At 42.3% G+C, this 72,089-nt stretch overlaps 1 long non-coding RNA gene across 2 annotated transcripts; it reads left to right on the forward strand.

The window, feature by feature from the left end:
• The first annotated feature begins 2,084 nt into the window (after positions 1–2,084).
• Positions 2,085–45,477, forward strand: LOC131725045 (uncharacterized). Of its 2 annotated transcripts, XR_009320404.1 has the most exons (5): positions 2,085–2,263; positions 2,716–2,855; positions 5,379–5,528; positions 45,107–45,150; positions 45,393–45,477. It is a non-coding gene; the product is annotated as an uncharacterized LOC131725045 (long non-coding RNA). The 2 variants fall into 2 exon arrangements; XR_009320405.1 differs by lacking the exons at positions 2,085–2,263; positions 2,716–2,855 and adding an exon at positions 4,826–4,941.
• The last annotated feature ends 26,612 nt before the right edge of the window (positions 45,478–72,089 follow it).

Genomic DNA, 72,089 nt, shown 5'->3' on the forward strand with positions numbered 1-72,089 from the left:
GCCTCCCTCCCCCACCATTCATATTTCTGAACTCTGCTATAACCTGTTCGCATATTTTTCCTATATTCTATTTATATATTTTCTCCGTCTCTGAAGCAAATATTCTAGAAATGTTTGAAATAAAACTGCATGCATCCTTGGACCTGCTCCAAGGCCATGCACGTTATAATAATAATAATGAAGATAATAACATTAATAATCATACCCGTACTGGCTACAGTTTGGAAAAGTCTTGGTTCAGTTTATATTATTTTTTTGAGGTGTATCTGCTGCCATGCTGCATTATTAGCCGGCAGCGAACATGAAGTGGGGCCTTTCGCTTTAATTGTGCACCAGCTTTTGATGGCCATTGTGTTTGCCTGAGGAAAATAATATTTAAAAAAGAAAAAAACCTCAGTGTCTTAATGTTAAATATTTATTTCAGTTTTACAGTATGTTCCACAGGAAAACAGAAATAAATCAAACGAAGGCGAAATTGTGCTAATAAAGCAGGACCAGAGGGTCTAAATTGTGCCGCCTTAGAATTATTTTCCTATACATGCGCCATCAAACCATGCATGCGTGAGAGAACCGATGCATATGCCAGCGAACCAGTACATATGCCACAGTAAACCAATAGATATGCCACATTAAACCAATGCATATGCCAGTGAACCAACATGAATGACCATTGAATGAATGATTTTTTTTTCCCTGTACAGCGCCTCATACATAACACAATCCCTCCCCTTTAAAACCTCATGCACTATAGTATTTAATAATTGTGTAAAACTACAGGGTTTATTCTGAAGGCGAAAATATCAACACATTGAATGAGAAAAGAGGTTTTGTCTTACCCTGATCGGCAGCCCGCTGCAGCTGAGGGTAATCACGCAGCAGCCTGACAGGCTCCAGCTGTATTAGATCCGCTCTTGGTGAAATGGTTGGACATGTACAATGTTGCGCGGCTGCGTGTCTGTGTGTACTACATGCCTCCCTCTGGACACGCTCAAACTCCCCAGCTAAATACCGATTCTGGCTGGTTATCTCTTTCCCGCAGTTAAGATCGGTTGTGCTCAGTTTTGTTTTGACATCACAATTGAGTTTTTCCCGACTGGGTGTCGCACACTGCTAAGACTTAATTACTGACCACAACGATACACTGGTGATTTACTATGCATGTACAGTTAATTAATACTGCCCTGTACACATTTTTTGTATAAACTTAGCCCAACAGCGACCCTCACATTGTGCCTGGCATCGTATGCTGATTAGACGTCAGAGACAGCGCCGCCAGGCAATCAAAAGAAGCGCTTAGTCTATTAATTAAGCTATTGATCATTTACACCGTGCAAACGTTTCAGGCAGCGTTTGGCTTTTTGTATAGTTTGTCTACTACACTTTAGCCTGTTGCAAATAAAATCCAACCTGGTTTTTATTTGACGTTTTTTTCTCAGCGTGTGGATCTAGGGGCTTGTGATTTGTGACCTATTGGAGATCGACGCACTGGTTACTTCTGTTTTAGCGCAGTAAGAAAATATAGGCTGCCAGTAGATTGATAATGAACAGGTAAACTGATAATTTACCTTTTGATTAGTTTTTTAGGCGTTTACTATTCAAATGTGCACATATCTGGTATTTATGAATTCGGGACACTCGGAGCATTTCAAGACTAATGTATTTTTACCTGTGGAACTAAAGCTGTCAATATTCCGTCATCTTGTATGACAAGTTACATGATAAGCTATGTCACTTAAACTTGCTTCACCATTGGTTGACACCCTCATGACTAATCGGTCTCAGTCAGTCTTCAAATCTGAAGACATCTCGACTGAAATCTGTGTAATCTTGGTTTTAAGGGCGCGCACACTGCTACGATTCATCCAGACTGTACGGCCGATGAGATGAGTCGGGACTGCTTGAGTCGGGCTTAACTGTGCACTCGGGCTCACACACACTGCGCTAGTCCCGCCCTTTTATTTTCTTTACAAGCTTATCAGTTACCTTATTGGTTGCAATAACAGATTGATTATTTATTACAAAACAGGTGCCAGACATTACAAATGTAACTTCTTAGGGTGATGAAATACAACTTTTGTCTGAAGCAGCCGCACGCGCACAGAGTGAAGCGGGAAGCTTGTCTGGAGTCTCTCTCGAGCTGATTTCAAACAGTAAAGAAGCAACGGCTTTTATTTCATTTGGCTTTTTGTTCTCTTTAACTACACTGAATTTACCTCAGTTGTTGGTTATTTATTATATTATTATTCTAGAAACTGGAAGCGAGGTAAGTTATTTTTTTAAAATGATTTATTACAAAAAATTATCGTGACAGTAGGCTAACCGTTAAATGAACGCTGTGGGTAAATTGATTTTCAAAATTGCCACACAATTTAATTATTTACAACTTGTTGGAAACGATGTAACAGTAAATATTGTAGTTTTTTTTTAAAAATAGTCCCTGACAGGGGCATTTACACGAATACATATGTTTTATTGGGGTTGTTTTAAGCCGAATAACCCAAGAATTGCTTTTTTTTTTTTTTTTTTAAATACCGTCACCGTTTCCCAAGAATAATGTCGTTTCCCCAGTAATGTTGTTGAAGCTGACACCCTGGGATCCTTCAAGAAGCTGCTTGATGAGATTCTGGGATCAATAAGCTACTAACAACCAAACGAGCAAGATGGGCTGAATGGCCTCCTCTCGTTTGTAAACTTTCTTATCTTCTTATTTCAAAGCGCTGACGAGACCAAGGATGAAAAAGGATTCGAGTCACTCGAGCGGTGCCGCTGCAGCCCAAAGCTAAGGTGGACAGCTGAGATTGAACAAGACCTGATTCCCTTTGTTTCTCATTGAAACAGACGGCTGTTAGTAACTGGTATGTATGTATGTATTTTATTCATTCATTCATTCATACATGTATTTGGACCATGTTGCTGATGTATCGGAGGGGTCAGGACGCCTAACTTTGTTTAATAGGGGGGGGGTAGGCAAAGTTGAATTAGAAATGCCGAGCGAGGCGAAATTATTTATTTTTGTTAAGAAGCTCTGGTAACCGTAATTTTTACTGTTCAGTCTTAAGTTACTGTTTTTGAAATAGTAAATCCATAAAATTGGACACGTGTTTCAGCATAAAATCCAGACTATTTACTAACTGAGCATTTGAGTACAAACACAAATAACATGGCAGAACCACTCCCATCTGCACAGCGCTGTACAGTACTTATAATTCCAACATGCAGCTTATTAGGAAGTGCTAAACAAACAGTAACATGTACATCCTGATAATATGGCTTATTTATTGATCGATATTGACATATGTATGTTAATAGTTAAATATTCCTTGCTCGTCTTTGTTTTAAATGTAGTGCTGGATGTTTTACACGTTTTTTACACGATGTTTCATACATAACATAATCCTCCCCCTCCCTTTAAAACCTCCTGCACTATAGTATTTAATAATTGTGTAAAACTACAGGGTTTATTCTGAAGGCGAAAATATCAACACACTGAATGAGAAAAGAGGTTTTGTCTTACCCTGATCGGCAGCCCGCTGCAGCTGAGGGTAATCACGCAGCAGCCTGACAGGCTCCAGCTGTATTAGATCCGCTCTTGGTGAAATGGTTGGACATGTACAATGTTGCGCGGCTGCGTGTCTGTGTGTACTACATGCCTCCCTCTGGACACGCTCAAACTCCCCAGCTAAATACCGATTCTGGCTGGTTATCTCTTTCCCGCAGTTAAGATCGGTTGTGCTCAGTTTTGTTTTGACATCACAATTGAGTTTTTCCCGACTGGGTGTCGCACACTGCTAAGACTTAATTACTGACCACAACGATACACTGGTGATTTACTATGCATGTACAGTTAATTAATACTGCCCTGTACACATTTTTTGTATAAACTTAGCCCAACAGCGACCCTCGCATTGTGCCTGGCATCGTATGCTGATTAGACGTCAGAGACAGCGCCGCCAGGCAATCAAAAGAAGCGCTTAGTCTATTAATTAAGCTATTGATCATTTACACCGTGCAAACGTTTCAGGCAGCGTTTGGCTTTTTGTATAGTTTGTCTACTACACTTTAGCCTGTTGCAGATAAAATCCAACCTGGTTTTTATTTGACGTTTTTTTCTCAGCGTGTGGATCTAGGGGCTTGTGATTTGTGACCTATTGGAGATCGACGCACTGGTTACTTCTGTTTTAGCGCAGTAAGAAAATATAGGCTGCCAGTAGATTGATAATGAACAGGTAAACTGATAATTTACCTTTTGATTAGTTTTTTAGGCGTTTACTATTCAAATGTGCACATATCTGGTATTTATGAATTCGGGACACTCGGAGCATTTCAAGACTAATGTATTTTTACCTGTGGAACTAAAGCTGTCAATATTCCGTCATCTTGTATGACAAGTTACATGATAAGCTACGTCACTTAAACTTGCTTCACCATTGGTTGACACCCTCATGACTAATCGGTCTCAGTCAGTCTTCAAATCTGAAGACATCTCGACTGAAATCTGTGTAATCTTGGTTTTAAGGGCGCGCACACTGCTACGATTCATCCAGACTGTACGGCCGATGAGATGAGTCGGGACTGCTTGAGTCGGGCTTAACTGTGCACTCGGGCTCACACACACTGCGCTAGTCCCGCCCTTTTATTTTCTTTACAAGCTTATCAGTTACCTTATTGGTTGCAATAACAGATTGATTATTTATTACAAAACAGGTGCCAGACATTACAAATGTAACTTCTTAGGGTGATGAAATACAACTTTTGTCTGAAGCAGCCGCACGCGCACAGAGTGAAGCGGGAAGCTTGTCTGGAGTCTCTCTCGAGCTGATTTCAAACAGTAAAGAAGCAACGGCTTTTATTTCATTTGGCTTTTTGTTCTCTTTAACTACACTGAATTTACCTCAGTTGTTGGTTATTTATTATATTATTATTCTAGAAACTGGAAGCGAGGTAAGTTATTTTTTTTAAATGATTTATTACAAAAAATTATCGTGACAGTAGGCTAACCGTTAAATGAACTTTTCAAAATTGCCACACAATTTATTATTTACAACTTGTTGGAAACGATGTAACAGTAAATATTGTAGTTTTTTAAAAAAAAATAGTCCCTGACAGGGGCATTTACACGAATACATATGTTTTATTGGGGTTGTTTTAAGCCGAATAATCCAAGAATTGCTTTTTTTTTTTTTTTTTTTTAATACCGTCACCGTTTCCCAAGAATAATGTCGTTTCCCCAGTAATGTTGTTGAAGCTGACACCCTGGGATCCTTCAAGAAGCTGCTTGATGAGATTCTGGGATCAATAAGCTACTAACAACCAAACGAGCAAGATGGGCTGAATGGCCTCCTCTCGTTTGTAAACTTTCTTATGTTCTTATTTCAAAGCGCTGACGAGACCAAGGATGAAAAAGGATGAAAAAGGATTCGAGTCACTCGAGCGGTGCCGCTGCAGCCCAAAGCTAAGGTGGACAGCTGAGATTGAACAAGTCCTGATTCCCTTTGTTTCTCATTGAAACAGACGGCTGTTAGTAACTGGTATGTATGTATGTATTTTATTCATTCATTCATTCATACATGTATTTGGACCATGCTGCTGATGTATCGGAGGGGTCAGGACGCCTAACTTGAATTAGGCAAATTTCTAATTTGAGGCAAAGTTGAATTAGAAATGCCAAGCGAGGCGAAATTATTTATTTTTGCTAATAAGTTCTGGTAAACGAAATTTTTACTGTTCAGTCTTAAGTTACTGTTTTTGAAATACTAAATCCATAAAATTGGACACGTGTTTCAGCATAAAATCCAGACTATTTACTAACTGAGCATTTGAGTACAAACACAAATAACAACATGGCAGAACCACTCCCATCTGCACAGCGCTGTACAGTACTTATAATTACATACATGTACATCCTGATAATATGGCTTTATTTATTTACGTATGTTAATAGTTAAAATATTCTTTGCTCGTCTTTGTTTTAAATGTAGTGCTGGATGTTTTACACGTTTTGTTATCAGACATTACTGGAATCAGTTATCACAACAAAACCAGCTGCTACCAGACTTTCAGAAAGTAACGGCTTACAGCACGCCAACGCTTGGTGCTGATAGGTTTAAACAATATCCGCCCCCACATTGCATTGCTTGTGCTAATTGGTTGAAATGCTAGCCTTCACACAAAATAGGGTATTACTGCAGCCTATAGCGGCTGTCCCACAGCGGAAATTGCAGTTCTCACGTGGTATGTAGTGGGCGGTATGAGTTGTATAAGCAAGGAGTAAAGCTTAAAACTGTGTTTTCATTAATAACCAACAGAAGAACTAAAGCTTAAATGTGTTTTAATTAATAACCAAAAGAAATGCATTAATTATCACGCTAATTTGAAAATAATGTGTAATGGGCAGCAGTGTGGAGTAGTGGTTTGGGTTGTGGGTTCAATCCCCAATGGGGGACACTGCTGTTGTACCCTTGAGCAAGGTACTTTACCTAGATTGCTCCAGTAAAAACCCAACTGTATAAATGGGTAATTGTATGTAAAAATAATGTGATATCTGTATAATGTGAAATCTTGTAACAATTGTAAGTCGCCCTGGATAAGGGCGTCTGCTAAGAAATAAATAATAATAATAATGTTAAAATTCTGTTGCACTTTAGCGTCCATCTGAATGGGGTATTTCACAGGGTAATGATATGCGATATGTCATGTTTCAAATGCCTGCGCTGGTAAATATTGCAGTCTTTTAATTTTCATTTAAAGTAGAGGCTAGAAATCCCAAGTAGAAGGAAAGGAGTATGAGGCTTAATAGGGACCCAAAAATCAAAATAAGTGTATAACTTTGTAATTTTTTTTATGATTTTAGGCGTTGATTTAAAGAGCAAGTAAAAGTTACTTGTCTATGAAAAGTAATTACAAAACATTTTTTTTATTAGAATTTTAAAACCACAAACTTGTCTTGGCACACAGCAAATTTAAAAGTAAGTAAAGTCCACATATTTAAGCAGACTCCGTTTTGGTTTTGCAGTAATTACACACAGAAAAAGTGGTGAACCAGACACCAATGAAACAGAGCAATTATATTTTGGGCACTAAATCAAACAATGTCACGTTATATAGAAACCATAATACCAAGTGAGACACAGAAAAATGTGAAGCAATTTGTAAATCGAAGACGATAAGAAGCCGTATTAATTGGTAGTAAATTTGACTACAGAAAAGGTAAGCCATGAGCTGTGTGTTTGTTTTCTATTTTTCATGTATTCAGTTTTTTCCTTTGCATTTTATACAAAAAAAAAACACATTTTAAGTTTCAAAAAATATTCATGGAACCAACCAGTCCTTACATTTATTTCTAGTCTTCCAAGATTCTGAGGAAACATACTTTCCCATGTTGTCGTTTCTCATTAACTACAGTCTGAGAATGCGCAAGTGTATTAATACATTTTTAAAAATGCAGTTGTGAGAATTGCGATTTCAAACTGTTGATATTACAGTTTTCAGAAGTTTGTTTCTGTGCATTCTGTAAAAATTAAATCGCTTTCTACAGTAAGTTGTATTTTTTCTTTCGTTTATTTTTTTAATTCCGTTAACTGTTGCTTGATTACAATAAATACAAAACAATAAATAATGTATTAGCATTACTTGAACAGCAGAGCTTGAAAGAAAGTCCAGTACATAAATATCAAGTTATAGGTATATGAAATGGAAAAACATGGAAACTACTTCAAATGGAAAAGAGTAATGTTGAAATGGATAATCCCTTTGGTGTACAAATTACATACAATTGAAATTAAAGTACGACTACTTACTGCAGAAATCGCATTAGTGTTTATGTAGTACCCTGGACAAGGGTTACATTTATTAACGTAAGAACATAAAAAAAGTTTACAAACAAGAGGAGGCCATTCAGCCCATCTTGCTCGTTTGGTTGTAGTAGCACCGTGTAACAATTTTTTTTTTTTTTGTTCCTGGGTAGTAAGTGTTATTTCCTAATTGCTTATGCCTCAAAAGTATAGAAAATGGCTATTATTCCCCACAAACTTTGCTTTTGTGACCAGACAGTGATATTTTGAAATTTACCTATTTTCCAGAACATTCCAGATAGATTCTGTGCTGAGTAAACTTGGAGTAACTTCTAGAACTTTCCAGTAATATAAATAGTAGTATAAATACAGGGGCCTTAAGCCCACCAGTTCAGTTTAGTTCCAGCTGCCTAAGTGGATACATATCTGCATTTTTCTGAGATGGCATCAAGAGGCTGCAAGCATCCGGCAGACGCATTTTGCTATGTCTGCGGCCAATTTATCAAGACGAGCGAAAAAGTACTCCGTGGAAGCATCTGCTAAGATGTGTGAGGCCTACAAGGCATATTTTGGCATGCCTGTCGGGGATCAAGACAAACCCTGGGCACCTCATTTCACCTGCGAGTACTGCAAAAAAACTCTGGAAGGTAAGATGGACAATTGTTGCTCGGAATTTTATGTTATAAAATTTGTTAATTTTTAAAATTGTAAAAGTTTTTAATTTTAAAATGTTTTACAATTTTCAATGTTATTGAAAAAATATATTATATGAAAAATGTTGCGAGAATCTCTTACACATTAGTCATGGGTGAAATAAATGTATTTTTGTAGGATGGTACAGAGGGGAAAAGAGAGCCATGAAGTTCGCTATCCCAAGAATTTGGCGGGAACCCACTGACCACTCAAGCAACTGCTACTAATGCATGGTGGACCCTTCCAAACGTCGGACTGGCAAGAATGCACCTGCTATCACGTATCCGGACCTTCCTTCATCCATCGCCCCAGTGCCACACTGCCATGAGCTCCCCGTACCCACTCCTCCGGAGAGAGAGCAGCCGTCTTTAGAAAGAGAGCAGCAAGTCAGAGAGCGAGGAAGATGTTGTAGATCCAGATGACAATTTCAGAGTTGGAGCTGAGGAGAGAAACCCATACTACCCCAACCAAAAAGACCTCAATGACTTGATTAGAGATCTTGGTCTCGCCAAGTCCAATGCCGAGCTTTTGACGTCTAGGCTCAAGCAGTGGAACTTGTTGGATGAAAGTGTGGGCTCTGCTTCTGCCACAATGTGACCAGTCTGTTTGAGGCAATTGGAATCGCCTGTAACCAGAATGAGTGGCGCCTCTTCATTGACAGCTCATCCAGGAGCCTCAAAGCTGTGCTGCTCCATAATGGTAACAAGTACCCTTCTCTTCCCCTGGCTCACTCGGTGCACCTCAAAGAGGATTACAACAGCATCAAGACCTTGCTGGACGCCTTGAAGTAAGATGAGTACGGCTGGGAGGTCATAGGAGACTTCAAAATGGTGGCATTCCTGATGGGTCTCCAAGGCAGTTTTACCAAGTTTCCCTGCTATCTTTGCCTTTGGGACAGCAGGGACACCAAGGCGCACTACCACAGGTGGGACTGGCCACAGCAGACCGAGTTCTCTGTGGGGAGGAACAACGTCAAGTGGGAGCCACTGGTGGACCCCCGGAAGGTGCTGGTGCCACCACTGCACATCAAATTGGGCCTTATGAAACAATTTGTCAGAGCTCTAGATAAGGAGTCGGCAGCCTTCAAGTACCTTCAAGACTTCTTCCCTACGCTGTCTGAGGCAATGGTCAAAGCCAGTGTCTTCGTCGGACCACAGATAAAGAAGATCCTGGAGTGCAATGAATTCCCCAAGAAGCTCACTAGTAAGGAGAAAGCGGCTTGGAACAGCTTTGTCGCAGTGGTTCAGTGGTTCGGGGCTTCCTGGGCAATCACAAGGCCGAAAACTATGTGGAGCTGGTTGAGACTCTGGTGAAGAACTATGGCACAATGGGCTGTAGGATGTCCCTCAAAGTCCATGTCCTTGATGCTCATCTTGATAAATTCAAGGAGAACATGGGAGCGTACTCGGAGGAGCAAGGCAAGCGCTTCCACCAGGATATACTGGACTTTGTACGCCGCTACCAAGGACAGTATAACGAGAACATGATGGGAGACTACATTTGGGGGCTGATTCGTGAAAGTGATTTACAGTATAATCGTAAATCTCGAAAAACTACTCGCTTCTAAATCTTTTGTAGTCATTTTTGTATTACTTTAGTATAAATACATGTTAATTTGGATTCATATGTTGTTTTTTTCTGACTTTATGTGAACGAAAAGACACAAATTCGCCTGTTTTCTCATTGGAAATAGGTACATTTCAAAATATCACTGTCCTGGTCACAAAAGCAAAGTTTGTGGGGAATAATAGCCATTTTCTGTACTTTTGAGGCATAAGCAAATAGGAAATAACACTTACTACCCAGGAACAAAAATTGTGTTACATAGGATCTCATCAAGCAGCTTCTTGAAGGATCCCAGGGTGTCGGCTTCAACAACATTACTGGGGAGTTGGTTCCAGACCCTCACAATTCTCTGTGTATAAAAGTGCCTCCTATCTTCTGTTCTGAATGCCCCTGTGATTACTATTGTAGGCAATTTTTATATTCCGAAGAGCAATAAATTAAAGGACCTCCAAAAACTGTAGGGGATAAAGAGATACCTTCGACTGTTAAGATCTCGGTGGGACCTCTACAATAAAGTGTCCTATTATAATGTACAAACCCGTTTTTAATACCGCTCTCTGAAAACGATGGCGGATTTACACGTTACAACAAGCCAAAAATAGACCACATTCCAGACTGTTCAAAGTTCATAAATCGTGTTTGTTCAACATGAGCAAATGACTTAATACTGTGAATCTCTTCTTAGAAAGATGGTATTTATTAAGCATGCAACAAAATAAGTTTGAAAATCACACCAGTTACACAATTAATGTCACATTAAAAGCATTACAATGAGAACTAATGTTTAAAACAACAATTTACCAAAGAAATATTAGCACATACTGACACAACAACAAGGGTCACACAATACCTGAATAGATATTTGAGTATTGTTACCTATCCTGGAAAGCAGTCGCTTTCAGCGTTCTCTTGCCTTGTGTTTCTCCAAGTGTGCGGGCCCCCAACCTTGATGTATAAATACTGAGAGCTGAGGGCTCCAGGTGCAGTCTTGTAGTTTCTTTGAATCTGAGCGAGCAGGAATCAGCAGTCAGGGGATAGCACACAGGCTATTGCAGAGGGACAGAGTAGGGGAATAGTGCAGGGGGATAGAGCAGAGGCAAGGAGCTAATGTTTACAGTTGGCTTTTATACTTTTCAACAAAGAGATTATTTGAATTTTCCCGCTGCATGCTCTGATTGGCTATTTTGTAGCTGAATGGGCTTGAAACCTTGATTGATTGCTCCCCCTTCCTGTCTGATTAGTTCATTATCATAATCTGGAAAGGGGAAACTTTTAAAACGTGCATAACTTTTGCTAAATAATTCAGGTTTTATTCTGAATTCCCATTATTTTTACCATAAGAAATTACATTTCTTTAGACACCAAATATGTCGGGTTGCAACTTTGGTTAGACATTGCAAACAGTTTAATTCTCTTAGGGATTTATTACCTGGGTTATTCTATACTTGTTAGGCCATTTAAGAATAAAAAACGCTTGCATCTTGTACGCATAGTGGTATTAAATCAATATGATGTGAAATTTGTCTTAAATGTCCGATTTCCTAAAACATTGTCTACATCTAACAAAATAAGCAAAAAGAAAATAGAATTCTAAAATAATGGCAACACGCAATACAAAATCTTGATACAGGTCTATACAAGCAACAGTAGTACACTAATTATAAATGTCGAGGGAAGCCTCTTCTGCATGGTTCGTCATGAGCATGTTGCAACATTGTTTTCCGGTAACTCCGAGGGATTATCCACCTGGGTATATTATCCTTTTCATGGGTAAACTCAGGTAGTCAGGTAGTCTGTTTTAAGGGAGATCTTTTGCTTCTGACTTGCCAGGATTTTCAGTTCAGGATCATCGAGCAGGCTAGCTGGGGTGAGTGGGTTCGCTTCAGCATCTTGGACATGGCTGTGCATCTTGCAGATTGTAGCATCCCCTTCTTGCATTTCTACCAAATCTGTGGGTAGCTCTTCGTTGTACAAGGTGGCAGTCACCTGTGGTGATAGGGCTATATCTTGTCTGCGGATGATGGCATGGACCATTACTTGGAGTTCTGGGCTGAGTTCCCAGTTTTCTCCGTTCGAAGCACCCTCTTTTGCCAGCCTGTCTGCTTGGTCGTTCCCTTGTTTTTCAAGTGCCCCACTACCTTCTTCCAGTAGATCTTGAGGCCATGTTCAGAGACAAGTTGATAGATAGCCAGTATCAGCTCTAGGTTTGCAACTGGTTTACCATCGGGTTTCTTCATGCCTTTTCGTTTCCAGCCAGACGGGTAGTTAATAAAACTGTCCTTTGTGTATGAAGAGTCTGTACAGATTACAAATTCTGTAATGTCCTGCTGGATAGCTGTTTGGACAGCCAGCAAAGCTCCTACCAACTCGGCATATTGGCTGGTTTTTTATTACAGGTGGTAACTCTTTTGGAACGAATTATGTTCCCAAATTAGTCCCACTCCTGCCTTCAGTGTTCCTCCCTTCCTAGTTGCGCTGCCATCTACGTAGATGTTTGGCAGTCCCCGACACACATCTTCATTGTACTTCTGCACTGGGTTCGCACATAGTGCAGTCGTGAAGTTCCGCTAGGTTTTGTGCTACTTCACTCTTCTTGTCCTTTGCATATCGTACTTCTATCGGGAGCCCTTCAACTGCCAAAATCCAGGAGGCAATCGGGCTGCTTGACACTCTGCCATCTCGGATTGTCTGGCTGTTCAGGAAGGCAATGGTACGGTGCCGTGTCTCCAGGATGATTTTTACGCCACACACAAGATTCTTGAAGTGTTGTATTGCCCATATTGTGGCAAATAAAGCTTTCTTGCAGTCTGAGTATTTGAGTTCTACTTCACTCAGGGTTTTGCTTGCGTATGCCACGATCCATTTTTCATTGTCGTGCATCTGGCACAGGACTGCACTGACACTCTGATCTGTGAATCCTGTGAACTCCTTACTCTTATCAGGATATGCTAGGGATGGGGCTTGCGTGATAGTCTTTAAGTACTGTTGTGGCTTTTTCTTGCTTTGACCCCATATCCAAGGTTCTTCTTTCTTTAATAAACTTAGAGAGGTTTTGCAATCCTCGCGTAGTCATCCACGAAGTGACGCAAGTAGTTATATATGCCCAGAAAACTGTGGACTTCTTTTACAGAAGTGGGTGGTCTTACAGCTCGCAGGGCTTCTGTTCGGCTTTGCTGTGGTTGTATGCCTTCTGTTCCTATTTCAAAGCCAACGTAGTTCACCTGTTTTCTACACCACTGTCCTTTAGTAAGTGGTATTTTGGCACCTGCCTTTTCTAGTTGGTGTAGTACATACCCAAGTGTCTCAAGGTGTTCTTCCCAGATGTCACTCCATACCAAAATGTCATCCACATAGATAGAAATCTTCCTTGTTGCTGCATCTGGGAATACTTTGCGCAAATTCCGCTGGCGAGTTGGAGTAGCCAAATGGGCACCTATTCCATGTGAACTGACAATTGTTGAAAGAGAAGGCTAATTTGTACTGGTCTCTAGGGTCCACTTTCAGGGTCCAAAATCCATTAGACACATAGACGGCTGTGAAGAACTTTGCATGTTTAACCTTGGTAAGGGTTTTATCTAAGTAGGCCATGGGCCATCTAGATGGAACTTGTTTAGCTGCCTGTAAGCAATGGTTATCCTCCACTTTCCTTTAGGCTTCAGGACCGGCCAGATAAGCGAGTTATAGGTGGAGTTACATTCCCTGATAAGGCCTCATTCCGATAGTTTGTCAATTGTCTATTGTATTGACTCATGGGCTGCGATGGGGATCCTGTACTGTCTGACATAAACTGGTTTTTGTCCAGTGTCAGCTGGTATTTTGACCATATGTACGTTGGTTTCCCCACAATCATAGGAATATTTAGAGTAAAGTCTCATATGCTTACGAATCAATTGCTCCAGTTGTAGCCGCTGTGTATTTGTCTCCAATGCATTTGTTGTGGAGATCTTTTCTTTCAGCTGCTCTTCAAATCCAGGGAAGATTTCTTCAGTCTGTACCTGGACTCTGTCTTCCGTGACTTCTAATAAGTCATTTGCAGGTATTGGCACTACTTTGTTTATGTGGTGTGGCTGGCAGTTTTATCTCATCAGTCACCTAGACGGAGAGGACCAATTCCCCCCTTTTCTATCCTGCTGTTGTATAAATCGTCTTTTGTTTGTAGGGCAGATGGATTGAATGAAAATTAGTCCTTGAGGTAGTGTGTGACATTGTTTTGCTTCTCCACATTGTCTGGTACTGTTCCTATAACTGGGACAGTGCGTTCCAAATAATGGAAGTTGTTTGCAATTGCCAATCCTATCTCTGTGTGTGCAGGGATTGTGACTGATTCTGCACTGAGATTGTCCACCAAAAGGTAAGAAGAATTTGATGTAAACTCTATGTAGTCCATTTTAGCTACTGCAAGGTTCAGGTTGGAGAAGTAGATCCCTGGTTGGAAAAATGCTTCCTTTTCGGGTAATCCTTGTCCTTCTTGGGGTGCAATTTGCACTAGGATACTCCTCTGTTGTGCTGGGAGCGTAGTGTCTTGCGCAGTGACAACATGGCAGACCTGTGGGATTGTCTGCCCAGACAGCAACTTTGCGGTCTGTGATTGGGGAAGGGTCACCTTGCAGTCCGGTCCACAGCTGTTCACCAATTCTATCCACGCATATGCCGAGTCGCACTAGGAAGTCTGCTCCAAGATAGAAAGATTTACTGAGGTCTGGGATCACACAGTGTGCAGGAGTCTCCTATTTCCTAATCGGATCCACAGGTTGCATCTACCTGCAGCTCTGCAGGCCGCCTTGTGGTTGGGAACACTATGCAAGTGCTCTGCTTTATCAATGAAGGAAAGGTCTCTTCTCAGCCTCTGAAGTTTGTTGAACAGTTTTACATTGATCAATGTCCGTTCATATGTTAAGTACAGGGGATAAAGTTTGGCAACCGTGTCCTCTATTTGTAGTAGGACGTGGGTTTCTCCCCCTTGTTGATGGTTGTGCACAAGGGTGCTGGTTCCGCATCGAGGAGACAAGCAGCCTGGGTTGAGCAGCCTCCTTGCTCGGGCTTTGCTGCAGCAGCATCTTCTGCATTTAAGCTGGGGCTGCTAGTGGTTAACTCTTGGGAGTCAGGAGGGAACAGCAGTGTCAGGTCTAAAGGATTCTCATCTGCGTGGGCTGTTTGGCTTTGTGGGGCAGTGACAACAAAACCCAGTGCTGCAATGGCATATTCATCGCTATAGCCACTTGTAGTGTAGTGGTCTGTGTAAATTTTGCATATTTGTAGGTAGTTTTCTCCATTTTTGCCGCCTGCCCATAGTTCATTCTGATCGCAGTCCATTATGGGTTTCAGCCTGCGCAGTAAGTCCATGCCAATTAGTAGTTCTCTTCCCTCGCTGTATCTGACGTGGATTGGGTGATTGGATTTTTGTCCCATTGAATGATGTCTAACCAACTCTTACATCTGGGTCGCTGCATCTCTTTGCTGCCATATCCAGTAAACTTTATTTCACTGGGGTGTTCGTCCACAGTTCTACCCTGTATTTGCAGTTCGGCTTTTAGTGCCTCAAACAGTTCGTTCATTCGTTCGTTATAAGGGTAATCTCGGCACCTGGGTCAAGGAAGGCCTCTTCTTGGAGCACGTCTTGAATGAGTACCTTATGTACAATCTATCAGCTCCGTCTTTCCAAATAAGGTTGCCCAGATAGGTGTGCTTTTGAGCTGTGATGGCTAGTTTCATCAAACTAGACATAAGAAGATAACAAAGTTTACAAACGAGAGGAGGCCATTCAGCCCATCTTGCTCGTTTGGTTGTTTAGTAGCTTATTGATCCCAGAATCTCATCAAGCAGCTTCTTGAAGGATCCCAGGGTGTCTGCTTCAACAACATTACTGGGGAGTTCCAGACCCTAACAATTCTCTATGTAAAAAGTGCCTCCTATTTTCTGTTCTGAATGCCCCTTTATCTAATCTCCATTTGTGACCCCTGGTCCTTGTTTCTTTTTTCAGGTCAAAGTAGTCCCCTGGGTCGACATTGTCTATACCTTTTAGGATTTTGAATGCTTGAATCAGATCGCCGCGTAGTCTTCTTTGTTCAAGACTGAATAGATTCAATTCTTTTAGCCTGTCTGCATACTACATGCTTTTTAAACCCGGGATAATTCTGGTTGCTCTTCTTTGCACTCTTTCTAGAGCAGCAATATCCTTTTTTGTAATGAGGTGACCATAACTGAACAAAATATTCTAGGTGAGGTCTTACTAATGCATTGTAAAGTTTTAACATTACTTCCCTTGATTTAAATTCAACACTTCTCACAATATATCCAAGCATCTTGTTGGCCTTTTTTATAGCTTCCCCACTTTGTCTAGATGAAGACATTTCTGAGTCAACATAAACTCCTAGGTCTTTTTCATAGTTCCCTTCTTCAATTTCAATTTCTCCCATATGATATTTATAATGCACATTTTTATTGCCTGCATGCAATACTTTACACTTTTCTCTATTAAATGTCATTTGCCATGTGTCTGCCCAGTTCTGAATGCTGTCTAGATCATTTTGAATGACCTTTGCTGCTGCAACAGTGTTTGCCACTCCTCCTATTTTTGTGTCGTCTGCAAATTTAACGAGTTTGCTTACTATACCAGAATCTAAATTTATTAAATGTAGATTAGGAATAGCAGAGGACCTAATACTGATCCCTGTGGTACACCACTGGTTACCTCGCTCCATTTTGAGGTTTCTCCTCTAATCAGTACTTTCTGTTTTCTACATGTTAACCACTCCCTAATCCATGTGCATGCATTTCCTTGAATCCCTACTGCGTTCAGTTTGAGAATTAATCTTTTATGCGGGACTTTGTCAAAAGCTTTCTGGAAATCTAAATAAACCATGTCGTATGCTTTGCAATTATCCATTGTCAATGTTGCATCCTCAAAAAAGTCAAGCAGGTTAGTTAGACACAATCTCCCTTTCCTAAAACCATGCTGACTGTCTCCCAGGATATTGTTACCATATAGGTAATTTTCTTTTTTTTTTGTAATTTAAGTTTTTATTGAAAAATTATATACAAAGTGAACAGAAAGACATTGGAAAAATTTCCCCCCACCCCCTTGTTACATGGGTTGACCAGAAATAAATGAGCAGTGCATACTTGTTACAACAATAGTAACTTCTTAATTGCAGTTGCCGAGTCTCTACACATCAGCAGAGTGGAAGCTTTGGCTCCATTGACTCTGGCTGAGGACATCTCCAAAAAAATAATGCCTAAAAACACCTGTAGCCAGTGCTGCAAGGAGAGTTGGTGAGGAGGGAGCCAGCGCTGCACAATCATTTTCATACTTGGCAGCCACAGTCTACGCTCCTTCTCAGTGAGAGGAAATTTAGAAACATCACCCAGGAGAAAAAGGGCAGGGTCCAGTGGGAAGCGCTTCCCAATAATGGCAGAAATGGAATCGACTACCTGCCCCCAAAAAAGTTGAACATCTGGGCAGTCCCATAGTATATGCATCAGCGTGCCTGGTACTCCTAGGTTGCACAAAGTACAACGAGGATGAGGGGCTAGCCCCATTAGATGTCTTTTACGAGGGGTCAAATAAGTTCTGTGGCATATTTTAAAGTGAATAAATTGGTGATTTGGATTCTTGGATGCTCCAAAAACACTATCCCACACCGCTTCCCAATCTATAGTCCCTCCCCACTGCGCTATATCCTTCTCCCATAGCTTTGAACAAGAGAGAGGAGCAAGGGAGTGTGCGGTGAGATGCTTATATATATATGGGAGACTAAGCCCTTAGGTGCTGGCCCCAGGACCCAATCCACTACTGGGTGACGGATTAAGTTGGAGCCCCAGGGAACCCCATATGTTTTTAAAGCAGATCTCCGTCTAAAATAAAAAAACAAACAAAGAGGTGCTAGGGATATTATAGCAAGAAACTAGTTCCTGGAACTCTAGGATAGACTCCTGACCGGCTACATCGTTCAACACGAGTCCAAGGAAAGGGGTTTACCACCAGTTAAAATTTTAACATTGTTCCAAATGGGCGAATGTCTGTGCCGCTTAATTTTAAGACCCAAAGTTCTTTCCACTACCCGAAAAGTTTGCACAATGTATGCGATTATGGGGCCATAATGCAGGTAACACCTTTTGTAAGTAAGACCAGAGAACAGTATATCTTGTATTCTAATTGGCGATAATATTTCCTGTTCTATCTCCTTCCAAGATGAGTGTACAGTTGGGTTCATCCAGTGGTTTAGTGTACATAGTAAGAAAGACCAGTGATAAAATGTGAAATTTGGAAAGGCCCAACTGCCTTGTGCTTTACTGCGTTGTAATAAAGACCATTTAATACAAGTGTTTTTTTTTTTTTTTTTAAATTTAGTCGTCGCCAATTATTTTTACCCCGGTTTTCACCCCAATTTAGCATGCCCAATTATTATCTGTATCCCCGGCTCACCGCTCGCAACCCCCCCGCCGACTCAGGAAACGGAGGCTGAAACACGCGTCCTCCGAAACGTGCTCCTTCCAAGCCGTCATTTTTCGCACTGCAGATCCACAGCAATGCTACCAGACCTATAGTGCCAGAGGACAACACAGATCTGGCGGCTCCGCTGCAGAGCCACAGGCGCCCTATCGGCCACAGGGGTCGCTGATGCGCGGTGAGCCGTGGATTCCCCTGCCGACCTAAGCCCTCCCTACCCGGGCAGCGCTCAGCCAATTGTGCGCCGCCCCCTAGGAACTCTCGGTCACGGTCAGCTGTGACATAGCCTGGATTCGAACCAGCGATCTCCAGGCTATAGGGCACATCCTGCGAGGAGCGCCTTTACTGGATGCGCCACTCGGGAGCCCAATACAAGAGTGTTTACCATTCCAGACAAATTCTCAACAAGGAATCGAGTTTTGACCAGTAGCCCACCGGTGGAGGCAATGGGAGCATTGAACTAATAAAATTAATACGGGGGAGAATATTCATTTTAAATCGGCAATACAGGCAGGAACAGATGCTGGTAGTAGCATCCATCTGTTCAAATCCCCCTCAATTTTTTTTATCGCTTTTGTGTAATTATTTTTTTTGTTGATATGGAGGGACGTATCTCAATGCCCAAATAAGTTACTTGATGTGCAACTGGAATGGTGGGGAGGATATTTACTCTGCCTGCCTCTTTGTTGAGTAGCATTAACACTGATTTTTGACCAGTTAATCTTATAACCAGCTATTAAACCAAAATCTTCAAAAATCGGAAGTATATTTGGAAGAGAGCGCTCTAAATCGGACACATATAAAAGTGTGTGATCGGCGTATAGTGAAATTGAGTGGCAGGACGATCCAGTTTTTACTGGTGAAACTAAGGAGCTTTGGCGGATAAATTGGGCTAAGGGTTCTAGTGACAAGTCAAAGAGTAGAGGGGAGAGAGGGCACCCTTGTCTGGATCCACGAAAAATACTAAATAAGTCTGAAAAGATTCCACCTGTGGAAACTCTCGCGGAAGGGTTAGAGTACAGAACTTGTATCATTCTAATAAAATTTGGACCGAAAGCAAATTTCTTTAAAACACACCATAAATACATTCCAAATGGTCAAAAGCTTATTCAGCATCGAGAAATAAAAGCCCACTCAGTGAATTAAATTTTTCAGCTTCAGCAATAACATGTAATAAGCGACGGATATTGTCAGATGCTAATCGACCCTTAATAAAGCCGGTTTGGTCAGGATTAATCGAACCATTGATAACTTTCTCCAAACGGAGAGCAATAACCCAAGCGTACATTTTAATGTCTGCATTGATTAAGGAAATAGGCCTGTAACTTGCGTATTCCTGGGGATTCTTGCCTGCTTTAGGGAGCAGGGTAATTAGTGCAGTATTACAGTCTTGGTGAAATCAGTCCTTTGCGATTGCAGAATTTATGGTGGATAACCAGATTGGGCCCAGAGTATCCTACAAAGCTAGATATAGTTCAGCCGGCAAACCGTCGATCCCAGGGGAGCTGCCTTTTTTAGTGGTTTTTACAGCTTGATGTAATTCGTCTATTGAGATTGGAGAATCTAGCTGCTTTGCCTCCTCTTAGGAGATATTAGGAACATTCAAATCCTGTAGAAAGGCTTGGCAGTGGTCAGGGGAGGGCTGTTTGTCAGAGGAGTATAATTTTGAAAAAAAGGATTAAATGTTTTGTTAATATCTTTTGGGTTTGAAGTAGGGCCCTTCACCGGGCAGTTAATCGATTTGAATATTACATTTGCCGCCTTGACGCTTAAGAGTTAGGGCAAGGAGGCGGCTCGGTCGACTTCCCTCAGAGTAATACTTATGTTTGGTGATATGCATAAGAAACTCAACTTGCTGCCTTTAATAGATTATTTAGTTCTGCCTTTTCCGCCTTTAATTTAAGTTCAGTATCCCTGGTGTAATTAGATTTCAGAGCCTTTTCCAGTTTACTACAACTTAGCTCTAATTGGGAAATTAATTGTAATTTAGATTTTTTAAGATGAGAGGAAAACCAAATCGCATTGTTGCGTACAAAACCTTTGATAGCTGCCCAGACCAGTGCTGGATCAGAAACGAATCTTTGCTAATGTTAATAAATTCAATCAGTTTTGGTTTAAGTTGCGAGAGAAATTTGTCATTTTGGAGAAGTGTAGTATTAAATCTCCACCTGGACGGTTTACTCTGGATCGATGCTAAATTGAATGTGGTTAAAATTGCATTATAATCTGAAAGACTACGAGGGAGAAACCCTACATTCCCAGCTAAAGGGTTTAGTTCAGGGGAGGAAAGAATATAGGCTAATCGATCCTTGAAAATGTTTTATGGTAAGGTGAGAAGTATGTATAATCCCTGGCCGTTGGATTTTGTGTGCGCCATATGTTGATTAAATTTAAATCTTTAGAAAAATGCCTGAGTGCCTTAGAGGCCGATGCTTGTGCATTAGAGATAGAAATATTGGATTTGTCTAGTTTGGAATCGAAAAAGGCGTTCATATCAGACCTCATAATCCGTGAATACTCTGTCAGTGGTAATAGTTTTTTGGTAAGCCATGGAAAGAATAAAGGGTCAAAAATGGTGGGTGCATAAATGCTGACAAACGCCACTTTCTTCCCCTGAATGGAGGCACAGCAGAAAGCTAATCTGCCAGTGTGATCAGAGCTGACTCTCAATTGTTAAATTTATGCTTCGTTTCATCAGTATTAACACACCTTTTGTACGAGAGCCGTCTCCAGAAGCAACTATTAGTTTATCTACTATTCTGGAGTCGAAGTGTATCCTTTGGCTTTAAATGTGTCTCCTGTAGAAGAGCTACATCAAAATTTTTCCTTCGTAAGAGATCCAGGACCCGTGTACGCTTAAATGGCGAGTTTAATCCTCTAACATTTGAGGGGTAAAACTGTAATATTAGCCATTATCAAAGTATTCCAAGCACCATGAGAGAATCTGAAACATTCGAGACGGCACAGCATGAGTTTAAATTTTCTAAGTATGAAAGATCACAAGAACATTTATGGTAAAGAAACAAAGTGGAAAACCTATGTAACCCACCCCCCACCCATCCCCACCCTTCCTCCCCCAAATCCCCTCTGTAGCAAACATTTGTGACAAACACGATGCGATGTCGAGCATCAAACATCAAACACCTGTACCCCCTTAAAACTAATATTGCAAACTGCATTAACCATCCTTTTGAATTGAGAGTAGTACATTAGAAAGGGCGGCCAAACTAGAAGCTAATTATTACTGTTAATAGGAATGAAATCTGTCTCCTCAACAATGCGACAGTTTGATGTATCTGAGCACCATGTTCTATAGTAGTGGATCCAAGAGAGAGAAAAATAAATTTGCATCTTACACAAGATCAGAAAGAGAGCTATAAATTAGCGATACAATAATAGTAATAAAAGGTTTTTTGAACCACCCCTTTTGATTCCAGTATAAAGCAATAAAACATTTGTAAAGAGGAAAGAAATTGTGCTATTTAAGAAGGGTATAGAACTATGGAGTGTATAACGGCAACGAGAGAAAAAAAAAACTACCACCTTAACATATAAATATAAAACACAATAAATATAAAACACAATCTACATTGCATTAGTTATTCAAAATTATTATACAGTATAAGAGACTCGTAATATTGTAGTAAGAACACAAACTGAGTTTAGTAAAAAAAAGAAACGTAATCAACATTGCATTAGTTATTCAAGAGTTATGTAGTATGTGTCTCGTAATATTGCATAATAAAAACATTAAAAAAAAAAATTGAAAAAAAAAGTGTTTGATTGCCACCTTTTAACTTTGTAAAACACAATCAGCATTACATCAATTATCTAATAATATTTAAGATGGTCTCTTAATATTGTAGTAAAAACACAACCAAGGTGCCTATCCTCCTTGAGAGAGGGGAAAAAAAAAGTACAGGGAACTCTAAAGCCGTCTCCCTTGTGTTCAGGACAAAAATAGAGGTGCTGAAAACAGGTATTGCAGGTAAAAAAAAAAAAAAAAAAAGGGTAAACACGAAATACAGTGCCATACAGTACCGGTCCACTTTGCAGTTCAGGATAGAACAATTCTTATCCTGTTCTTCCCTCCTTACGAGCCTTGCATAGGGACCTCCTCAGTAGGAGCTGCAAGGATTTTCGAGCGATTACAGCCACCGTAGCCGAGGAATCCAAGCCAGCCAAAAAATCCTCCACTTCTCCTAGTGAATCAAAAGTTTATCGCCCCTGTGGGTGATCTTCAAGACTGCTGGGTAGATTAAAAAAGGAATCCACACCCTTCTGTCGAAGTTTAGCTCTAACCCCCGTAAAAGCATTCCTGCTCTGGGCTGTGGCCGGGCTGTAGTCGGCGTAGAAACCCAGACGGCGGCCTCCTGGAAGGGACGGTTGCGCTTTGCGAGCACCCTGTAGAATAGCCTGGCGATCGGCATAACGTAGAACTCTGAACAACAGCGTACGAGGCTTGTCTGAGTTGCCTGAGTGGTTTGAGTAAACCCGGTGAGCTCTGTCTATCTCAATAAGCCCAGGAGCAGCCGAAGCGAGGTCTGGGATCCAGCAAGATAACAAACAGGGTTGTCGCCCTCAAGGCCCGATGGTAAATTTACCAACCTAATATTGTTTCGTCGTGATCTGTCTTCCAAATTGTTAATTTTCATTTGGAATTTGTCAATCTGGGAGAGACAATGGTTAGTGTCCTTTTTTATTTGACGAAGATTGCCTTGCAAAATCTCAACTTTAGCAGATACTCTCTCCTTGTTTTTAGCATGAGTGCTGATATCTTCTTTAAGTGATCGAAGCATGGCTCAGTTTTCAGCCATGTAATCCTTTACCGGGCCCAGCGCAGTCCCCAAGGCCTCAGACAACATGTCAGCTACTATGCAGCGCATCGAATCTCTGAGCGGCAAGGACTTAAAACGTTTGCCTTCAGGAGTTTTTTGCGGAGATGCAGTGTTTTTCTTGTTCGCTGCCATCGTTAATAGGATTTAATAAGAAAAAAGACGTCTTTAGGCAAAGTATATTTAAATATAAAACGCAAAGTACATTTAAATATAAAACATGGCTCCCGAGTGGCGCATCCAGTAAAAGCACTCGCTAGAGTGCAGGATGCGCTCTATAGCCTGGACGTCGCCGGTTCGAGTCCAGGCTATTCCACAGCCAACCGTGGACAGGAGCTCCGAGGGGGCGGTGCTCAATTGGCCGGGCGTCGCTCGGGGGGGAGGGAGGGTTAGGTCGGCCAGGGTGTCCTCGGCTCACCGCGCACCAGCGACCCCTGTAGTCTGGCCGGGCGCCTGCGGGCTTGCCTGTAAGCTGCCCAGAGCTGCGTTGTCCTCCGACGCTGTAGCTCTGAGGCGGCTGCACGGTGAGTCTGCAGAGTGTAAAGAAGCGGGCGACTGACGGCACACGCTTCGGAGGACAGCGTGTGTTCATCTTCGCCCCTCCCGAGTCGGTGCAGGGGTGGTAGTGGTGAGCTGAGCCTAAAAATAATTGGGCATTTCAAATTGGGGAGAAAATAATAAAAACTGATTGGCAACGACTAAATTTAAAAAAAATATATATATATATATAAAACGTAGATAGGGGATAACAGTCAGGAGCTTAATGAAGTGCGACCATCTCGGTTAGCGGTTTGTAAATAACTTCTTTCATTTCTTTGAGTACTATTGGCAGGATCTCATCTGGCCCAGGGGATTTATTTATTTTAAGAGCTCCTAGTACCTTTAACACTTCTGCCTCTGTTATGCTAAAGTTATTTAAACCTGGATAGGAACAGGTCGACATGTGGGGCATGTTGTCGTGTCCTCCTTTGTAAAACCTGTGAAAAGTAATCATTTAATATATTTGCTATTTTTTTTCTTCCTCTATGATTTTGCCATTTGTGTCTCTTAGACATTTAACCTCCACTTTGAATGTTCTCTTGCTGTTATAATATTAGAAAAACATTTTGGAATTGGTTTTAGCCCCCTTAGCAATATTGATTTCTATCTCTCTCCCTTGGCCTTTCTAACTTCCTTTTTGACTTGTGTTTGCAGTTCCAAGTACTCTTTCTGTGTACTTTGTTTTTGGTCCCTTTTAAAAGCTCTGTAAAGTGCCTTTTTTCGCTGAATATTTTTTTTAATTGATCTATTAAACCATTTTGTTTTAGATTTGTCTACTTTTGGGATGCAATTGTTTTGTGCCTCTAGTACTACATTTTTAAAAAACAGCCATCCTTTTTCTGTGGATGTTTTCTCTATTTTACTCCAATCTACTTCTGTTAGTCTCTGTTTCATACCTTCATAGTTTGCTTTTCTAAAATTGTAAACCTTAGCTTTAGTCATTACTTTTGGGGTTTTAAAAAATACTTCAAATGAGACCATGTTGTGGTCTGAGTTTGCCAATGGCTCTCTGACCTCTGTTTTAGTTATTCTGTCTTCGTTATTTGAAAAGACTAAATCAAGGCATGCCTCCCCTCTAGTCGGTGCCTTGACAAATTGTGTTAGGAAGCAGTCATTTGTCATTTCCACCATTAGTATTTTGTATTTAATTATATCCTGATGTAACTATCACTGACACTGTTATCTGCTGTATTATTGAATCGGATTTTGTCACACTTGTACTTGCTTGAACCAAAGTCATTGTATTTATCTTGCTCTTAATTGTATTATTACTTGTACTGTGATTCTTGAAATGTGTTTTTTTTACGACTGTTAGTCGCCCTGGATAAGGGCGTCTACTAAGAAATAAATATTAATAATAATAATTTCAATTTCATCCGTCGTGCTCCCCACCAGGTTCTCCCATTTTATATGGGGGAAGTTGAAATCCCCCATTAGTATGGCTTCTCCTTTGCTACACGCATTTCTGATGTCATTGTATAACAGATTATTTTGTTCAGCGTCTGAATTTGGCGGTCTATAGCATGCTCCTATTACGCCCTTTTGAATTTTTATCCATTATTCTGACCCATATTGATTTGGCGTTGTTTTTTTTGTCCAGATTTAACACCTGGGCTTCAAGACTATTTCTTATGTATAGCGCTACCCCTCCGCCTCTTCTGTCCTGCCTGTCTTTCCTATACAGTGTGTACCCACTAATATTATTTTCGTCTCCATTACTCTGACAACCAAGTTTCTGTAACACCTACCACATTGTAGTTACTTGTTAGTGCAGTAGCTTCAAGTTCTAACATTTTGTTTCTGAGACTTCTAGCATTAAGATAAATACATTTAATAGTTGTCTTACGTGAGTTGTTGTCCTTCATTTGATGTGGTCTCCCTTCTGTCCCCCCCCCCCCCTTCCTTTCTAGTTTAAAATAACCTCGTGGACATGCAGGCATATACATGAGCTTTACAAGTCACACGAATACAGTTTGCTTAATCGTTATATAATTATTTTTACGATTTGCACTGTTAATAAAACATCACAAATCCTGAATCTGTTATACAATTGCAAGTTTTGTATGTTTGTAGTTTTAGATGTGACCTTTTGTAATTTTACAAAAACTGGTGTGTTTATATTAACCATTCTCCTACAAAAAACACACACGATAAAATAAGGCTTTCCATTAACAAAATGTTTGTATGATTTCTATTTTCACAAGTCTCAAACCATATCTTGTTCTGCTGTAAACGTCTGGAAGCCTTAAAGTTGCCTGCAACTTCTAGTTATTAGAATAATCTCGATCAGTTATCACCTATTTTGAGTCAAATTGTAGTTGGTGTGTTTTAATACAACAGGTAGACTAGCCATGTCTGAAAATACATGCAGCACGCATACACAAGGAATGTATTTTGAACGGTCTTGGAAATTCCATTTGCATAATCATGAGTCATATGACTATAGGTTTAAGTGACCTAACACCCAATTTTCTATCTAACTCCTGCTGTATATGTAATTTTATATATTCCCGTGTAATGTACACATTTCGAATTGCACCATAAACACAACATTGTTAATAATAGTTATTTAACAATTGTAATTCTAATAATTAACACATAATTATTAAATATGTTGGAACACATGTGACGGAAGAAGAGGATCACTATACTTTCTTCCGATGCCCTCTGTCGGTGTAGTTGTCTCAGCCTATGTCTTAATCTAGACACTGTGGGGAAGCTATAAAAAAAGGCCAACAAGATGCTCGGATTTATATAGTGTTGAATTCAAATCAAGGGAAGTAATGTTAAAACTTTACAATGCATTAGGCATACATAAGGCATGTCGTATGCAGACAGGCTAAAAAAATTGAATCTATTCAGTTTTGAACAAAGAAGACTATGCGGTGGTCCGATTCAAGCATTCAAAATCCTAAAAGGTATAGACAATGTCGACCCAGGGGAATCTTTTGACCTGAAAAAAGAAACAAGGACCAGGGGTCACAAATGGAGATTAGATAAAGGGGCATTCAGAACAGAAAATAGGAGGCACTTTTTTACACAGAGAATTGTGAGGGTCTGGAACCAACTCCCCAGTAATGTTGTTGAAGCTGACACCCTGGGATCCTTCAAGAAGCTGCTTGATGAGATTCTGGGATCAATAAGCTACTAACAACCAAACGAGCAAGATGGGCTGAATGGCCTCCTCTCGTTTGTAAACTTTCTTATGTTATGTTCTTAATTACACAGCATAAATTAGAGCAGCCATGTTTATATAAGTCAAATGAGGGAAATGACTGTGGTCCTCCTGTAATATTTATACACAAAGTAAACCGGTTTCGCGAAATACGACTGGTAATACAACCAAGTAGTGTGAGCAACGTTGTATAGAAATGCTACCTCTGTCATATTGTACTCCCGATGTCGTATTGATATATAGAAAGGAACCCCTTGGGGCTCCCGAGTGGCGTATCCAGTAAAGGTGCTCCGTGTGGAGTGCAGGATGTGCCCTATAATCTGGATGTCGCGAGTTCGAGTCCAGGCTATTCCTTTGCCGACCGAGGACGGGAGCTTCCAGGAGGCGGCACTCAAATGGCCGAGCGCCACCTGGGGCGAGGGAGGGTTAGGTCGGCCAGGGTGTCCTTGGCTCACCACGCACCAGCGACCGCTGCCCTCCCGAGTCATCGCAGGGGTGGTAGCGGTGAGCTGAGCCTAAAAATAATTGGTCATTCCAAATTGGGAGAAAAATAACAAAAATAATTGGCAACGACATCAAATGTGCCTACTTTCAATAAAGAACATGATCAATGTATGATATATTTTAGCCATATATCAATTCGTAGACCTAGAACAATTACCAAAATACTGTATTACATTTTCACAACACATGATTTGGTATATATGGGAACTGCAGTATATTGATTTCTATGTAGTAATTATTATTATTATTATTTATTATTATTATTAATACAGCTACTTGCCTTGTGTGAGTTCCGATATTATTTGTCATGTTGTTGATATTGCTTATCTTTAACTAATGTTAATTATATAACCTTATTTTAATTATGCTATCTTTTTTTTCAAATCTTTTTTAAACTACTCTCTTTATAATTATCACCAAGATGAATCGTTGGATTGTTTTAACTAGACCAAAAAAATAATGTTTATAGCTACAGATGACATTTTGGTACAGGTATCAGATTTTGACAAGTTAGCAAAAGCTGATAAATGTAACTCTTAACCATATGCATTGCTTTTATTTTTACTCGGTCATTTTGCATAGGCCTACTTTTAATTTGGTACAGTAATTCATACAATGTATTTATTCTAGAACATATTACTTAGCACAGTCACCTCCAAAATCATTGGCACCCTTGATAAAGATGAATAAAAAACGCTGTCTAAAATAAACACAGGTAATGAGCTATATTTTATGCTGAAATATATGGAAAAACCATATTCTTTTATTCTAATACAGTTGCTCAGTGGTTTTCATTTTTTTCTCAAAGATAGGTGTCAGAATTATTGGCACCCCCTAAAGATTCTTATAAACAAAATTAAATGTGCATTAACATTCTACTTCTTTAAGTTCATCTCCGTCTTAAGGAACTGTTTTGTGGCCTTCCATGGCTTCCTGTTTCACTGGGGTATAAAAATGAGGTAACAGGGGCTCCCGAGAGGCGCATCCAGTAAAGGCGCTCCGTGTGGAGTGCAGGATGTGCCTTATAGCCTGGAGATCGCAGGTTCGAATCCAGGCTATGTCACAGCCGACCGTGACCGGGAGTTCCTAGGGGACGGCGCACAATTGGCTGAGCGCTGCCCGGGCTTAGGTCGGCAGGGGAATCCATGGCTCGCCCGCATCAGCGACCCCTGGGGCCGATAGGGCGCCTGTGGTTCTGCAGTGGAGCCGTCAGATCTGTGTTGTCCTCCGGCACTATAGGTCTGGTGGCATTGCTGTGGATCTGCAGTGCGAAAAATGATGGCTTGGCAGGAGCACGTTTCGGAGGACGCGTGTTCCAGCCACCATTTCCCGAGTCGGCGGGGGTTTGCAAGCGGTGAACCGAGGATACAGATAATAATTGGGCATACTAAATTGGAGAAAACTGGGGTAAAAAAATTGGCGATGACTGACTGAATTTAAAAAAAAAAAAAAAGAAAGAAAAAAATGAGGTAACACGCATATGAAATCCATTTGTCATCCATCAGTATGGGGAAAGGCAAAGAACTCACAAATGAAGAGAGACAAATGGTTGTTGACCTTCATAAATCAGGCAATGGGTACAAAACAATAGCTAAAAAAACAAAATATACCACTTACCACTATTAGGGCAATAAGTAAGAAGTTCAAAACCACTGGAACAGTGGTAAACTTGCCTGGTAGAGGAGGCAAGCGTATCTTGCCCCCACGCACAGTGAGGCAGATGGCTTGGGAGGCAAAGGGAAATCCAAGGGCCACAGTTGGAGAATTACATAACTTGGTTGCTTTTTGGGGTCTACAATTAGACGCCACCTTCATGCCAATAGGCTATTTGGAAGGGTTGCCAGAAAAAAAAAGCCTTTATTTGAGAGCAACCAACAAACGTAAGCGCCTGGAGTTTGCTAAACGGCATTGGCACTTCGATTGGAACCGGGTGCTATGGTCCGATGAGGCGAAAATAGAGCTCTTTGGCCACGCACACCAGCGGTGGGTTTGGCGTCAAAAGAAGGATGCATATGCAGAAAAGAACCTCATACCTACTGAAAAATATGGTGGTGGATCTTTGATGTTATGGGGCAGTTTTGCTTCCACTGGGCCCTTGTTAAGGTCAACGGCATCATGAACTCTGTCCAGTACCAGGGCATTTTGGCCAAAAACCTAGTTGCCTCTGCCAGGAGGCTGAAACTTGACTGCAAGTGGATCTTCCAGCAAGACAATGACCACAAGCACACATCAAAATCCACAAAGAAATGGTTAATTGACCACATAATCAACATTTTGCAATAGCCATCTCAGTCTCCGGACTTGAACCCCATTGAAAACCTGTGGTTTCAATTGAAGAGGGCAGTCCATAAGCGCAGACCAAAGGATATCAAGGATCTGGAAAGATTCTGTATGGAGGAATGGTCTAGGATCCCTCCCAATGTGTTCTCCAATCTCATTAAACATTATAGAAAAAGGTGCCGTTATCCTTTCAAAAGGAGGGTGCGCAAAGTACTGAAAACAAGGGTGCCAATAATTTGTCACCTTTTTCATTTTCTTTTTTTTGGAAATTAATTTATAATTTGAGAAATGTGTAACTTTGGTTGATTCTAGTGAATCATTAATAAAGTCAAATACAATATAGCTCAGCACTGATATTAATTTTAGTCTTTTTTGCTCATCTTTATCAAGGGTGCCAATAATTTAGGACATATTTTAATGCATTTTAAATATAAATGTAGATTGTATGTATAAGCTTGGCCTACCTTTACTGTTGGTTACCAGTACTTTTTCTGAAGAGTGGATCACTGTTAAAGTCTTCCATTGCATGTGGAGCCATTAGTACTTTAATCACTATGGCTTCAGCATTGGTGCGAGCACAGTACAACTTTCCATCTTCTAATTTGTGAATCATTTGAGATGATTGTGTTTTACAACATGAAAAAGGAATTATTTCTGTAGATCACTGTTCATGCCATATTTAGCAGACGCCTTTATCCAAGGTGACTTGCAGAGACTAGGGTGTGTGAACTATGCATCAGCTGCAGAGTCACTTACAACTAAGTCTCGCCCGAAAGACGGAGCACAAGGAGGTTAAGTGACTTGCTCAGGGTCACACAATGAGTCAGTGGCTGAGGTGGGATTTGAATCGGGGACCTCCTGGTTACAAGCTCTTTTCTTTAACCACGGGACCACACAGCCTCCTATGATTGGCGATTGTTTGTGTAAATTATGTAAGGAGTGCTACTTAAATAATTTACACAAACTGGCTTTTTTAAGGTTTTGGGGAAAGTGTTGGGACTCTGGGCTCGGCTGATGGGGGAAACAGGGATGGTCCTGTTCAAACTGGTCCACCTATTTCAGTATAATACATTACACTGTCAAAACCAATCACATTGACAACATCTTCTTAAATAAACCCAAGTCTACCAAAATAACCATGTACACTGTAATGTATATGACTAATATAATGTGTTGCTCAAGATTTATAGTCTTAAAATAGTCTTAAGAGTTGCATTATATTACTGTACAAGTGATATGTTTCTGAACTTGATTACTCAAACATCCTTTGTCATATATATATATATATACATATATATATATGACAAAGGATGAATATATATTATATAATATATATATTATAGCAGCGGTAAGAATCCAAGTGCACAAATTCTGTATTCCGAAACCGACAGCTCTTTTATTATTGCAATAGTCCCGTCCAGATCTAATCCAATAGAAAGGCCCATGCTGTCCCGGCTGACCAATCTCATCCCTGAGAGCCAATATAGTCTTGGAGATGGCCAAGCGGGCGCCTTCGTTGTGGAGGGCAGCGGGAAGAGAAGGCGGCTACGGTGCCCACAATCGCTGGGCACTATTGCAGATTGTTTTATATCGGGGGATCTGTATACCCAGACCAGCTTTCCGGCAACAAAGTGATGCCCTCATTCCCAGAGGTTGTAGTACCGCCTCTGGCAGAAGACCGCAGGCTGGAGTGACGCAGTGTATTCTGGACTGGGGGCATCCTCCTTGGTGTCTGGCGGGTGGCCAAACAGCAGCTCAGCAGGCGTCCGGAACTCCCGGCGGAGCATCAGCAGCACAGGGGTAGAGCTGGTAGATTCCTGCACAGCAGTGCGGCAAGCCAGCAGATCGCCACAGCTGGATGTCCCAGTCATTCTGGTGAGTGGTGGTGGTGATGGCAAGCTGGACAGAGAGGGTCGGGGTGAACAGTGTTTTATGTGTGCAGAGGGGAGCTGATTGTTCAGCCAGAGGGGCAGTGTTTGGATTGTGCAGGTGAGCTAGTTGTTCAGCCAGAGGGGCAGTGTTTGGATTGTGCTGGTGAGCTGGTTGTTCAGCCAGAGGGGCAGTGTTTGGATTGTGCAGGTGAGCTAGTTGTTCAGCCAGAGGGGCAGTGTTTGGAATGTGCTGGTGAGCTAGTTGTTCAGCCAGAGGGGCAGTGTTTGGATTGTGCTGGTGAGCTGGTTGTTCAGCCAGAGGGGCAGTGTTTTGATTTGTGCTGGTGAGCTGGTTGTTCAGCCATTGTATTGTCAATGGCTGAACAACCAGTATTGTCGTTGTTTAAGCACTGCATCACCTCTACACCTGCGCAATACTAACCACTTTGCCACGGCCGTAATGACAGAGGGCAGGAAAAAATATCAAAAAAAGATTTTCAGATTTCTTTCGGAGGCATGTACTGATGTACAGATTTAGCTAAATTTAACAAATATATATATATCAAATACATCGCTGAAAATAAACGTGGGTTGGGTTGCATCAATGATAACATTATTCTGGTTATAGTTTAAGAATATTAAGACATGAGTGATTTTGTAGAGGCATTAATGTGTTAAAATACAACAAATGCAGGCCCAACCCAGACACTAATGTCCTTTATGTATAAAAATATAGTTTAAATAGATAAAGAATTTCTATTTAAGGCGAGTCTCTTTCCATTTATATTAAAGTGCTTATTTGAGTGTGTGCGTTTTTATTTAAAATAATTACTCTTTCGAATAATATTAATATAGGCCCATGTTCCTTTCCAGTCGCAAGTATTTCCATTGCATAAAGGAACACTATTAGCCTGTTATGAAGATAGGTATTTAATATTTGACTAGAAAATAATGCTTTTTTTCTGTAGCAAATATATTCAGGTTTGGTCTGTTAACGATGGCAACTGTGCAATTTAAAATACTGCTCACCATTGTATCTCATTTAATAAGATATCCAAAGCATAGGCTATAAGAACATAAGATGAACATAAGAAAGTTTACAAACGAGAGGAGGCCATTCAGCCCATCTTGCTGGTTTGGTTGTTAGTAGCTTATTGATCCCAGAATCTCATCAAGCAGCTTCTTGAAGGATCCCAGGGTGTCGGCTTCAACAACATTACTGGGGAGTTGGTTCCAGACCCTCACAATTCTCTGTGTAAAAAAAGTGCCTCCTATTTTCTGTTCTGAATGCCCCTTTATCCAATCTCCATTTGTGACCCCTGGTCCTTGGTTCTTTTTTCAGGTCAAAAAAGTCCCCTGGGTCAACACTGTCTATACCTTTTTAGGATTTTGAATGCTTGAATCAGATCACTGCATAGTCTTCTTTGTTCAAGACTGAATAGATTCAATTCTTTTAGCCTGTCTGCATACAACATGCCTTTTAAACCCAGGATAATTCTGGTTGCTGTTCTTTGCACTCTTTCTAGAGCAGCAATATCCTTTTTGTAACGAGGTTGATCACAATATTCTAGGTGAGGTCTTACTAATGCATTGTAAAGTTTTAACATTACTTCCCTTGATTTAAATTCAACACCTCTCACAATATATCCGAGCATCTTGTTGGCCTTTTTTATAGCTTCCCCACATTGTCTAGATGAAGACATTTCTGAGTCAACATAAATTCCTAGGTCTTTTTCCTAGATTCCTTCTTCAATTTCATTATCTCCCATATGATATTTATAATGCACATTTTTATTGCCTGTGTGCAGTACCTTACACTTTTCTCCATTTAAATGTCATTTGCCATGCGTCTGCCCAGCTCAGAATGCTGTCTAGATCATTTTGAATGACCTTTGCTGCTGCAACAGGGTTTGCCACTCCTCCTATTTTTGTGTCGTCTGTAAATTAACAAGATTTGGAGACTCGGTGACCCCAAGATGCAACCAAGTTCTGCAATTCTCCAACTGTGGCCCTTGGATTTCCCTTTGCCTCCTGAACCATCTGCCTCACTGTGCGTGGGGGCAAGATGCACATTTAACAATAGGTAAACAATAGATAAACAAGCTTTAAACACTCCATTATGAAGTAAGATATTCAAAGCCTTGGAGCCAAAGCGTAATTCCTCCAACTCAGTCAGCCAAAACTACCCCCTCTTGCGAGACTTAACTTGACCCTACTTAAGCAACCGTGCTCTATTTCTACTAACTGAAATTATACAAAAAGTAACTAATTAGGGTAGAAATAGCAAGGAAGTATATTTCTATACTCCAAAATATGTAGCATCCCTGAGTGGTTTTGAGGTCTGTTTTGTGCTATAAATTATTATACAGTACAAGTTCTCAGACGCAGGAGAATGAATCTGGTTTACAGCTTTTATTTGTGTCCGTCAGTCCGAATATTTTTCAAACTCAACACAATGAATTAAACTTAGTATTGAGACTCACTGGTAGCAGAGTAATACAAAAATAATGCAAGTCTTTGTGTGTGTGTGTGTGTGTGTGTGTGTGTGTGTGTGTATATATATATATATATATATATATATATATATATATATATATATATATATATATATATATATATATATAGGGGGACATTTTCTTCAGTGAGGGGGGTCATGTGATAGAGAGAGAAAGGATCGATGCTGCAAATCTCCCTCCCGATTAGAAAGGGAAGGTATGCTGCCTCCTAGATCTACCACCTCGGTGGTAGGTGGAAACCGGAAGGTGACCATATTAGGAGGGGCGCGTAGCTGCAAGTACTCAGGACGATTCCATTGCAGTCAGCTGTGGGGCAGCCCTATATTGGAGAAATCATGGTGACGCGTTGGCTGCAGGGAGGAGTTTGCTGGGTACAAAGGGGAAGCAGCTATGTCAAAACCTCCCCTTGCGCTGAGAATGAAACACAAACGGCCGGAGACTGTATTGTTTTTATGATTTTGGATTACGTGTGTTTTGTGTTGCAGAGAGGAGTGAGCCGCGGACCGGCAATTATAAAGAGCACATCCCTGCATTGCACATCACAGCAAAGCACCGCACTGCACCACTCACGGCACCACGCTTCTCTGCAACACAAAACACACGTAATCCAAAATCATAAAAACAGTACAGTCTCCGGCCGTTTGTGTTTCATTCTCAGCGCAAGGGGAGGTTTTGACATAGCTGCTTCCCCTTTGTACCCAGCAAACTCCTCCCTGCAGCCAACGCATCGCCATGATTTCTCCAATATAGGGCTGCCCCGCAGCTGACTGCAATGGAATTGTCCTGAGTACTTGCAGCTACGCGCCCCTCCTAATATGGTCACCTTCCGGTTTCCACCTACCACCGAGGTGGTAGATCTAGGAGGCAGCATACCTTCCCCCTTACACAGCGCCCTTTCTAATCGGGAGGGAGATTTGCAGCATCGATCCTTTCTCTCTCTATCACAGGTCAATATGTTTGATTCAGAACCAACCACCATTTCTTTTTTTTGTTTGTTTTTAAATATGCCAGCAGAGTTTACTGACCTTTTTGTTTTTAAACAAAAAATAAAACTGTAAAGCTGTAGATACAACCAAGGTGTCTCTACAATACTCACTGTCACTTTTGGGGAAATTATTGGGAAACGTGTCACAATGATGCTGGTGTATCAACTGAGTAGAGGATATTCATTGTACCAAATCACATTAGAACAGGGGTTTTCAATCTTTAAGCTGCATATCCTTTTCCAAACAATGTAGTCCACTGAGATAGTCAGTCATAAAATGAAAACAGAAAAAAAAGATCTGTACAATAACAGGATACAACAAAACACACAAGCCTTGGAGTGTGTGATGGATACAATTATAAAAGTTACAATATTATAACAGAAATATATATTATATTTACTTTTGGCTAAAAACAGTCCCTCAAACAGGTTTCTAGTTGTCGGAAACATCATTTTATTGTAAATATTAATTAATTAAAATCAACAAAGCCTCCGTGCTAGCCTCATATCACTCAGAAATGACATAGGACTATTCCATGATAGCAAATGGCAATCGTGTATTTTTATTGATAATAAAATTACAGAAAAGAAGGCAAAGAAGTTCACTACCCACGCATCTCTACAGCTAACCTCATTACCAAAACATATTATTGGCATTTTTAAATTCTTGGTGACTAAAACGTACAGTACTGATGCTAATTAAAAAAAACAATAATAAAACGCTTACCTAGTATGTGATGGATGTCCCTGCTTGTTACCACACAAATCTCTGATGATGGCAGGGGAATTGGAGAGAGCTTCAGCCGCAAGATACATATTAAAAACGCCAAAAATAACTATTTCGTCTTGATCGCCCTTTGCAATGTTCTAGTATTGAGCCAACAATCCATATTTGAAAGCTAAAAACTCTTACTACGCTCACAGCAGACATAACGGCTTTTCAAACTAGACCGCATGGCAATACTCTGGTTTCTGATTGGCCATACATTCTGTATTTTGAAATGTAGTACTTAAGTTACAATAAACTTTAATCGGGTCATTGAAAAAAAAAAAAAAAAATCGATTTACAGGCACGAACGCACACAGGAAATAAAATGAGTTAAAGACTAGGCTTTTACTTTTATTATTATTTTTTATCCCAGACAGACCAACTGTTTATATGACATTTAAACAACAGGGCTTTAAAACGCACATATTTAATATGTAAATTAGTCGTGTGCGCTGAACGCTCTGTCACAGCTTGTCAGTCTGGTGTTAGCGATTAAACGTTGATTACATGACAAAAGTTTGCAATAGGATTGGCAAGTGGTACTAAATAAAATGCGTTGTCTGCCATTTCAGAATTTTTCTCGCGTACCCCCAGGGGTACGTGTACCCCAGTTTGAAAACTGCTAGAAGAAACCACATTACTAACAGATACAGTTTAATTGTAGTAGTATTTAAATGTCATTGTCCTGACTGGTAAATTCTTACCTTTCAGCTTCCCCTTTTATTTTGACAATTTCCATATAAAAATTGCATTTTTTTGTTTACATTTTTTCATTCTTAGCAAGTAAATATTCTGGACAGTTTTCAAAACAATTGTTGCTTTTGTTTTTACAACACACGTTGGTGTTGTTGATATTGTAGCGTTTTCGCGCAGTGCACAGGATAGACAAAGACAACACACCGTTTTCAAGTTCAAGGCTTTTATTTATGAACTTCTTTAAGAGCCCACTGCTCCAGCCACTTGCTCAGCACCCCCCCAATGAGCGTGCAACGACCAGTTTTATAGCTGAGCCCCGCCCCTTTATGTTAATCGGGTGCCAGAGCGAACAGCTACCCCATTGGTCCCCAGCCGCACACCAGGACCAATGGGCACACACAACAAACAGCCTATGACAGGGGCAGCTCGCACAGCCAGAGACAGAGCGAACCCGCAGCTACAGGTAATACAGACGGGGGGGAGAGGAACACAATACAGCGGCATTAACAGACAGTAGAAACAAGAGGGAATACAGTACACAAACACAATACACGGATCGTTACACTACCCCCACCTTAGCCTTTTTGCCCCCAAAAAGTTCACAAGGCTCCATACAGCTTATGACTGAGATCGGCCACCTCCACCCCTGAAACACAGACCCCCTCCCCGCATATCCGGTTTTCCATCCAGGGCCTTTGGTGGGTGAGCCGACGGGCCGTGCTGTGCGGAAGGCAATCTGCTATTCCCTGCTGAGCTGAGTGACTCTCTCGCAGGCGGCGGCCCTGGCTCTCTCGCAGGCGGCGGCGGCCCTGGCTCTCTCGCAGGCGGCGGCGGCCCTGGCTCTCTCGCAGGCGGCGGCCCTGGCTCTCTCGCAGGCGGCGGCGGCCCTGGCTCTGCAGGCGGCGGCCCTGGCTCTCTCGCAGGCGGCGACGGCGGCGGCCCTGGCTCTCTCGCAGGCGGCGGCGGCGGCGGCCCTGGCTCTCTCGCAGGCGGCGACGGCGGCGGCCCTGGCTCTCTCGCAGGCGGCGGCGGCGGCGGCCCTGGCTCTCTCGCAGGCGGCGGCGGCGGCGGCCCTGGCTCTCTCGCAGGCGGCGGCCCTGGCTCTCTCGCAGGCGGCGGCGGCCCTGGCTCTCTCGCAGGCGGCGGCCCTGGCTCTCTCGCAGGCGGCGACGGCGGCGGCCCTGGCTCTCTCGCAGGCGGCGGCGGCGGCGGCCCTGGCTCTCTCGCAGGCGGCGGCGGCGGCGGCCCTGGCTCTCTCGCAGGCGGCGGCGGCGGCCCTGGCTCTCTCGCAGGCGGCGGCGGCGGCCCTGGCTCTCTCGCAGGCGGCGACGGCGGCGGCCCTGGCTCTCTCGCAGGCGGCGACGGCGGCGGCCCTGGCTCTCTCGCAGGCGGCGGCGGCGGCGGCCCTGGCTCTCTCGCAGGCGGCGGCGGCGGCGGCCCTGGCTCTCTCGCAGGCGGCGGCGGCGGCCCTGGCTCTCTCGCAGGCGGCGGCGGCCCTGGCTCTCTCGCAGGCGGCGACGGCGGCGGCCCTGGCTCTCTCGCAGGCGGCGGCGGCGGCGGCCCTGGCTCTCTCGCAGGCGGCGGCGGCGGCGGCGGCCCTGGCTCTCTCGCAGGCGGCGGCGGCGGCCCTGGCTCTCTCGCAGGCGGCGGCCCTGGCTCTCTCGCAGGTGGCGGCGGCCCTGGCTCTCTCGCAGGCGGCGGCGGCCCTGGCTCTCTCGCAGGCGGCGGCGGCCCTGGCTCTCTCGCAGGCGGCGACCCTGGCTCTCTCGCAGGCGGCGGCGGCCCTGGCTCTCTCGCAGGCGGCGACGGCGGCGGCCCTGGCTCTCTCGCAGGCGGCGGCGGCGGCGGCCCTGGCTCTCTCGCAGGCGGCGGCGGCGGCCCTGGCTCTCTCGCAGGCGGCGGCGGCCCTGGCTCTCTCGCAGGCGGCGACCCTGGATCTCTCGCAGGCGGCGACCCTGGCTCTCTCGCAGGCGGCGGCGGCGGCCCTGGCGCTCTCTCACGCGGCGGCGGCGGCGGCGGCCCTGGCGCTCTCTCACGCGGCGGCGGCGGCGGCGGCCCTGGCGCCCTCTCACGCGGCGGCGGCGGCGGCCCTGGCGCTCTCTCACGCGGCGGCGGCGGCGGCCCTGGCTCTCTCTCACGCGGCGGCGGCGGCGGCAGCGGTAGGCCCCCCATCTCCCACGCGGGAGATGATCTAGACTCCTTCGCTAGCCTCCTCGAACGACCACCCCTCCTCCGCTTTTGTTTTCGGGCAGGCAGTAGGTCCCCTTCGTCCTGGAAGGGGCAGCACGTCACCTGGTGCCCGAACTCCCCGCAGGCAAGGCACCAACCTCGCTCCTCCAAGTCACCGAGGAGATCCCCCAGTCCGCCGTCCCACCGGTTCTGTGACGGCCTGGAGTCGTACCACAGCCATTGGTCCATCTTTGTCTTCTCCTGTTTCTGCTCAACGCTGGATCACTCGTTGTACTGATCCCGCTTCTGACACCAGTGTAGCGTTTTCGCGCAGTGCACAGGATAGACAAAGACAACACGCCGTTTTCAAGTTCAAGGCTTTTATTTATGAACTTCTTTAAGAGACCACTGCTCCAGCCACTTGCTCAGCACCCCCCCAATGAGCGTGCAACGACCAGTTTTATAGCTGAGCCCCGCCCCTTTATGTTAATCGGGTGCCAGAGCGAACAGCTACCCCATTGGTCCCCAGCCGCACACCAGGACCAATGGGCACACACAACAAACAGCCTATGACAGGGGCAGCTCGCACAGCCAGAGACAGAGTGAACCCGCAGCTACAGGTAATACAGACGGGGGGGAGAGGAACACAATACAGCGGCATTAACAGACAGTAGAAACAAGAGGGAATACAGTACACAAACACAATACACGGATCGTTACAATATGATAGACGCGTATATCTGCTTCAGGTACTGTATTTAATTTTTTTCAAGGTTAAACGATGGTCCGTGTTACACTAAAAATAAAATGTCAGATATGCAATATGTATTTCGTTGGTTTTGTGGATTTGCTATGTTTTTTTTTTTTTTACTTATTTTAATACTGCACATAATGATATGGTTTTGAAAATGCTACTTACTAAAACCGCGACTGCACGTGAACTGTATTACATAATAATTTCCTTTATTCCGATTCCAGTGGTGTTTTCTCAGTGCAAGATATACAGTGCTGTATAAAATCACATACACTGTGTGTGTATCTACAGTACTGTGCAAAAGTTTTAGGCAGGTGTGAAAAAATGCTGTAAAGTAAGAATGCTTTCAAAAAGACATGTTAATAGATTATATTTATCAATTAACTAAATGCAAAGTGAGTGAACAGAAGAAAAATCTAAATCAAATCCATATTTGGTGTGACAACCCTTTGCCTTCAAAACAGCATCAATTCTTCTAGGTACACTTGCACAAAGTCAGGGATTTTGTAGGCATATAGTCAGGTGTATGATTAAACAATTATACCAAACAGGTGCTAATGATCATCAATTCAATATGTAGGTTGAAACACAATCATTAACTGAAACAGAAACAGTTGTGTAGGAGGAATAAAACTGGGTGAGGAACAGCCAAACTCTGCTAACAAGGTGAGTTTGCTGAAGACAGTTTACTGTCAAAAGTCATACACCATGGCAAGACTGAGCACAGCAACAAGACACAAGGTAGTTATACTGCATCAGCAAGGTCTCTCCCAGGCAGAAATTTCAAGGCAGACAGGGGTTTCCAGATGTGCTGTCCAAGCTCTTTTGAAGAAGCACAAAGAAACGGGCAACGTTGAGGACCGTAGACGCAGTGGTCGGCCAAGGAAACTTACTGCAGCAGATGAAAGACACATCATGCTCACTTCCCTTTGCAATCGGAAGATGTCCAGCAGTGCCATCAGCTCAGAATTGGCAGAAAACAGTGGGACCCTGGTACACCCATCTACTGTCCGGAGAAGTCTGGTCAGAAGTGGCCTTCATGGAAGACTTGCGGCCAAAAAGCCATACCTCCGACTTGGAAATAGGGTCAACCAACTCAACTATGCACGAAAACACAGGAACTGGGGTGCAGAAAAATGGCAGCAGGTGCTCTGGACTGATGAGTCAAAATTTGAAATATTTGGCTGTAGCAGAAGGCAGTTTGTTCGCCTAAGAGCTGGAGAGCGATACACGATTGAGTGTCTGCAGGCAACAGTGAAGCATGGTGGAGGTTCCTTGCAAGTTTGGGGCTGCATTTCTGCAAATGGAGTTGGGGATTTGGTCAGAATTAATGGTCTCCTCAATGCTGAGAAGTACAGGCAGATACTTATCCATCATGCAATACCATCAGGGAGGCATCTGATTGGCCCCAAATTTATTCTGCAGCATGACAATGACCCCAAACATACAGCGAAAGTCATTAAGAACTATCTTCAGCGTAAAGAAGAACAAGGAGTCCTGGAAGTGATGGTATGGCCCTCACAGAGCCCTGATCTCAACATCGAGTCTGTCTGGGATTACATGAAGAGAGAGAAGCAACTGAGGCTGCCTAAATCCACAGAAGAACTGTGGTTAGTTCTCCAAGATGTTTGGGCCAACCTACCTGCCGAGTTCCTTCAAAAACTGTGTGCAAGTGTACCTAGAAGAATTGATGCTGTTTTGAAGGCAAAGGGTGGTCACACCAAATATTGATTTGATGTAGATTTTTCTTCTGTTCACTCACTTTGCATTTTGTTAATTGATAAATATAAACTATTAACATGTTTATTTTTGAAAGCATTCTTACTTTACAGCGTTTTTTCACACCTGCCTAAAACTTTTGCACAGTACTGTGTGTGTGTGTATATATATATATATATATATATATATATATATATATATATATATATATATATAATAAAAATAAAATTACAAATTTCACATATTTTATAACGTTACCGTAGGCTACTTTTTTTTTTTTTTTTTTTTAGTCGGTGATGCGGTTTTTGTTTCGCAAATCTACAGCACACAGTATTTTTAATCACAAATATAATAGCCTGCATTTCAACAGTCACTGCCAAAGCTGATTACTTATTCTTCCAGAAGTAATGGTCGGGTCTAACAGGGGTACAAGGTTATATTTGCGCCGGGCCATGTTGTTAACAAGCCTGATGTTGTCGTCAGGCTTTACTGTGAAACTGACTGTAACCAGGGAAGGTGTGAGCGCATTCTGCTGGACTGGAGAATATGACACGGGAGTTTAATTATGAAAAAGCAAGTGTAAACAAACAAGTCAAAAAGATTAGCCTGTCGCCAGTCATGTCATGCTAATTGATGTAACTTAAAAAAGAGGATGGTGAGCAAGTAGATTCAAGAAACTGCACAGAGTCCTTTTCTTCAGTCAGTTGTTAGGTTTATTGAAATATGCAGGGAGTCTGGTCCCAGGTACAGGACACAGAATACTCGTTCTTACAATTGTTGCATGACATTAAATACCCTTCTGCATAGGTGTCTCTCTCCTCCTCTTTCTCTGACACTTAACCAATAGAAAAGGTACAACTCATTATCCTATTACCATATATTTCATTTAGTGTGAGTGTGTGTGTGTGTGTGTAGTCTAGTGTGACGACCTCTGAAGTCAGTGCATTCCTCAAACCCCTGGTGCCCCAAAAAGGTCCATACATCTGGTTTTTGTCATCTTCTCTCCGTTTTGCCTTAGACCCTTTGAGTCCAGTGGTATTATCTCTTACTCTCCCTGTGAACCTTTGGGTCCAACGGCAGTCCCTGGGAGCCTTTTAGCCCCTTTATGCTTTGTATTCCTAAAAGTCTTAGAGCCTGGCCCCTCCTAGTCCATAGCACTGTTATCTTGTTAGCTTGCAGTCAATGTTGGACAAGAAGCTTGTAGACACAAAGTCTCTTATCAATTGTTAGCAGTACATGCAATTTGAACCAAACAGTCTGCTATCTGCAATATTAGTTTCTTTTCAGAAAAGAACACCAGTATAGCTCTGCCAGTCCACATGCGTAGCAAACTGCTAATCAATTCTTGATCCATGTTTTCCAACACTAATACAACATGCATTAATTTACTGCGTATTGGTATTGCGTCTGGGAAGGGGGGACACACGGGCGCGTTAAGAGAATTTCAGCGGGACATTTTTTATTTCAGGGGGGCATTGGCGCAATAGCGCGGCCTAGCGCGAACACTGCTTTATTAAATTTTCACAACACATGATTTGGTATATATGGGAAATGCAGTATATTGATTTATATGTATTATTATTATTATTATTATTATTATTATTATTAATACAGCTACTTGCCTGTGAGTTCAGATACTATTTGTCATGTTGTTGATATTACTTATTTTTAACTAATGTTAATTATATAACCTTTATTTTAATTATGCTATCCTTTTTTTTAATCTTTTTTTAAACTACTCTCTTTGTAATCACCAAGATGAATTGTTGGATTGTTTTAACTAGACCAAAAAAATAATGTTTATAGCTACAGATGACATTTTGGTACAGGTATCGGATTTTGACAAGGTAGTAAAGCTGATGCTTCCACATGTTTTGCTACCAGTAGCAAATCTTGACGTCACATATGTGAAATAGTAAGGTTTATTCTTATTTGAGAGTAGTGCTTTTATCATCCTTACTGTTTTAACCCTGACTGCTGCACAAGACCTGTACCTTCCTTTTCTAATTTGTTGATAAATGTAATGTTATAACCATATGCATTGCTTTTATTTTTACTCAGTCATTTTGCATAGGCCTACTTTTAATTTGGTACAGTAATTCATACAATGTATTTATTCTAGAACATATTATTTAAAAAATAAAAAAGGCTGTATAAAATAAACACAGGTAATGAGCTATATTTTATACTCAAATATATGGGAAACCATATTTTGTTCTAATACAATTGCTCAGTTTTTTTTTTTTCTCAGATAGGTATCAGAATTATTGGCACCCCTAAAGATTCTTATAAATACAATCAAACAAAATTAAATCTGCATTAACATTCTACTTCAAGTTCATCTCAGTCTTAAGGAACTGTATTGTGGCCTTCCATGGCTTCCTGTCTCACTGGGGTATAAAAATGTGGCAACACACATATGAAATCCATTTGTCATCCATCACCATGGGGAAAGGCAAAGAACTCACAAATGAAGAGAGACAAATGGTTGTTGACCTTCATAAATCTGGCAATGGGTACAAAATAATAGCTAAAAAACAAAATATACCACTTACCACTATTAGGGCAATAAGTAAGAAGTTCAAAACCACTGGAACAGTGGTAAACTTGCCTAGTAGAGGACGCAAGTGTATCTTGCCCCCACGCACAGTGAGGCAGATGGTTTGGGAGGCAAAGGGAAATCCAAGGGCCACAGTTGAAGAATTACAGAACTTGGTTGCATTTTGGGGTCACCAAGTCTCCAAATCTACAATTAGACGCCATGCCAATAGGCTATTTGGAAGGGTTGCCAGAAAAAAAGCCTTTATTGAGAGCAACCAACAAACGTAAGCGCCTGGAGTTTGCTAAACGGCATTGGCACTTCGATTGGAACTGGGTGCTATGGTCCGATGAGGCGAAAATAGAGCTCTTCAGCCACGCATACCAGCGGTGGGTTTGGCGTCGAAACCTCATACCTACTGTAAAATATGGTGGTGGATCTTTGTTATGGGGCTGTTTTGATTCCACTGGTCCTGGGGCCCTTGTTAGGGTCAATGGCATCATGAACTTTACCCAGTACCAGGACATTTTAGCCAAAAATCTGGTTGCCTCTGCCAGGAGGCTGGAACTTGGCCGCAAGTGGATCTTCCAGCAAGGCAATGAAACCAAGCACACATCAAAATCCACAAAGAAATGGTTAATTGACCACAAAATCAACATTTTGCAATGGCCAGTCTCCGGACTTGAACCCCATTGAAAACCTGTGGTTTCAATTGAAGAGGGCAGTCCATAAGCGCAGACCGAAGGATATCAAGGATCTGGAAAGATTCTGTATGGAGGAATGGTTTAAGATCCCTCCCAATGTGTTCTCCAATCTCATTAAACATTATGGAAAAAGACTCAGTGTTGTTATCCTTGCAAGGGGAGGGTGCACAAAGTACTGAAAACAAGGGTGCCAATAATTGACACTTCATGCACTTCATTTTTTTTTTTTTAATTAAATTTATAATTTGAGAAATGTGTAATTTTGGTTGATTTCCATTGAATCATTAATAAAGTCAAATATATTTCACATGTTGGAAAATTACAATACAGCTCAGTACTGGTATTATTTATTTGACAGTCTTTTTGCTCAACTTTATCAAGGGTGCCAATAATTTTGGAGGTGACTGTATATATGCCACACCAGCGAGGGGTGGGGTGCGTGCGTAACCTAAGCCCTTTGAATCAATATAGCCAGACCATGCCACCTTATGTTTAGAGAAAATAAGGAATTCTGTTCTATTATAATTACCTTCTACTTTTATTGGTACACAGGTTCGAGTCATCAACGAAGGGTGATGCAACAAGAAGCACAGAAGGTAAGTAGTATTCAATTGTTCTTTATTAAAACAGGTTATATTCAGAACTTGACATTTATGATAATGTAGCATACCTCGTCGCTAGCGAGAAGAGTAAAATACAAGAATCTGCAGTTTAAATAATGTACATAACCAGTCCTTATTTAATGTTGCAATTGCCCGGCTGGATTTTCGGTAGGGGACATGGTTCCAATCTCCTCCCACCCAAATTTCAAACTGCTCAATTATCCCTTTCCCAACAGGGGGCGCCAATCCACCACAGAGTCCGAGCCAACAGACTAATAACCCTGAGACTTCCCCAGTCGATTTGAGTGGAGAGAGAAGCGTCAATCTGTTACTAGACAGGACCTCCACAGGTTTCCTGATTAAAAAAAATAAAAAATAAGCAAAGGATCAGTGCATATTTCTACAACATATTTCTAGCAACAAAATACAGTCCAACATCAATTTAGTTCTGGCTGTAATATAAGGCAGGGAACAGGGAAAAGACTCCGCTGATATCAACAGTTATAGTACAATATAACAATAGCTCAATGAAAGGTGCGTCTCTAATGTACTTTAGGCATAATGCACCACAACAAGACAACAACACTTAGCTGGTTGATAGAAGTAGGGATTCAAGGAAATGCATGCACATGGATTAGGGAGTGGTTAACATGTAGAAAACAAAAAGTACTGATTAGAAGAGAAACCTCAAAATGGAGCGAGGTAACCAGTGGTGTACCACAGGGATCAGTATTAGGTCCTCTGCTATTACTAATCTACATTAATGTTTTAGATTCTGTTAACTTGTTAAATTTGCAGACGACACAAAAATAGGAGGAGTGGCAAACACTGTTGCAGCAGCAAAGGTCATTCGAAATGATTTAGACAGCATTCAGAACTGAGCAGTCACATGGCAAACAACATTTAATAGAGAAAAGTGTAAAGTACTGCATGCAGTCAATAAAAATGTGCATTATAAATATCATATGGGAGATACTGAAATTGAAGAAGGAATCTATGAAAAAGACCTAGGAGTTTGTTGACTCAGAAATGTCTTCATCTAGACAGTGTGGGGAAGCTATAAAAAAGGCCAACAAGATGCTCGGATATATTGTGAAAAGTTTTGAATTTAAATCAAGGGAAGTAATGTTAAAACTTTACAATGCATTAGTAAGACCTCACCTAGAATATTGTGTTCAGTTCTGGTCACCTCGTTACAAAAAGGATATGCTCTAGAAAGAGTGCAAGAAGCGCAACCAGAATTATCCCGGGTTTAAAAGGCATGTCGTATGCAGACAGGCTAAAAGAATTGAATCTATTCAGTCTTGAACAAGAAGACTACGCGGCTATCTGATTCAAGCATTCAAAATCCTAAAAGGTATAGACAATGTCGACCCAGGGGACTACTTTGACCTGAAAAAAGAAACAAGGACCAGGGGTCACAAATGGAGATTAGATAAAGGGGCATTCAGAACAGAAAATAGGAGGTACTTTTTACATAGAGAATTGTTAGGGTCTGGAACTCCCCAGTAATGTTGTTGAAGCAGACACCCTGGGATCCTTCAAGAAGCTGCTTGATGAGATTCTGGGATCAATAAGCTAATAAACAACCAAACGAGCAAGATGGGCTGAATGGCCTCCTCTCGTTTGTAAACTTTGTTATCTTCTTATGTCTAGTTTGATGAAACTAGCCATCACAGCTCAAAAGCACACCTATCTGGGCAACCTTATTTGGAAAGACGGAGCTGATAGATTGTACATAAGGTACTCATTCAAGACGTGCTCCAAGAAGAGGCCTTCCTTGACCCAGGTGCCGAGATTACCCTTATAACGAACGAATGAACGAACTGTTTGAGGCACTAAAAGCCGAACTGCAAATACAGGGTACTTACCGGATCCCGGAAAGTCGACGGAGTGGCGTTCGCAAAGAGGTATGGGACATGCTCGAACTTGGGGTGATTGAGCCTTCCAGGAGCGAGTGGTGCAGTCCAATTGTGATAGTGGCCAAAAAGGACGGCACCAACCGCTTCTGCGTTGATTTCCGCAAGGTAAACGCTATTGCCAAGTTTGATGCGTATCCCATGCCTCGGGTCGACGAACTCCTAGATAGACTGGGGACGGCGAGGTTCATCTCCACTCTGGATCTGACGAAGGGATATTGGCAGATCCCGTTAACTCGTAGTTCTAGAGAGAAAACCGCATTTTCAACACCAGAGGGGCTGTTTCATTTTACAACCATGCCGTTTGGGTTACATGGTGCGCCTGCTGCCTTCCAGAGACTGATGGACCAGGTTTTACACCCACATCGTGAATATGCGGCAGCGTATATTGATGATGTGGTCATTTACAGCTCCACCTGGCGAGAGCATTTGGCTAGGATCACAGCTGTCCTTCAGTCTCTAAGAGCAGCCCGGCTGACAGCTAACTTGCGAAAATGTGCGTTTGCCAAAAGAGAAACATAATATTTGGGATTTGTAATGGGGAATGGCAGGGTGAAACCCGTTGTCTCCAAGGTCCAGGCCTTGGTAGACGCGGCAATCCCCAAAACCAAGGCTCAAGTGCGGTCACTACTGGGGTTAGCCGGTTATTACCGCCGCTTTATCCCCGAGTATGCCACAGTGGTTAATCCCTTAGTTGACCTCACCAAAAAGAGCGCACCAAATTTAATTAAATGGTCAGAAGAATGTCAGGGGGCGTTTAATACTGTTAAGCAGAGACTTTGCCAGGCCCCTGCTCTCATCACTCCAGACTTCACTAAGAGATTCATCCTCCACACCGATGCTTCGGATGTCGGTTTGGGTGCAGTCCTGTCTCAAATGGTAGGCGGAGTAGAACACCCGGTTCTGTATATAAGTAAAAAAATGCTCCCTCGGGAGCGCAACTACTCCGTCGTCGAAAAAGAGTGTTTGGCCATTAAATGGGCTACTCACTCTTTAAGATACTACCTGCTGGGACACTCATTTGATCTTGTCACTGACCACGCCCCACTCAAGTGGTTAAGCACAATGAAGGACAGCAATGCCCGGATAACTCGGTGGTATCTGGCATTGCAGCCCTTCATGTACCATATGGTACACCGTGCAGGGAAAGACCACCAAAATGCGGATTATTTTTCCCGGGAGGGGGGAGTAATGGGAAAGGTAGGTTTAGCCGAGTGTTCCTTCGGCTCCACTCTGAGCGGTGGGATATGTGACAAAGATCGAATGAGTCTTAGTGTTAGATCTCCCTCTCGACCTGTGAGAGCACGGTATACGAGGAACAGAGTACCCTTAATGAAATGGCACGACAATTTATTCCGTAGGGTAGATGGAAGTCGGTCAGTTCGTAAGGGGGCGGAGCCATGGCACCTGAGCTCAGTGACCCAGACGGTAAGCGGCGTGGCATCCGAGGACTGGAGGAGCGGATGCGCTCGTTAACCTCGGGGTCATGGGCGAGGGTATAAATAGGGGGCATGGCTTGAGTGATCTGTTCCTTTGCATATGGTGGTGTTTTTTTTTTTTTGTTTTTTTTTTATAAATTTAGTCGTCGCCAATTATTTTTACCCCAGTTTTCACCCCAATTTAGCATGCCCAACCATTATCCGTATCCCCGGCTCACCGCTCGCAACCCCCCCGCCGACTCAGGAAACATAGGCCGAAACACGCGTCCCCCGAAACGTGCTCCTTCCAAGCCGTCATTTTTCGCACTGCAGATCCACAGCAATGCTACCAGACCTATAGTGCCGGAGGACAACACAGATCTGGCGGCTCCGCTGCAAGCCACAGGCGCCCTATCGGCCACAGGGGTCGCTGATGCGCGGTGAGCCGTGGATTCCCCTGCCGACCTAAGCCCTCCCTACCCGGGCAGCGCTCAGCCAATTGTGCGCCGCCCCCTAGGAACTCTCGGTCACGGTCAGCTGTGACATAGCCTGGATTCGAACCAGCGATCTCCAGGCTATAGGGCACATCCTGCGAGGAGCGCCTTTACTGGATGCGCCACTCGGGAGCCCTCCCTTTGCATATGGTTAAGTTAACTAACCGAGAAGGAGCCCGTACCGTGAGTAAACCGTGAGTGTTCTGTGTCTGTGTATTAACACTGTGTGTCTTGTGTGTTATTTGTCACAGAAGATTACTGAGCACGATCCGGAGCTGCAGCCGCAGGCCAGCGAAAAACCCGGACTTCACCCCTCACCTTTCACTACCAACTGTCTTTGTGTTTGCACCTTTTAGCACTTGAATCACGCACTGTCTTTGTGTTCGTGTTTAGTGTGGGTGTCGGAACGGGACTTTGGGGTTGCGGGTCAAACCCGCGGGGTTATAAATTAGAAGTGATACACGCCGCTGTATCACTTCCAGCACTATTATTATTTACAGGTTTTGCCTTGAGACTCTGGACATTTACTAAAATAAATAAACACCCTTGCACCTGTACCAACGTCTGTCTGTGTAATTATTCTGCACTGCACTCACCTGCACGTCATTACCACTTTGCCACAATAATACAAGCTTTAATACATGGTACCAGACTGGAAATCTGTCTTCATTTATGAATTAAGGAGTTCCACTATTAGGAGAATGACTGGAATTGTGAAACCCAAATCTCTGATTTGAGTTCACCTTTAACATTCCAAACAGACATGATGGTAGCAAACCGCTGATCGATCCCCTATTAACTAACACAGGATGGTCGGCATCTCATCTCTCTGCCTTCGTTTCCAGAAACAACTCAGCAGTCGATTTCATATTTCTTCAGCTCCGGCTGCCACCTCAGCCCTCATCAAACTCTGCAACACCAACATCTGCCGTTCAACTAAATACAACGCTCTCCAACCTTCTGCAATCTGCTCATCACTACATGGCCACACCCTTAGCCCCAGTGACCAAATCTTCATTTACCACTGGATGGAAAATATTTACAACTTTCTGCACTCAAAACAAAATACATCCCATTCCGATTTAATGAGCAACGGATTCTAGCCTCTATCGCCCATGCAAGGGATTCTCTTCACTTAGCCCCCACTACCATTTAAAGCCCACATCTTCAGAATTCAGTATTTCTGCCGCCTCATCACTGTCCCTTCTCCAACACTCCTATCCATCCCATCAGTTTGCTTGAGACTCAGAGAGATCATTAAGAGCCCTCCCCCCCCGTTCCCTCCTTGCTCCCTATATCAATAGACGTCCTTCACTCTTTAATCCCTACCCTCAGAAAAGGCTGCTCTGTCCATTCAATTACCTGTCCATGGAAGTACTATGTCTAACTGCTCTTGTGAAGCACTTCCTCTGCAGGACTCCTGAAGGAACATAGTTCACACTGTGAACTTACCGTGACAGCACCAGTTGATTTACCGGTAGGACATCAAGGGGAATACAATGGATAGACTTAGCGCGTTAAGCCATATCAACCATGAGGTCTTGTGAACCATTCCGTGCACCCAGATACTGGACTTCGGCCAGCTGTAGTAATTTTACTACAGAGTACTACACCTTGCAGTTAAAAAAAAAAAAAGTTAACTATGCCCAGTGTTAAACATGGTGGAGGTTGTGTGATGGTCCACAAGTTTCACAGCCTGGTCCCAGAAGCAGACCCCAGAACCCGCGGCAAGTTCCTCCTTTCAATCAGCTGGTGTTCCACTAAACTCCACACTGTCTGGCTTCCTCCAGTCAGCCCGCAGCTTCAGGGAGAATGCCTTCGCCCCTTCCACTCGCTCTTCTTATTCTACCACCTGGTCTTCCTTTGCCACATTCTGTGCCCAGAATCTGATCTCTCTCTCTCACCACCTATAACCTTCAGCACCTTCTCGCCTTTATCATACCTCAGGCTATCCCTTAACCTGGCCCCTTCCTCCATCAGGAATTACATCTCAGGTATCCAGCACCAGGTCCGCCTCCAGTCTCCCCCCGCCCCCCCCCCCCCCGCCCCCCCGCTCCTTTCAATCCCGGAGGTCCGTCTGAGAGTTTCACATCCACCTCTCCATTAAGACAACAAATCTCTTCGGATATCCTCCTTCGTCTCATCTCCTCCCTTTGTCGTGGCTGCTTCACCCTTTTCGATGGCATCGTCATGGAAGCTCCATGCCTAGTTGCTTTCTTCGGGTTTTCAGTCCCATCAATCTCCAGTTTCCCAGCCATCAGTAACAGACAGTTACATCAAGAGATCCACCTAACGCTCAGAGGCATGGAGAGAAGCCTGCCCCACTTCTCTCCATCAAGACAACCAATCTGAACAGACCTTCTCCTTTGTCTCATCACCACTCTCCGGCAAGGATGCTTCAACACATTCAACGACATCGTCATGGAAACCCTGTGTTTTGGTCCCTTTTAAAAGCTCTGTAAAGTGCCTTTTTTCGCTGAATATTGTTTTAATTGATCTATTAAACCATTTTGGCCATTTTGTTTTAGATTTAGATTTGTCTACTTTTGGGATGTAATTGTTTTGCGCCTCTAGTACTACATTTTTAAAAAACAGCCATCCTTTTTTCGCTGGATGTTTTCTCTATTTTACTCCAATCTACTTCTGTTAGTCTCTGTTTCATACCTTCATAGTTTGCTTTTCTAAAATTGTAAGCCTTAGCCTTAGTCATTACTTTTGGGGTTTTAAAAAATACTTCAAATGAGACCATGTTGTGGTCTGAGTTTGCCAATGGCTCTCTGACCTCTGTTTTAGTTATTCTGTCTTCATTATTTGAAAAGACTAAATCAAGGCATGCCTCCCCTCTAGTCGGTGCCTTGACAAATTGCGTTAGGAAGCAGTCATTTGTCATTTCCACCATTTCAATTTCGTCCGTCATTTTATATGGGGGAAGTTGAAATCCCCCATTTAGTATGGCTTCTCCTTTTCTACATGCATTTCTAATGTCATTGTATAACAGATTATTTTGCTCGGCATTTGAATTTGGCGGTCTAAAGCATTCTTCTATTATTATGCCCTTTTGAATATGTCCATTATTCTGACCCATATTGATTTGGCGTTGTTTTCGTTGTCCAGATTTAACACCTGGGCTTCAAGACTATTTCTTATGGATAGTGCTACCCCTCCGCCTCTTCTGTCCTGCCTGTCTTTCCTATGCAGTGTGTACCCACTAATATTATATTTGTCTCCATCACTCTCAGACAACCAAGTTTCTGTAACACCTATCACATCGTAGTTACTTGTTAGTGCAGTAGCTTCAAATTATAACATTTTGTTTCTCAGTCTTATAGCATTTAGATAAATACATTTAATTGCTGTCTTACGTGAGTTGTTGCCCTTGTTTTGATGTGGTCTCCCTTCTGTTCTTTTGTTGTCTCCTCCCTTCCAATGGGCTGGATAACACTGTGAAATCCAGATTCTAACAGGTATGTTTATTTTGTACGTCCTCATTTTGATGGCATAAAAAACTCTGCAGGTTTTTTCTTCTAGTGCATTCACTGCTAGGTTAAAGGCTCCCTGCCGCACTAATAGTCAGGCCTTGGTAATTTATAATGTGTGTTGTGTTTCTGGGGTGGTGTTGCCTAGAGTAACGTGGAATCTGCTTCCGTGACCTCTGGTCTTGTCCAGGTTGACTGTCAGGGCCGAGTTCTGACAGTATTGCTCTAGCAGTGAGGCTCTGCTGTAGCCCCTGCTCTGTGGGGGACAGCAGGACCATATCACACTCCATGCCCCTGTTTGAAGAATTCTGTTCTTTTGTTGCCAATTTTTATTCCGCATTTGTTTTCTGAATGCGTCAACTTTACTATGCCGTAACTTTTACCCCCTACACCACCACTTTGGAGAATTGAATAAAGTAGACCTTCATGCTAAATGGAATCCAATGCTTTTTTAAGTCAATAAAAATGCTAATATTTTCCCTTTTGTTTTTTTTGGTGGGCGTGTTTGTTTATTAGGGTGTGTAGCATGTAAATATTATGTAAATATTAGTAAAGATTTCATTAGAGCCAGTTGCTTTATTGAATTCCTCAGTGCTGTTTGGAGCTCATTTGTAAATATGGTTCAGATTGTACAGTACATGTATTAGTGTGTTACTGGGCTATCCTGTTCTTTTTTAGGAACACAGTAAGTTGACTGTGGTCTGACATAGGTGTTTGTGTCCTGACAGTGAATGCATTAATAAAGGAGGGGTCCAGGTCAGTGATGGTGTAATCAACTATGCTAGTCCCAAGAGCTGAGCAGTATGTGAATCTACCTAAAGAGCCCCCTCTGATCCTGCCATTAATGATGTACAGACCAAGGCTTGGCAGAGATGCACTAACTGCCTCCCATTTTTGTTCACATACAATCGGGGTTGTTTCTGTATATTGAGGTAGGTGCGAGGTACAGAGGGGTTTGTCCAAATACATGGCTGTTACCTTGTGTGCTTCTACAATCAGACGCTGTTCCTCTTCTGGCTTTGAAATCCCCATAGAGCAGCACATTTCCCTTGGCCTGGAAATAGCTGATCTCTATGTGGAGGGTATGAAAATATTCCTCATTGTAGTATGGGATTCAGAGGGAGGGGTGTAGGCTGCACACAGGTAAATGTCAGCTTCAACTTGGACTACATTTTTGTTTATTTTGAGCCATGTGTGGGTCTGTCCTTGTTTAATTGTGATGATGGATTGGGCACGCTCCCCTCTGTGCCACACTAGTATTCCCCTGAGTGTGTGACTCTGCTGTGTTTCAGGGAGGGCACTATGATCTCCTTGTAGCCTGAGGGACAGTGAGTGGGCACACCTGCACGGCACCACGTCTCACAGGATAATAATATCAATATTATTTACATTGAGAATAAACTCAGGGTCTGTGCACTTCAGCCCAAAGACCGAGGTGTACAGACCTTGTGTGTTCCAGCAGCTGATTGAAAGAGATCTCCTTTTTTCCTTTTAAATTTCTATTTATAAAACAAAATGCAAATTACAACATTAAGGAAATATGTAGATGTGTCTCTGCAGTTATACTGTGTCTCAAACATACATACATACATACATACATACATACATACGGCTGTGTGGTCCAGTGGTTAAAGAAAAGGGGCTTGTAACGAGGAGGTCCCGGTTCAAATCCCACCTCAGCCACTGACTCACTGTGTGACCCTGAGCAAGTCACTTAACCTCCTTGTGCTCCGTCTTTCGGGTGAGACATAGTTGTAAGTTACTCTGCAGCTGATGCATAGTTCACACACCCTAGTCTCTGTAAGTCGCCTTGGATAAAGCCGTCTGCTAAATAAAGAAATAATAATAATATATTGAGAGGAAAGGTAGTTTCTCGTACTAGTTATAAAAACTTGGCGGAACTGCCGAGACTCTCTATACAGCATCAAGAGTTTTGCTGTTTTGACCATGTTGCAGCGGCAAAACTAAATAACTTAGAAGTACCATTACACTTTAAACATAAAGCTTTAAGCTTTCTTAGACCGAATGTGAAAAAAAACGTAAATACCTCTTATACACATTGAGGTATATTAAGATATAAGTCATCAAACTTAGGTAAAATTTGTCATTCTTCTTTATCATCGTCATCATCATCACCGTTCTTTATTTGATGTATGTGTGACGAGCCAGCCGGCTCAGTCACGCATTGAATGAAACATTGGCAACCTCAATTGGACCGAGCATTACGACCAATGACGCCGTACTTGTTGTTATTGAATAATTAGAAACAAACTGGATAAAAGCAATTTACAGGCTGGACGACGAGAGCTGTTTGGTGGTGGTGCTGCTGAGGGGTCGCTGACTGTCGGGGCTGCCTGTGGAATTTAACCGAACTGAAACGTAACAACGAACTGAATCGAACTGCGCGCTGTGTGAGACTCTGAGGGGACTTGTCATTGGAGGGAAGTTTTCTTTCTGTATTTTATTTATTATTTTATTGTATTTGCTTGTGTTTGTCTTTTTGCTGGGTTACGTGCAATAACATACGGATAACTCTGGACATTCGAATCGGTTTCCTACCTCGTAGTGCATGTATTGTTGTTTTTAAACAAATAACCGGTTTTGTAAATACTGCTGAAACGCCCGGAATAGTCTATGAACTACTGATAATTGGGCTTGCTTAAATACAACTTTTACTGCTGCTAATATGTACTGAATGGTTTTATGAATTACTGATACAATAACCTGGGTTTAAACCGTAATGTTAACTGGTTGTTAATACGCATTGAATGGTTTATGAATTATTAATATAATGGAATCTAGTTTTAACGTAATATTGATTTGCTGCTAATCTACACCGGCTGGGTATGACATGTTGATTATAATATAACCTGGTTTCTAAACGTAATGTTAATTGTTACTGAATAGTTTATGTATTCCTGATTGTATTGGTAACCTGATTACTAAAACCTGGATACTTCTTAAAAACGCTAATCTCCGCTAGGTGATACTCAGCAATTGTGCCTAGTGATTTGAGTTACCATTGTCTTGCTAATTATCCATACAGCAATTAATCTAACCTGTTTGTTATAATTGAAATGTGGGTGTGATCGTTTTGCACTGAAGTTGTTGTTTCTTGATTGTGTGGTTTTTCTCTTAGGATTTGAATTTTTTTATATTGGTTTGTGTACCAACACTTGTTTTATATTGAAGTTTTGGTTTATTGCTGTATAGTAATTTAACGGAAGGTCTAACTGCTATAGATAGATAGATAGATAGATAGATAGATAGATAGATAGTAATTTGACTTGTTCTATGAGAACTGATTGGATCAAACATTTTTGTTGGTTGCTGTAACTGTTTTTCTACCATTGTCACTGTGCCTGTACTAAATTGTATACCCAGATCATTTTTATACTCCTTTTTTAAAAGTAAAGATATCCTTTTTGGTTATAGCTGTTTCCTGGTGCTTCGCTGTTTTCCCTAGCTACCATAATTATGTACCATTCTACATCTGGGGTTATTTATCCGGACCGTCCCTAACCAAAGGTGGTGGTAGCTACACGCCACTGTTTCAATCCAGTTAAAGCACAACCTAGCCAGGTCAGGTTTCGTTTCAGTATGTAGTGATCGATCTAGGGAAAACAATAACTAAAGAACGGGATATGTACCAGTCGTGGCATTTCACATGTTAGTAAACCTCCTAAATAAACCAGAGAAATCAAGCATTTTGACACACATACCAGTTATATTACGGAATTTGTTTTAAAACAGCACATCTCGCGGAAAAAAACCCCTGCAGGTTTGAAGTTGCGGCATGAGAATTCTACGCTGGTAGACACGCTTTAGCCCGCTGCCCCGCGGGTCAGCTGTTACATTCCCCCACTTCTGATGCTTGCATCCGTGCTTGACGAGTTTGCACCGAGCAGGATCTGCTCAAGCTGTCCTTACAACGGTACCACCAAATGTTCCCGTCAGGACACTGCACTCTGATTGGTTGTCATATTGTTAATAAAACCATGAATAATCCTCTCCCAACACCGAAACCCTAAACCTAAGGTCAGTATCTTAAACTGCAGCCATTATACATCTAAAGTAGTTCATGTTTGGCAGCGAATAAGCGTTTTTGTTATTTAAAAATAAATAAATAACCGGAGGTGTTCTCCTGACAGGAACATTTCGTGGTACCTTTTTGTAGGTGCTGCTCTGTTCGACTGCATTTCCAGCTTCCGGTTTTCAAATCAGCAGTTATCCGGTTACAGTGACAAAAACGGCCTGACTCGGTTTCACATGCTGGTCTACATCAAAATAAACCAGGCAACGTAAGCACTTTGATATCCATACCAGTTACATTAAGCTATGTATTTGTTTTGAAACAGCACATATTATGGAGGATATTCCCTGCCAAAATTACAAAGAAATAAATGAATAAATATCGAAAAATACATTTTTCGATATTAATTTTGATATTTATTTTCATGTATTTCACAATTTCCACTTTGCTTTTTACATTTTGTGATGCTCGCTATTTCTTTTTCAATGTGGTCTCCATATTTCTTTTTCAATGTGCCCCAACTGCTTCTGTCAATCACAGCCAGTGGGCGGTATCAACGACTCCATTGGCTTTGATGCTGCCCATTGGCTAACCCAATAGTTGATTGCTTGTTTGTAGTGAAATTCGAACAAGTTTGACTAAAACTAGTTTATCGAACAGCTAAGTTTAACTTACTGCTGTGCTGTGTCGTACATGTTAATTAGTGTCTCACTACTTGATTTGAAATAATTGACAGCAAAACTGAAATGACACTTGCGAATCAAATCTCAGAATTGACATATTTGTGTAATGGTTATTATAATGTTAGGCCCGTGTTAGTAGGGCAAGGGGGCATTTGTGTGTGTATATTGTGTTTTGGTAATTTTACAATGGGCTATATAAATAAAGCATTCTTACCGGACCCCATCTCCCAGTTTCTAAGTTACGAAAGTGAAATTGGGAGTCCTAACGAGTAGCAAAACAAGGACAAATGTTGGATATTTCAGTCAACTCAATAAAGCATAAAATATCTGTAACTCGCAGCAGTGGTATAACTTTGAGAAACCTTGTCAGATTGACATCAATTGTGTTGCATAGCATTGCTGGAGGAGGGGTTGGAACTGTATCTATGGGTGAAACAATCTCTGCCAGCCAATGGAGTCGTTGATACCACCCACTGGCTGTGATTGACAGAAGCAGTTGTGGCACATCGAAAAAGAAATGGTGAGCGTCACATCAAAATGTAAAAAGCAAAGTGGAAATTGTGAAATACATGAATAAATATCGAAATATATGAATTAATAAAGGTCTGTTTTTATTTATTGATTTATTTATTTCTAATTTTGGCAGGGAATATTCTCCATAACATGAAACTAACGTGTTCTAGGCTGTGATAGACACGGTTTAAACCACTGCGCCACTGGGTAACTGTTCAAATATGTTTAATTTTTAAACTTACATAAATTTATAAATGGCAAGCCAGGAAAATACATGTCAATTGATTTGGCTGATGTTTGGCAATATGGCAGTGGTGTAATGGTTAGGGCACTTCCCTATGTACTGGAGGGTCATAGGTTCAATACCAGTTGGGGGACACACTGCTCTTTTTACCCATTGCTCCAGAAATAAACATTGGTAATGGTATGTTTTTTAAAAAAAAAAAAAAAAAAAAAAAAACCCTGTTAACGCGTATAAACATTAAGTGTTACAATTCACAGGTCTAAGGGTATATAAAATAAGCCACAATGTGTTTAATACCTGAACACATTTAGAATCATAAATTCAGTGACATGTTTGAAAAGGGTGACAAATAGCCTACGTGTTTTAACACCTGGTTTATAGGCTGTGTCTTAGTGATAATATATTTCAATTCATCATATAGCCCCAAAGGAATCGGTATAGCATTTGGCTCTGAGAAACATATTCTTGAAAACACCTATCGTGCCTGCTGCCATGTTTTCCTCTATTGAATAGAGGTTGATTTGCGATTTGATTGGTTTCCACGCAGCTTTTTTTCCACCTAATTGTTATTAGTCAGTTAGGCTATTTTGTACGCCAGCATGAAGTGCCAGCAAACCGAAGAGCCTCACAACAAAAGAGCCGGGAGTCTAGCTGTGGGAGTCCAGCAAGGGGAGGCCTGCTTAGAGACACTGTTGGGAGAAGATCCGAACCTAGCAGCGCTCTGGAAGACGCCATCTACTAGTCAGGTCTGTACCCCCACACTCCCACTGTGCCTATTTGTCTTGCCTGTCCTGCTATGACTGTCTCTCACATCCCTGTTCTGTTCTGTCCTCTGCCCTCTCTTCGCTGCTGCTTCTCCAACCCCTCTAACCTCATCCCTCTGCCTCTTCAGCCCCCTTCCCCGCCCCCCTCTGGTGCACTCTGGATCTGTCACTCTTCTGCTTAGAAAGTGGATTTCATCTCTGCCTTTGCCTCCCACCTCTCCTCTCAATTTCCTTGCTCTCATTGAAACCTGGCTGTCCCCTGATAACACTAACTACTAGTCCTGTCCCATACCCCACATCTCACTGGACGGGGAGGTGGGACTGGTCTTCTCCTCTCTCCCTCCTTACTCTTTTCTGTCCCCTCCGACCTCTCCTCGCTCTCTGTTAACACCTTTGAATTTCATGCCGTCCAACCAACCTCTCCTGCTAATTGTACTGTACCGTCCCCCTGGACCTCTCGCTCACTTTCTTGAACTCAACTATCTACTCTCCTCCCCCCCCCCCCCCCTCTCTGTCTACCCACAACTGTCCTGTTGGATGTTGAAATCACCTATCTCTCCAACCCCAGCCACTCTGCCGGATTCCTCCTTCTCCTTCACTCCTTTGACTTCTTCTGTCTCTCTCCATTTCCCCTTCCCCCCCCCCCCCCCACCCCACCCAGTCAACTGGACCTCACCTTCTCCAGGGCCTGCTGCCCCTCCACTCTGTCACCCCTCTGAACCTCTCTGATCACTATTTCATCTCTTTCTCAGTCTCTCCCCCCTCTCCCTGCTCCTCCTACCCCCACGGCCACCTCTCGCCGTAACCTTTGCTCTCTCCCTCTGTCCTTGCCTCCATCGCTCTCACCTCCCTCCTATCGACTGCTTCTCCCAACTCTCTGTAGACTCTGCTACCTCCACCCTCACCTCCTGTCCCCTCACCTCCCGACCTGCTCGCCCCTCCCCTCCCCAACCCTGGCTCCTCTGTGCTCTGCTCAGCAAGAACCACACTGCGATCTGCTGAAAAGAAATGGAAGAAAACCAAACTCCCTGCTGCCCTAGACCTCTACCGCTCTCTCCTCCTTCTCTACTCTCCTCCTGCTAAATGTTCTTATTTCCAATCTATAATCCAAGCCTCCACTAACAACCTACGTAAACTATTCTCTACCTTCTCCTCCCTCCTAAACCCTCCCCCCTCCTATCTCTTCTGGCGACTTTGCCTCTTTCTTCTCTTCTAAAATGTCAGATATCCGCCAACTCTAACACCCCCCCATGACCCCACCTCCCTCCAGAGCTACCATCCTGTCTCCCCCTGCAAAACCCTTGCAGGCTGTACACCGCCAGCTATCTGCTTTCCTGTCCAACCACTCTCTGCTCGACCCTCTCCAATCTGGTTTCCACTCTGCTCACTCCACTGAAACAGTCTGTCACTAACTCACTAAACTCTGCCCGAGCTGCCACTCTCTCCTCTGTCCTAATTCTCAACCTCCTCACCTCGCCCTCTCTCAACAGGAATCCCCCAAGGGTCAGTCTTGGGTCCTCTCTCTCTCTCTCTCTCTCTCTCTCTCTCTCTCTCTCTCTCTCTCTCTCTCTCTCTCTCTCTCGCTCTCTCTCCGCATCCTATGGTTTCTCATACCATTTCTATGCTCATGCTCAGATTTTCCTCTCCCCCCCCCCCCCCCCCCCCCCCGACTCTACCGTCCCCTCCTGTATCTACCTGTCTGTCTGCTATCTCCTTCTGGATGCACTTGCATCATCTCAAACTGAACCTCTCTAAATCTGACCTCCTTTTCTTTCCCTCCCCCTCTGATCTATCTTTCTCCATTCCTCTGGAATTGACCACACTCTCTCCCTCCTTCTCAGCTAAGAACCTCAAACACCCTGGACCCCTGCCTCTCTTATTCCCAAGACATCTCTACTCTGGCACGCACTTGTCGATTTTCTTCCTGAGCAACATACGAAGAATCCGACCCTTTCTTTCAAACTACGCCATCCAGGCCCTGGTACTCTGCCGCCTAGACTACTGCAACTCCCTCCTGGCTGGCCTCCCTGCGTCCGCCACCTGTCCGCTCCAGCTCATCCAGAACTCCGCTGTTTGCCTGGTGTTGTCTGTGCCTCGCTTCTCCCATGGAACTCCACTGCTCCGCTCACTCCACTGGCTCCCGATCACCGCTCGCATCCAGTTCAAGACTCTTGTACTCGTCTACAGATGCCAGACAGCACCCAGTTACCTCCAGACCCTCATCTCTCCCTACACCCCCACTCGACCTCTCCGTTCCTCCTGCACTAGAAGACTGGCTGTACCTCCTATACGCTCCCCTGCCTCCAGAGCCCGCTCCTTCTCCTCCCTTGCACCGCAGGACTGCCCAGTCCCTGACCAACTTCCATCGCCTCCTCAAAACTCGCCTCTTCAGACCGCACCTGCAGACGCCCTCTTTTTCCCTCTGGAAACATCACTTCCTTAATGCGCTTTACTTGCTTTTATCTGCTCCCTATTTTACTGCATTTAATCCTGTACTTTAGAGTACTGTAATCTGTCCAGTGTTATTTAATCTGTATTTTATATTTAATGATATCCTGATGTAACTATCACTGACACTTATCTGCTCTGTTATTGAATCATTTTGTCATATATGATGTCTATATATTTGTGCTTGCTAGAACCAAAGTCATTGTATTTTATCTTGCTCTTAATTGTATTAAAACTTGTACTGTGATTCTTTAATGTATTTTTGTTTATGACTAAGGGTGTCTGCTAAGAAATAAAATTATAATAATTGTTTTGGTGGATTTGTTATGAAAACAACGTTGTTTCTCACACCACGTTGTGGGAAAGTGGATGGTTCTATGACTTCTTCACTGCAAGCTGGATATTACGCATTTCTTCGTTGGATTGATGAAGTTAATGTATGAATTGTATTGGCACTGGAGATTCGGTGAAAAACTTCAGGGATTTTCTGCATTCTACCAATTGCAGTATCTCTTAGTATACTGCCCTTTAGCACTGACATTCATATGTACATTTTTAACCATTCATCACATGTTACTTTTGTACCTGCATAAAAATCAAGTTACCAAAATATACATAGTTTTTACCACTGGTGGACGTACATGTGCAAATCTTTCAAATCTTTTCTCATTACTGTTCTTTTACTTGATTTATTTACTTGATTATTCTTGTCTGTCTATTTACCATGCACATTCTCAAATATCTTTCCCTTACTTTATTCATTTATTTGAAGTAAAAAAGTGTTAAACATTGTCAATGTAAGAAATCAAGTTAGAAAAACACAACAGCCATTTAAAGGGGTGATATCAAACACAAAAGCCGATGTTAGGAGAAGTAATTGGGGCAACCTTGTCAAGCATCAAGCAAATAGGCACAATTGGAAAGGTGCTGGGGCCCAGCATTCACACAATTCTTGCTTCTAACAATTCTGCCTTTTTTTTTATCGCTTCGCTCCACTGAAATGCTCTTTGTATGACTAAGTGACTGAGACTCACACACACAGAGTGTGTGTGTGTGTTTGTTGTATGTCTCGGTGTATGTGTCTCAGTCACTGCAAGTCATACAAAGAGCATTTCAAGTGGAACGAAGTGATCAAAAAAAGGCGCCAGGTCAGAAGCAAGAATTGTGTGAATGTTGGGCCCCAGCACCTTTCCAATTGTGCCTATTTGCTTGATGCTTGACAAGGTTGCCCCAATTACTTTTCCTAACTTGGGCTTTTGTGTTTAATATCGCCCCTTTAAACGGTTGTTGCGTTTTTCTAACTTGTTTTTTTCCATTGTTATAGATATATTATACTGCGTTTTACATGACAGAGCTGACAAAGCCGAAAAAGACGGGAAATTGTCAGGTAAGACTGCCACTGCGCTCTTATTACTTCACCCATGTTCTGACAAGCTTTCCAGCACACACTGTTTAACTGCTACAGTAGTTCACTTCAGACAACATAGGTAGTCACCACCACTGGGCAGGTCAGTGGGTTGCTGAGGATTCAAAAGTTCTCTGAAGCAGCCCAATACAGTAGATATCATTTAGAAGTGTTGAGTCAGTGTCCTTTCTGATTAAAATAAAAACAACAGTGTAGTAATGACTGTTGACTGTGACATTTGTTTAATCTGTTGATTTTTGTAAGTATTCCAGTGAAGTTGTGTAATGTTCATTATGAACAACATTACACAACTATGTGTAATTTCTGTGGCAACCTACATACATGTATTCTTCTAACCGACAGATAGGAAAGGTCCTTTAGGATGCTTTTGTAATATGGCCCCAGATCTTGTTCACTCGCTGGCCAGGGAAGAGCCTCCATCATCGAGGTACTTCTGTTAGAATCCATGAGTAAGGCCACTTCTGCACTGTGCTGCTTTGAGGCTGTTGCTAGGGGGGGGGGGGGGGGGGGGGGGGATGCCTGACTAACAGTGTCTGTTAGTAGATAGGGCACTGTTAGTGAGTGTAGGGGGAGGGTCAGTGTGTGGTGGGGCAGTGGAGATGGGTGTGGTTTTGCTGGCTGGTGTTGCAGTGTGCATTGGGGTGCTGGAGTGTGGGGTATGGGGATTGTGTAGCTGCTCTCTTAGGCCGTGCAGCTCCTTGGTGAGGGTTCTCTCTCTGCTGCATCTGGTCTCTCACTTCTGTTAGCTCGCTCCTCGGGGACTGAATGTCCTGCTGCAGTCCCTTCACCTCGGCCCTCAGCTCACTGACTGCAGCCCTACTCTCCCTCTTTATCTGGCTCACCTCATATCGCAGCTGCTGGGTGAGGCTGGCTTCGGTGAGCTTGGCCAGTGTGAGCTCTCTGCAAAATCCAGCTCCAGCAGGGACAGGCTCTCCCTAACGTGCTGGATGGAGCAGGGAGGGTTTGGAGGTTACGGGGGAGCGCTGATTGGAGTCTGGGGCTGTGCTGTCAGTGGCAGTGGCTGTCTGGGCTGTTGTGCTGTCGGTTGCTGGGGCTGTGTCTTTGTTGATTCAGAGCAATGCATGGGTTCGTGGGGCTCAGTTTGGTGTCATCTGAGTGTACTTTCACTCTCTCAGCCTCTTCTTTCACACCCTGGAAGGCTTCCTCTAAGAAGTTGAGGCTGGCCTCACTTCCCTGGATTAGTACAGTTCCATTATGATAGATATATTGTTGTGACTGTACTTTCTGGGTCTGGCTCTTCCCCCACAGTAATCTGCCTTCTATTGCAGATACCACTACAATTTAACACAGGTGGAGGCCACTTAACTTGGTGTGTGATTTTGAAGCGATTGGATACACCTGAACTAATTTAGGATTGCTATTACAATTCCAGGCTACAAGGCAACAAAAGGTGAACATTTTGAAACGGGGTGTAGACTTTCTATAGGCACTGTATGTTTTAAGCACTTTGTTTAATTAGAAAATAATTTAAATTATCTTTTAATTAGGAGCTCATCTAACAGATGTTAGCAGGTCTCATCTCTCTCTTCTCCGACCGCCAACGGTCTCCTCTCTCTCTCTCTCTCCTGTCTACCCTCTCTCTCTCTCTCTCTCCCATTCTCTTTTAGTCCAGTGACTGCTCTCTCCACCTCCAGCAGGGTGTGAGCAGACACACAGACTGACAACTTCACCACACAGGTACCTAACTGACTCTGTGCCTGTCTGTACTTGGTATAAAGTTGAGTGCTGTGAGCCTCTCTCCCTTCTATCTCATCCTCTCCTCTCCCTCTCATCCTCTTCTCTTTCTCTCTCTCTATCTATCTATCTATCTAGCTCTGTCCCCCTCCCTCCCTCTCTCATCCTCTCCTTTCCCTCTCATCTCTCCTCTCAGGTGTTCTGCTCTCCGCCCAGCTGCAATGTGATTGGTCAGGATTTTGAGTTGCCAATGGAGATCAAGGCTAGCAGCGCCCTGGCCCTTTCCAGAGGATGGAGTATGGAGAAGGAGCTACAGGAGGCCATTCGGAGTACAGGAGAGAGGCCACGCCCCCAGAGTAAACAAATCATCTCTCTTGTCTCCCCTCTGCCTAGGTGGCTAAGACTCAGTCCATCGATAACATACTGGATGTACCTATCAGCAGCTCAGGTGAGTCCAGTTCATCCCACTACCAGATACCCAGTAGTGTGTAGTCTTATACTCCATCTATGGCCAAAGCTTTTCCATGTATGAATATATTATAGTAGGCTTCTATACAGGAGTCTCGTGCTAGTATTGTATATTGCTACACTGAGTTTAGTGCATGAAGATATTATATTAGACTTCTATACAGGAGTCTCCCTCTGGTGGATTGTGCTGGTATTGCACATAGCTATAGTTTGTGTAATGCATGAAGATATTATAATTGGTTTGTAACCAGGAGTCTCGTGCTGGTGTAGTGTGCTGGTTTTCTACTTTGCTGTAGTTAGTGTAGTGCGTGACGATATTATACTAGGCTTTTCTATTTGGGTCTCCCTTTGGTGGATTGTGCTGGTATTGTACATTGCTAAGTGAGTGTAGTGCATGAAGATATTATAATAGACTTCTATACAGGAGTCTCCCTCTGGTGGATTATGCTGGTATTGCACATTGCTATAGTGACTGTAGTGAATGAAAGTATTGTCTGTGCTGGTGTTGAATATTGCTCTAGTGAGTGTAGTGCATGAAGATACTATATTAGACTTCTATATAGGAGTCTCCCTCTGGTGGATTATGGTGGTATTGCACATTACTATTCTTTGTATAGTGCATGAAGATATTCTAATAGGGTTGTAGCAAGGGGTCTTGTGCTGGTGTTGAATATTGCTGCAGTGAGTGTAGTGCATGAAGATATTATAATAGACTTCTATACAGGAGTCTCCCTCTGGTGGATTATGCTGGTATTGCACATTGTTATAGTCAATGTAGTGCATGAAGATATTATAATTGGTTTGTAACCACGAGTCTCATGCTGGTGTAGTGTGCTGTTTTCTATTTTGATGTAGTTAGTGTAGTGCGTGATGTTGTTATAGTAGGCTTTTGTACATAAGTCTCCCTCTGGTGGATTGTGCTGCTATTGTACATTGCTATAGTGAGGATAGTGGATCAAGATAATATAATAGGCTTCTATACAGGAGTCTCCCTCTGGTGGATTATGCTGGTATTGCACATTCTTATACTTTATGTAGTGCATGAAGATATTATGATAGGGTTGTAACCATGAGTCTCGTGCTGGTGTTGTACATTGCTATAGTGAAGATAGTGGATCAAGATAATATAATAGGTTTCTATACAGGAGTCTCCCTCTGGTGGATTATGCTGGTATTGCACATTCTTATACTTTATGCAGTGCATGAAGATATTATGATAGGGTTGTAACCGTGAGTCTCGTGCTGGTGTTGTGCATTGCTATAGTGAGGATAGTGGATCAAGAAAATATTATAGGTTTCTATACAGGAGTCTCCCTCTGGTGGATTATGCTGGTATTGCACATTGCTATAGTGACTGTAGTGAATGAAGATATTATAATTGGTTTGTAACAACGAGTCTCGTGCTGGTGTAGTGTGCTGTTTTCTATTTTGATGTAGTTAGTGTAGTGTGTGACGTTATTATAGTAGGCTTTTGTACATAAGTCTCCCTCTGGTGGATTGTGCTGCTATTGTACATTGCTATAGTGAGGATAGTGGATCAAGATAATATAATAGGCTTCTATACATGAGTCTCCCTCTGGTGGATTATGCTGGTATTGCACATTGCTATAGTGACTGTAGTGAACGAAAGTATTGTAATAGGCTTCTATGAAGGAGTCTTCTGCTGGTGTTGTATATTGCTCTAGTGAGTGTACTGCATGAAGATATACTAGACTTCTATACAGGAGTCTCCCACTGGTGGATTATGCTGGTATTGCACATTCTTATACTTTATGTAGTGCATGAAGATATTATGATAGGGTTGTAACCATGAGTCTCGTGCTGGTGTTGTACATTGCTATAGTGAGGATAGTGGATCAAGATAATATAATAGGCTTCTAAACAGGAGTCTCCCTCTGGTGGATTATGCTGGTATTGCACATTCTTATACTTTATGTAGTGCATGAAGATATTATGATAGGGTTGTAGCAAGGGGTCTTGTACTGGTGTTGTACATTGCTACAGATAGTGTAGTGCATGAAGATATTATAATAGACTTCTATACAGGACCCCTCTGGTGGATTGTACTGCTATTGTATATTGCTATAGTGAGGATAGTGGATCAAGATAATATAATAGGTTTCTATACAGGAGTCTCCCTCTGGTGGATTATGCTGGTATTGCACATTGCTATAATGACTGTAGTGCATGAAGATATTATAATTGGTTTGTAACCACGAGTCTCGTACTGGTGTAGTGTGCTGTTTTCTATTTTGATGTAGTTAGTGTAGTGCGTGATGTTGTTATAGTAGGCTTTTGTACATAAGTCTCCCTCTGGTGGATTGTGCTGCTATTGTACATTGCTATAGTGGATAGTTGATCAAGATAATATAAATAGGCTTCTATACAGGACCCCTCTGGTGGATTGTGCTGCTATTGTACATTGCTATAGTGGATAGTTGATCAAGATAATATAATAGGTTTCTATACAGGAGTCTCCCTCTGGTGGATTATGCTGGTATTGCACATTGCTATAGTGACTGTAGTGAATGAAAGTATTGTCTGTGCTGGTGTTGAATATTGCTCTAGTGAATCTAGTGCATGAAGATACTATATTAGACTTCTATACAGGAGTCTCTCTCTGGTGGATTGTGCTTGTATTGTAGATTGCTATAATGAGGATAGTGCATGAAGATATTATAATAGACTTCTATAGAGGAGTCTCCCTCTGGTGAATTATGCTGGTATTGCACATTGTTATAGTTAATGTAGTGCATGAAGATATTTTAATTGGTTTGTAACCACGAGTCTCGTGCTGGTGTAGTGTGCTGTTTTCTCTTTTGATGTAGTTAGTGTAGTGCGTGATGTTATTATAGTAGGCTTTTGTACATAAGTCTCCCTCTGGTGGATTGTGCTGCTATTGTACATTGCTATAGTGAGGATAGTGGATCAAGATAATATAATAGGCTTCTATACAGGACCCCTCTGGTGGATTGTGCTGCTATTGTACATTGCTATAGTGAGGATAGTGGATCGAGATAATATAATAGGCTTCTAACAGGAGTCTCCCTCTGGTGGATTATGCTGGTATTGCACATTCTTATACTTTATGCAGTGCATGAAGATATTATGATAGGGTTGTAACCGTGAGTCTCGTGCTGGTGTTGTGCATTGCTATAGTGAGGATAGTGGATCAAGAAAATATTATAGGTTTCTATACAGGAGTCTCCCTCTGGTGGATTATGCTGGTATTGCACATTGCTATAGTGACTGTAGTGCATGAAGATATTATAATTGGTTTGTAACCATGAATCTCGTGCTGGTGTAGTGTGCTGGTTTCTATTTTGATGTAGTTAGTGTAGTGCGTGACGTTATTATAGTAGGCTTTTGTACATATGTCTCCCTCTGGTGGATTGTGCTGCTATTGTACATTGCTATAGTGAGGATAGTGGATCAAGATAATATAATAGGCTTCTATGCAGGACCCCTCTGGTGGATTGTGCTGGTATTGTACATTGCTATAGTGCGTATAGTGGATCGAGATAATATAATTGCCTTCTATACAGGAGTCTGCCTCTGGTGAATTGTGCTGGTATTGTACATTTCTATAGTGAGGATAGTGGCTCAAGATAATATAATAGGCTTCTATACGGAGTCTCCCTCTGCTGGATTATGCTGGTATTGCACATTATTATAATTAATGTAGTGCATGAAGATATTATAATTGGTTTGTAACCACGAGTCTCGTGCTGGTGTAGTGTGCTGTTTCTATTTTGATGTAGTTAGTGTAGTGCGTGATGTTATTATAGTAGGCTTTTGTACATAAGTCTCCCTCTGGTGGATTGTGCTGCTATTGTACATTGCTATAGTGAGGATAGTTGATCAAGATAATATAAATAGGCTTCTATACAGGACCCCTCTGGTGGATTGTGCTGCAATTGTACATTGCTATAGTGAGGATAGTGGATCAAGATAATATAATAGGTTTCTATACATGAGTCTCCCTCTGGTGGATTATGCTGGTATTGCACATTGCTATAGTGACTGTAGTGAACGAAAGTATTGTAATAGGCTTCTATAAATGAGTCTCGTGCTGGTGTTGTACATTGCTATAGTGAGGATAGTGGATCAAGATAATGTAATAGGCTTCTATACAGGAGTCTCCCTCTGGTGGATTATGCTGGTATTGCACATTGCTATAGTGACTGTAGTGAATGAAAGTATTGTCTGTGCTGGTGTTGAATATTGCTCTAGTGAGTGTAGTGCATGAAGATACTATATTAGACTTCTATACAGGAGTCTCCCTCTGGTGGATTATGCTGGTATTGCACATTGTTATAGTTAATGTAGTGCATGAAGATATATAATTGGTTTGTAACCACGAGTCTCGTACTGGTGTAGTGTGCTGTTTTCTACTTTGATGTAGTTAGTGTAGTGCGTGATGTTATTATAGTAGGCTTTTGTACATAAGTCTCCCTCTGGTGGATTGTGCTGCTATTGTACATTGCTATAGTGAGGATAGTTGATCAAGATAATATAAATAGGCTTCTATACAGAACCCCTCTGGTGGATTGTGCTGCTATTGTACATTGGTATAAGTATAGTGGATCAAGATAATATAATAGGCTTCTATACAGGACCGCTCTGGTGGATTGTGCTGCTATTATACATTGCTATAGTGAGGATAGTGGATCAAGATAATATAATAGGCTTCTATACAGGAGTCTCCCTCTGGTGGATTATGCTGGTATTGCACATTGCTATAGTGACTGTAGTGAATGAAAGTATTGTCTGTGCTGGTGTTGAATATTGCTGCAGTGAGTGTAGTGCATGAAGATACTATATTAGACTTCTATACAGGAGTCTCCCTCTTGTGGATTATGCTGGTATTGCACATTCTTATACTTTATGTAGTGCATGAAGATATTATGATAGGGTTGTAACCATGAGTCTCGTGCTGGTGTTGTACATTGCTATAGTGAGGATAGTCGATCAAGATAATATTATAGGCTTCATACAGGAGTCTCCCTCTGGTGGATTATGCTGGTATTGCACATTCTTATACTTTATGTAGTGCATGAAGATATTATGATAGGGTTGTAACCATGAGTCTAGTGCTGGTGTTGTACATTGCTATAGTGAGGATAGTGGATCAAGATAATATAATAGGCTTCTATACAGGACCCCTCTGGTGGATTGTGCTGCTATTGTACATTGCTATAGTGAGGATAGTGGATCGAGATAATATAATAGGCTTCTATTCAGGAGTCTCCCTCTGGTGGATTATGCTGGTATTGCACATTCTTATACTTTATGTAGTGCATGAAGATATTATGATAGGGTTGTAACCATGAGTCTCGTGCTGGTGTTGTACATTGCTATAGTGAGGATAGTGGATCAAGATAATATAATAGGCTTCTATACAGGATTCTCCCTCTGGTGGAGTGCGCTGGTATTGTACATTGCTAAGTGAGTGTAGTGCATGAAGATATTATAAATAGACTTCTATATAGGTTATTAATATTATTATTTATTTATTTCTTCGCAGACTCCCTTATCCAGGGCGACTTACAATTGTTACAAGATATCACATTATACGTTATTTCATATAATACAGCTATTACATTATTTGACATACATTTACCCATTTATACAGTTGGGTTTTTACTTCCTAAGTGAGTGTAGTGCATGAAGATGTTATAATAGACTTCTATAGAGGAGTCTCCCTCTAGTGAATTATGCTGGTATTGTACATTGTTATAGTTAATGTAGTGCATGAAGATATTATAATTGGTTTGTAACCATGAATCTCGTGCTGGTGTAGTGTGCTGGTTTCTATTTTGATGTAGTTAGTGTAGTGCGTGACGTTATTATAGTAGGCTTTTGTACATATGTCTCCCTCTGGTGGATTGTGCTGCTATTGTACATTGCTATAGTGAGGATAGTGGATCAAGATAATATAATAGGCTTCCATACAGGACCCCTCTGGTGGATTGTGCTGCTATTGTACATTGCTATAGTGAGGATAGTGGATCAAGATAATATAATAGGCTTCCATACAGGACCCCTCTGGTGGATTGTACTGCTATTGTACATTGCTATAGTGAGTATAGTGGATTTAGATAATATAATAGGCTTCTATGCAGGACACCTATGGTGGATTGTGCTGGTATTGTACATTGCTATAGTGCGTATAGTGGATCGAGATAATATAATTGCTTTCTATACAGGAGTCTGCCTCTGGTGAATTGTGCTGGTATTGTACATTTCTATAGTGAGGATAGTGGCTCAAGATAATATAATAGGCTTCTATACAGGAGTCTCCCTCTGCTGGATTATGCTGGTATTGCACATTGTTATAATTAATGTAGTGCATGAAGATATTATAATTGGTTTGTAACCACGAGTCTCGTGCTCGTGTAGTGTGCTGTTTTCTATTTTGATGTAGTTAGTGTAGTGCGTGATGTTATTATAGTAGGGTTTTGTACATAAGTCTCCCTCTGGTGGATTGTGCTGCAATTGTACATTGCTATAGTGAGGATAGTGGATCAAGATAATATAATAGGCTTCTATACAGGAGTCTCCCTCTGGTGGATTATGCTGGTATTGCACATTCTTATACTTTATCTAGTGCATGAAGATATTATGGTTGTAACCATGATTCTCGTGCTGGTGTTGTACATTGCTACAGTGAGGATAGTGGATCAAGATAATATGATAGGTTTCTATACATGAGTCTCCCTCTGGTGGATTATGCTGGTATTGCACATTGCTATAGTGACTGTAGTGAACGAAAGTATTGTAATAGGCTTCTATAAATGAGTCTTGTGCTGGTATTGTATATTGCTCTAGTGAGTGTACTGCATGAAGATATACTAGACTTCTATACAGGAGTCTCCCTCTGGTGGATTATGCTGGTATTGCACATTCTTATACTTTATCTAGTGCATGAAGATATTATGATAGGGTTGTAACCATGATTCTCGTGCTGGTGTTGTACATTGCTATAGTGAGGATAGTGGATCAAGATAATATAATAGGTTTCTATACAGGAGACTCCCTCTGGTGGATTATGCTGGTATTGCACATTGCTATAGTGACTGTAGTGAATGAAAGTATTGTCTGTGCTGGTGTTGAATATTGCTCTAGTGAATGTAGTGCATGAATATACTATATTAGACTTCTATACAGGAGTCTCTCTCTGGTGGATTGTGCTTGTATTGTAGATTGCTATAATGAGGATAGTGCATGAAGATATTATAATAGACTTCTATAGAGGAGTCTCCCTCTGGTGAATTATGCTGGTATTGCACATTGTTATAGTTAATGTAGTGCATGAAGATATTATAATTGGTTTGTAACCACGAGTTCGT

This window comes from Acipenser ruthenus, chromosome 59 (genome assembly GCF_902713425.1).
Source record: "Acipenser ruthenus chromosome 59, fAciRut3.2 maternal haplotype, whole genome shotgun sequence".
Lineage (NCBI taxonomy): Eukaryota > Metazoa > Chordata > Actinopteri > Acipenseriformes > Acipenseridae > Acipenser > Acipenser ruthenus.